General features: G+C 41.7%; 1 protein-coding gene across 1 annotated transcript; it reads left to right on the top strand.

Moving 5' to 3' along the window:
* Positions 1 to 28,643: 28,643 nt before the first annotated feature.
* T265_04911 (hypothetical protein) lies at positions 28,644 to 46,141 on the top strand (the record flags this gene model as incomplete). The annotated part of the gene is made up of 3 exons (XM_009169771.1): positions 28,644 to 32,159; positions 39,479 to 39,581; positions 45,087 to 46,141. The coding sequence occupies 3 exons, from the start codon at positions 28,644 to 28,646 to the stop codon at positions 45,587 to 45,589; spliced, it is 4,122 nt and encodes a 1,373-aa protein (XP_009168035.1).
* Positions 46,142 to 72,089: the final 25,948 nt, after the last annotated feature.

The following is a 72,089-nucleotide window of genomic DNA, read 5'->3' as shown; positions in this document are numbered from 1 at the left end:
CAGTAGCAGGCTGGAATAAAACCCATCTGGTATGTTCTTTGATGACAGATAGTAGGAGAAAATCTTCAAGTACAATCATCAACTGTCGTTTCTGAGTAACTTATCCAAATTACTTTCCATACTGGAAAAACAACGCACCGAACTAAAACGGTTCGTCTTATCGGCAGCCGCGCGTATATTCCCTTTTTATCTGAATTTGCAGCTATATGCCAATTCATGTGACCAACCTAGATTAGTCTGTTTCGTCGATGCATATACTCCGTTTTTATACAGGTTTAGAGAGCCCCTTCATTGCTAATTAGGCTAAGTACGGTTTTCCTTTCCCGTGTGGAATATAAAAGTCCAATATTTAGATGTAATCGTCTTGAATGAATAAAGGCGATTACCTTGATGCAATATTTGTTTGAACAGCTGGGACGGGTAGTTTTAACCCGCTTGAAACTTGTACCAGCTTTGTAAGCAGCTTTCGTATACGATCCTAATATTTTAAGTCCAACAGGCTCAGAACTTTAATACGAAATTGTTAGACTAGGCCATCGATTGGTTTAACATTCCTTTTTACTTATCACCGCTTTTGCGTCCATTCAGATCCAGTAGCTTTACTTCAGCTCATCCAAAACGTTCGGTGTCATTCATTGTTTGCCGTGTCCTCAGACCAGCTCATCTGGGACTGTCTAAAATCCTTCTGCCACATATAGACTTCTTTGTTAAAAGGATATGGCTTCGTAAGGCACTTTGCAGTTCACCAAATATAGTTGACTCCGTTGTCCGCTGATTCGAGAAAACAAGATTTTGGTCAGCTAATTTCACCCAGGTCCGATTCATTGAAATCTGCCCACTGTAAACTTCTGCATGTGCTGACTAGCACCGATGTTGCCCATTCGGTCTACTTTAGCATTAGTGCAGAGCAAACCGTGTCCAGAAGATCCATGTAAAGCCGAAACCGGTGGATTCTCATGACGGTTCTCTTATGCCAGTTCAGGCATGTCAAGCGTCAGATAGGGCGAAGCTTCATTAAATAATGTTTTTCAAGTCCCTTTTAAAAAACTAGCGACAATTAGTGTAGACAATGTATTGACAGCACTTGAGTTTGGTATAGCAACAGTCCTTCGAACATAAGGGAAAATCGGTGGGCTCAAATGATGGCAAATTGTGATCAGAACAAATCCGATGCCATCTCTGTAAGTGATTGTACAACCTCGGTTATACTCTAAACGCTTTTTATAGCGAATTTTAACACAAAGTTTACCATATAATTACGGACTGAATAGACCAGCCGACCAGACGAAAATATGGTCTAGCTTGAGACTAAGCCAAGGATATCCCAAGAGTCACAACAAGTTGTTCCTTGACTAAACGGAAGCCCTGATCGATTCATCACAGCCGGCATGGTAATCCTCAAAACTTGTTAATTTTGCCGCCCAGGGGAGATAGTAAATGCTGACGAGAGATATACTTAATATCGTGTGACGAAGAAATATCTGACCATTGTGTTTTCTTCCGGTAATTTGATCAGGTACCTTAAAGTTACAACTTCGGACTGTGAGCCATACCTACTGTATCGGTTTGTCTGTACAACTTTCTAAGCAGTTAACTATAAATCAGTATGCAGAGTGTAATTTGGCCCAAACGGTTTGGTCTATGTTGCTCGAAGATACTGTTAAACCATGCGTCTAGCAGAAATGTATAGTTCCACTGCCCTGCATGTTCTCTTTAGTGTCACTACTATGTGTTGTGCCGCTATTGCCATTGTGCTATCCCTTTTTGGAGGAAACTTGATGTTAATTGGCTTCTTATATACCGTGTTAATCTTGCTAGGTCTAACTCAGTCTTTGCGCATGTCCTAAAGGAACACGAAAGACACCTGTCCCCATGAAGTCTAAATTATTCTGCGGTAATCTAGTATGGAGATCCCCCATGCTCTTGTAAACCGTATTTACCACGTTTCGTATCTACTTCGACCGGGTGAAGTTGGGTAAGTGCAAAAGTTCAAAAAAAATAAACTATGCAGCACCCAGAGGAATGTTCCTCGCAACTTCCTGAGGATTTCGATAAGGTGGATTCAAAAAATCAAAACTGACGTTCTGTATCCACAGCAGCGTCTCCCTTGAGAAACTCTATAGAGCGAGAAACCGAAGTTTTTTCTGACTAAAAGATGACGTACACAAAATCAGTAGTTTGGTATCCTGGGATGTTAGTGAAAATGATTGCACGCTCACAAGAACATGTAGTTATTCTAAGGATTTAGGCTTTCTAGCTCGTTCACCATTGTATGTCCGCTTCTGCATCGGAAGTCCCCAAAGCTCAGATGTGGAACGACTACTAGGCTTCGAGCGCGTGTGTTCTAACTAGGTCGTGTTTGAGAAGCGAATCGGGGCGACGCAGTATTCGGCTTTTCTACTTCACTATTCTTCTTATTAGCGCAGTGCAGGGACTGATGTCTGGTTTCAGAATAAAAACATCTGTCCATGTGAGCTTTCTCGAGGTCTGTAGGTGCTGCTTCATTAAAATAAATTTATCAACAATCGTGGGCACAACTGGTTATCTTTTCTGAACTCTGAAACACAGTTGCAAGGATGCAAGCCAACCACTTCTGAACGAACTACCAGTGTTAGTAATTCCAACGCTTGGTCTTCGAGAATCTCAAGCCGAGTTTCAGCAGTGTGTCTTTTGGCTAATGAGAAGGATCGACACGAAACAGGCCCTAGAAGTGTGCTTCGAGTTTCAGTGAACTCAGAATTACAATAGGGGGTGATGGTCATAATTATTGGGGTCTCCCGGAAATGGCTTATGTTGCTATCCACTAAAAGCTCTCCGGAAGCATTTGGAACAATTCCTTTAGTTTGATCGACAATGATTTCACGGAAGTTTGTGGAAATCGTCTGGCAGAAAGTAAGTTTCACTCGTAATATTCACCGGTCGTTGGTGTGCTCAAGCAGCTGTGTCAGATGACCCTGAGCAGCCTCACTTTTTTTATGTTGTGTTCCGGAGAGTGCTTAAGCTTTCCAATACAAAGAAATCTGAAAAACGCCCCAGGACGCCGGTCAGAAGTTTGACCGATATTGTGACACAAAAGCCTGAAGTGTGCTTAGAGAGCACTCTTTTGAAGAATTTGGAAACAATTTACTTTCAGAAATTCGAATAGTGTCCTATGAGCAGGGAAACTTGCAGATGCAAACATTTTGTGTCGATAGATCAGTATCAAGGACAATAAGAGGAAAGAAACGTCTATTACAGATATGTTTATCAAAGAACAGCATAGGATTTCCGAATCGAGTCCAATTTTGTTTAGGAATTTTGATATATATAACCACTGATGAGAGAATTGTGACTGATTGATAATTAAATCACCGGGAACACTGAATAACATCAATGAGTTATGCAGTAGCACCACCAGAAGAGCCTCCCAAATGAATTAGCACAACCCATAGGGAACAGTCTCACTGATCTTCTTTCTACTAAGTGTCAGAGCAACATTGAGTACATGAAGGCCACAAAATGAAATATCATCCGTAATTGCCTTTAGGCCGACTGCATTGTGCTCAGCATTTTCTTTTTGTCCAGTTTTCTCGGTGCAACCATCTTAAAGGCAGTGAGGTGAATTACTGCACAATCAATCCACCTATACCCACCGAAAACACTTTTAACAGACTGATGTCCAACATCTGTGAAGGCAAGCATCAGTGCAGCAAGTCTCTGGGACTCCAGAAAGATTACTGCGAATCAAAAACATGAAGAAAACTATTACCTACACTTCGGTCACTAGCCACAGGGTACACCGAAGCATTGGGAAGGCTAATAAGATTGTTGAGAGACGGATCGTATCTAACAATAAGTATAGGCACTAGCAAGAAAAATGGTTGTGAAGGTAGATCCTTTCATTTAAACAGGTCAAGAACCTTTGACTGCACCAAGTCAGCAAAATCTTCAAGATGAGACAAGTAAAACTACACAACACTTGGGACGATTTCTCCAAATCCGTTCGGTAGAATTAAGCACAGCACCGTCTCAAACGAGCGGTGCAACTGGTCAACTACGTCCAAGACATCATCGTAAGCAAGATATGTCAAACACCTTCAAAAATTCTCCGTAGAGAGCTTTTGTGTCTTAAAACGGCAAATTTTGACTGTTTTCACACAGTAAAGCAAATGGATATTTTCTGAACTTAGAGCTGTCTGACATCGGTTTTTCCGAAATAACAATACGTTTGATGTTTCCGGTGGCAAGCTCTGGCCAATATTTTGCATATGGGACTGCTCTGCAGAAACCAAATTCCTAAACCCACAGTGAAGTTAACCAAAACTTGGCGAGTCTGTGATCAAACGAAAATGCACAAAATATCCTACAAGAAAATCCGGTTCTCTTGAAAAGTGCTGTTTCTTGAAATAAAACTTGAGATAAGCCACCAATGGTATGTGTGGATCTGCCCCACTCTTAAATTGGACTAAAATCAGGATAGATCTGCATCCAAGAATAAGTCAGGTAAGCAGGTGGTAGCTACGTTACTAGAGCCAACGCCCTTGATGCAACTTTTACCTGAAGAATTGACATAAACAAAACAGTGAAGATACACATACCTCGGGATGTTCTTTCATGTTCGCCAATTAGTCTGCTGCACCATTCTCAATTTTTAACTTATTCAAACCGTTTAAAAAGGGGCTGGCTCCAAAAAAGGCTGGAACTTCTATACTGGTCATATATTTGTTTTTTAATAAAAATTGACTCTCCCTTAACAGGATTTTTAAACGCACTAAAGAGCCTACAGCAAGGCGAATGAATTAACAGAAGAGAGAAGTGGGCACGAAAATTCGCCATAAAATGTGACAATTCTGATGGATGGACCGTGTATGCATGGTTTAAATAGTCTCTGGCCAACCCCCTTCACATAGTAAATAGATACCGATTTCAGAAACCGCATATGATTGTACCACGTCTCAGCTTCAGATCTTTGTTGTTCAAAGTTCCCCACGAAAAAGACGCGTGCTTATATTCAGTGAGCCTGGCTTCTTCAGCTATATTCCAGAGAATTAGCGCATTTTTCCACTTTGAACTGATTCGTTTTCTGCAGAACGACGTTGCGAGGTTACAATGAATTGTGGATTTGTCACGAATGTTGGAAACCAAATTTGCGCTAGTCAATGAAGGCTGACACACAGATAGTATAATCATTCCAGTTCTACTCTGGTTTGCTATCTGATCAAAGCCTGAATTTAATGAGCACGTTGGATGAACTGTTATATTATGGCGCCAGTGATGATGTTTGTTAATGCCCGCATATTTGCAAAGCTATTTGTTTTTTGTGTGGAAGCAACCCACATTTTGTGATTTGGGACATTTTAGGGAAGATACAGATTCCGAACTAATGTTTTCCGCCCAAAATTGCTTGTGCTACTCTAATGCGTGATTTAAAGAGATCCAGCAAAATATCTATTTTAATCGTCTAATTTTTCTTCGTTTACAACATCTTGGAATAGATGATGCGATTGTGGATTGAAAATTCAGCTACACTGGCTTCGAAGACAATTTCTGCACCGATGCTCTGATACCCCGTAAACAAAATTTTATCTTGTTGTAGAAATTTGTCTCAGAAAACTCCTTTGAAACTGCTGCAAATCGAAACATCATGGGCCGCACATCGTGAATGATAAATAATCTCCGGTTCAGTTGCCCACCAAACATACATCACTTCATGCGTATTTCGCATGCCTGCTCTTACATAAACCGTATTATTTGTCTCTGATTAACGCATGGTCGATTCCGTTTGTGTCGACGTCGCATTATCTGCTGGCACCAATGTGACAAATCTTCGCCAGAATGGCAAAAGACTTTCCTTACTGTAGAACGTGCCAAAAACAAGTAATTGCACTTTTTGATCAACGCCGGTAGAACTATAGAATGCGTGCACTGTTAAGGCGGCTTAATGTCATCAGAAAAATAACTGATGGAATTTAGGGACGAAACTAGTTCATGTAACAAACAGGTTCCTACTGCAAAACTGTATTTCAGGATCAAACCAAGGCGGCTTACCTCCTCCGTAGAACAGGAAGTCTAATCTGTACCAAACACTGGACTTCACTAACAATTCGGCAGGGTTACGAGTGAAACCTGAAGTGGTGAAATGTAAAGGAAAACGGTTGCCGGAATATTTACAAAGATGTGCACCGTAGTTGATAATTTGCGTCGATTTCTTTTGGTGCAAAGCGGAGTAAATCGCTCTTCATAGTTCGGTTGTGTTGCAGCATTAAACGACTGGCGAAGAACTAGCCTGCGTGCAAACGTTTGTCAGCCTATATATCACGGGCGTGATCCGTTTTCCCAAAGTTGTATACGATGTGTATTCGAGAGGCAGAACCCACCAATGGTATTTCATGCACTGAAGTAAGGATTCATTTGTTGCGAATTTCCCGAAATTTGTGGCATCCATAGACAGCAAGTGGGTTATAACGTAGAGTAATTCACACTGAGAGGAAAATTCCGTCTGAGATGTCGTCACTCGAGCAAACAGCCAGAAATATATCACGTGGTTTGAATTCTGTGATTAGAGGATAACTGGTGCTACGTCCTGTCTAAATGACAAGTATTCGCACTGCTGGTCAGTTTTTCGCGATCAAACGGTTATTTGCCCTCCTGTTGACGAGGATGTTGCGAGTTCAAACCCTTAGTGACCCGTCAGATATAGTCTGCTGACAAATTCGAGTGAAAATTAAAGGGCTACACAGGCTTCCAGGCATTTTGGAATCGTGCAGCTTCGCTACAGCACAAAATCCACAATGAATGTTACCCCCACTCATTATGAGCCTCACTGACGCAGATTTGTATGATGCCCTCCTAATGTAGATAAATTATGCATACGGTACTGTTTATCCACAACGCAATTACAGTTGTCTGTCGCCATACACTGTCGTAAAAACGCCGCTGTCCAAATACAATCGTTGACCAAATATAAGGCTTAAGTTTTCCTCGCCACTGAACAGAACAGCTAAAGAGTTTTCATGTAGACTCAGTTTCACGATGAGAACTTCACGGTTCTCAGTTTCTTCAAACTCACTGATGGTGCCCGGTGTCGCACACCACAGCGCAGTAAAATCTAGACTAACAGGAAAATGAATGACCAAAGCAAATGCTCTGTTCGTGAGAGAATCAATTACCATAGTATGGTTGACTGTGCAGCTGATGAATGTCAATCCTTTGCTCGCCAGACATATACGGTCTTCCACAAGTCTGTCATCAATCAGTTTACTGCCAGCACCTGTCGGTGTGTGATAAGTTGGGTTTGACTTTGAATTGATTCAGAAAACTTGCCGAAATTCTGTTAGCAACTGAAAAAACAGCAGACTACTGATTTTGAAAGGAAGCCTAAAAATAAATGCATTTGTATGGTCTTTCTGTTGATGCATGTAACCATAAGGCGTCTGGTAAGGGTCACTTAAAGGAGAGAATAGAAACATCGCTTCGGCCGCGAATTTGATACCGAAAATAGTTGAATCCGTTGTTTGGACTTCGTAATAGTCAGCTTAAATATTTTAAAAGCGCGATTTTTGCACACTGGCTGCTGACTGGCCCGAAATACCCCCATTTTTGCCTAAAGACAGAAAATTGCTATTGGTACGAAGATGAGAATAATGATAATAACGATAAATTATGCACCTAATTAAATGCATTGGTAAGGACTCGTTAATGTAACACGTATTTCGTAGTTACTGTGTTTATAAATAGCCAGCGTTCAGGTCAAAAATCCAAATAATAATTTTACGTTTGTATTCACCTAAGAAATTATATCAGCGGCTGGCGGATAAAACGGCTGAACTAACTAGGCTGTGCCTACAGTTGAATGTTACCATGGCTGTGTTGAACACAATTATTTTCATAATTATTTTCATAAAACACTTCCTGGGCTTACGCTAAGAAAATAATTCTTCGAAAGCGCAAGTTATTTTTTCTCGTTATCGTGATTGGCATTACTCGCATTGCATTCATTTGCGTACCAATTTGGTTTTTACGTGAGTCTCACCTGAATCCTAACAGAGTCACTAGTTTATGGTGTTCTTATTCGGCTGGAGTTTAGGTGGGTCTCTGATGAAAACCAGATTGGCGTGCATTTTAGAGCTTAGTCAAAATATATCCAATTAGTGTTGACGTAGCATTTACGGAAACTTTGTGACCTCAACTAACTGGTGAATCCCAAGGAGAGTAAAACCGGTCGTGTGATGTTGAAGTGTCTCCAGAAACTTCGTGATTGGTCTCTATCAATGGGAATACTTCGATGGCTGAACGAACGTAAGTCATGATATTTTTCGACACTTCGCACCAAAAACTGGGCCACAAGCAGAATAGCTCATGCGCCTAAGACAGAGATGCATGGTTCAAAGAACTAAAGCATTTCCGACTGACCGCTTCTTGAAACATGATCCTTTTTTCAGCAATGGAAGTGGATCACTACTTTCTGAACAAAGTAGAGGCACAATTTAATTGTTTGAGATGGCCGGGTAGAGACTATCAGTGGGTCAAACAATTAGCAGTGTTTCTACATTAGACGACGCGGGAGCAATAGAGATCATCCGTTGCAAAAATGGCTCGAAGACTTCAATGTAACTCAGACCATTCATATGTGATGTGGAAAGTGGTTTGCTACGTCAAAAATGTTTCAGTGCTTTTAATCTGCGTTTTAGAATTCATCCATTTCTTTTACTGAAGATACCCTTTTGTCTCCATAAGGAAACCAGTCATGCTTCTCCCGGACGAACCGCCAGACCAAAAAAGCGAACGATGCGCAATTGGTGGACAATCTCCTAGGACGGCTGTGTCCTAAAAGCACTGGACAGACTGGCCCAAGTGAAAAGTATTACCCACTGAACATGTCTGGAGCCGTCCATTTACCAAAGTCTAATGATTGGCGCTAAGTTCCAAAAGTATGTACGGTGTCTGGTAGTCTGTAGAAGAATATAGAAACAACATGTTTACCCTGAAAATGTTTTTAGGCGACTTGGTTGGCTTGGTTTACTGGCATTTGCATAGTAGCACTTTTTCAACAGATTTTATCCCGTTATGCAAAAGAATCTGAAAGATCCAGTTGGAAATGCGCTTGAAATATTGGATAAATGTTTCGTAATACGATTGTTTAACAGATTATTTTGCAACGAAAATGGCTTAAAAGTAGTGCTATCCTTTTCCGCAATACCCAACCAGTACCGAGAGTAAAAATACATGTCATCTTCTTTATTTCTTCTGAATTAGTCTCATGTAACACCACTAATTTTTTCAAGGAAATATAGAGGCGATGCATTTAGTAATTAGTCGTTTTGTAATTAGTCGAAACAAAGCGATTGTACTAGGATAAGGCAGTGGTTTTGATGCAGCCGCTTTTAACTCGTGAGTTTCCAAAGCTATTCACATCACAAATCTCCGAGCCCAAGTACGGTGACTACTGACGTAGGACACACAAATGTCTAATCGCCCCACCAATAATCCAATCGATGAAACATCCCAATGGGGCATGATTGCCCTATCGACTTGACTTTGAAGAAAATAATCTGGAACAAACGTTTTTGCCAGTGACATCTTCAGGTCTTAAGGAACTCGGCATATTTTCATCGAGCTAAGAGTACAATTTGTAAACAAGCCTTACATTTCACAGTTTTGGAACACAAGTAGACCTGTTAAATTTTCTGAACTCATTTAATCTTGATTAAATGTGGCACATGACTACTGTCCACTTCGGTCAAATAGCGACGTGGACAGCTGTTCCTGTCCACCAAGGCAAAGTAATTTAACCACGTTGTATGAAACCGGGTATTGAAACTACGAGCATTTATTGTCTCATTGATGCCTACAAAACGATTTATTGCAGTCCAAGAGCACTGTCACATCATGGATCCCGAACTGTGCATACTTGTTATCTGACTTTTTGAATTTGAATTCAGCTTCGATCAGAGGGATGAAAACGCACTACGGAAATCATCTACGTGCGGTAGCTGGACTTGCTGAGTATGCTACATATCAGTTATGAGCTGTTCAGCAAAAGAACCCGCTAGTTTTGCGCGGCGTAAAAGACGGGGGTTGGAAAACATCTCTATGAGCAAAAAAAATGACGATGAAATAAGCCACGTTTTTGGTAAATCTGGTGGGACTGATTACTCGACGCCGACTTCACTGTTTGTGCCAAATACATCAACTTAAAGCTGCCAACTTAGCGGTATTATCCTCTCCAATCCAAAACGTCTCCTTTCGAATCATGTTATGCGAGAAAAAATTCGAACACACTTTGCGTCAAGTGGACAATCCCAATCTACTATTACCCTTTAAACGTTATCTACCACTGATTTAGCAATTGACATACTATGCATTATCGATGTGCCTTGTAACCAATAATTCAAACGCTTAGCACACTGTGACCCCTTCCGGCGATAGCGTTGTCATATATTAATTGTATTGGCATGCTCTGCTTTGACACCATTGAGTGGATGTCAAAGATAAAAGTTGGCCAACCCAACATGTTGACCGATAGCAGCGTACTCAAAAGTTGTTAGCGCGACGGATGTGAAACACTGTCTCTTCCCTTCAGAACATTGCATGACACTCACTACAGATGGTAGTGTGTGGCAGTATCTCGTATTTTTGTGTCTGAATGCACACATACCAGATTCTTGATAATCAGTTACTTTTGCTAATTGTCTTTTAGTTACGTAATTACGCTTTATACTACTGTGTCAAACGTGTTGTCTATTCGATCCACACCTTACATCGAAAACTGACCCAATCCACTAAGGGATGAATATATACGAAATCAATGAGAGACAACATATTCCTGGTTACTTCAAATCCAGAAGATGAGTAGAACTGCATGAGGGTAAAAGAAGAGTTTGTTTTAGCGCATGAATAGCACTATTGATTCAAAGATTTATTGATCAGATTTTCACATCGCTCATCATTGGGGTTTTTAATTCTCAGAAAAATTTTGACAATATTGTCATTGCTATTGACACTTTTGCGTGAAGAGGCCCGTTATAGCCTACATGACTGATTCCGTATGAGTTGCATCACAACAATCACACTGAAAGGAGGAAAAATCCATAAATCATGCTAAAGCTAACAGCATATATTAACATTACCTTCAACATCGTTTTTATCAATCTTTTAATTTTTTACAACATATAGTGGATTCAGATTCACTTAAGTATGTGTTCGGAATATGCTAACAACACTGTGATGAAAGCGGTCAAACTCTACATTGCAGATAGGCAGCTGTCAAACATGTTATACCTTTCTGCATATGGTGTTTCGCGGATTCCAGTAATTTAGGTCATTATCGTCTACATTCTGTCACGACGCTCGGAGAATAAGTTCACTGTCTTCCGTTGGTAGCAATAGATACGCATTAGTTTTGATGCTTTCTAGAGGACTGCAGTAAAAAATGACGTTCAAATGAACAAATGTTAGTTTAGACATGAGATATTTGCCGATTTCTTATACAGGGTCATTTTGTGGAGCAACCATTTTCACCGTACATTGTCGAAAACCTTTGTGTTCCTGCGAGCTTTTTTTAATTTTATTCACGTGCTTAACAGCGGCCCAAAAATATAATGGCATCAAATGGCTGATCTGATCTATTGACTCAAGACAGCGATGCCTACTTTTCCTGATTCCAGTGTCTTATCCAGCATGTAGTTCCTCGCAATAATTCTTGATTAGAGTCCAAATGAAAGATGTTTTTACACGAATCTCGAACAAAAAGTTGCGTATGCCATTTTATTCTTCCCGAACGCTTCTCGTATGTTTGTCTTCGCATTCCCAGAGGAATGCTTCTTGTCCTACGACTTCCTGGCAATCATCCTTGATGCTGAAGTGAAATGTAACAATAAATGGTTCTCTTACTCGATCTATCCAATGTACTGAACGCACTTTAGACGGAAGACTAAACGAAAAAATCAAATTGGTTCTATATTTCAGATAAAGTATGCATATATATTGTCGGCTCTTCCGCGCGATAACGCAAAAGTTTAGCGACCATAATTATTCCCTCTTCGGTTGCCATAACAAATATGTATACAATATTTCAAGGTAATTAATCACCTTGCTGCATTTTTATCAATTTTGTCGTATGACCTTATTAAGTGTTATCACTACTATTCGCCAACAGTCTGGGTATGAATCACATTTCCCGACGACAACCGGATTCCATGTAAACTAAAACGAAACGTGCACAGATATTATCCCGAAAGTCCAAACTATCCAAACTATCAAGTTTGTAAATCTTGGCACAATGCCTTTTGTCCATAAACGTATAACGTACCAATCAGTTGTGGTTCTTCACGGTTTATGGAGCCATATGTACATGTGACTGACGGGAAGATGGTTAAAAGTCTGGCTCGACAGTACTTCTCTTCAATTACTTTAATGTATCCCTTCATAAGGGTTCGGTAAACAATCGGCTTTTGACACAAAAGCTTTATCATGGCAAGTAGGTAGGACATCAACTCTTTCGGGTTTTGTGACAGACAGAGAACCAGTCACGAAGACGCCTTCATATTAGTGCACCAGATCAGTGTTGAGTATCAATTCTTGCCTCTTGTCGGTTAGTGTGGTTGCTTAAATCTTTCGGTTGACGGATTAGGGGAGTTTTAGATCAAGTCAGAAGTCTTTACGCGGGTTCCCGTACACACCCAGATATTTCTAACGTTATGGAGATGGTACTTACGTCATGAAGAAACGAGCCAATTTCAGTGAGCTTTGAAACTCTATAAATGGAATGATTCCATACATCAAATTTACGTCCTTAGGCTGCATTACACGGTGTGGGGAATCAAGACTACAGTGTAAGAGGAGCTGAGTAACACAGGTAATTCTTAATTACTCGAGCATCTCAACAACATTGGAAAGTGTAAGGGCCCTGTGCACAGAATAATTTGATTGGACTGTGGCCCAAATAAAAGTAAAGAACGAAATTCGAAGCAGTAGGTATCCAGCTAGCTTGATTTGTTTGCGATTCATTCGCGAAGGGCATAGGTACCGGTAGCAAAATCCACCAGCATCATCATTGTCAGCTGTAACGACCGCGTACTTGTTGTACACCGGTTGTAGCTGCCACAATTTTGTAAAGCAGGTATCTGCACAATGGAGGCGGGAGCTGATAAATTGGTACGTAAGGCACTGTTATGGACTGTTAGTTGAGGGTTGGGAAGGGGGCTATGCGTTGGAGGCAATAGCTTGGATGCACAAGTGCCATTGAGGACACAACTGGGCTATCTCTACAATGTCTCTAACTACTGATGTGGCCCGTCCCAGGATCCTCATTCTGGAAGACGGCAATGACCAGCTCAGCTGAGTTTTGCTGGTAGTGGCTTTCGTATTTCTCTGCCAAATAATTGTTTGACTCCATCTGACTCGTTTCCACCCTTCACGTGGTTGTGCGAAAAGAACCCTTCGAGGAAGTCGGTCGACTGGCATATGCAGCACTTAGATAAACCAGTGCAAATTACGTAATGTGATCAGTTCATCCATCGAGAGGGAGTTATTTCTCCCGAATACCATTCGACGTACTTCAGTATTGTTTATCCGGTGTTCCCACCAGACCCGGACAATGTTCCGAATACATCGATAGTCAAACAGTGGAAGTCTTTTGACTTCCTTGACGGCAGCGACCAAGTTTCTCATCCATTTATTAACATGGAGCGCACAGCAACACTGTAAAATTGACCATTGGTGGAAAAGCTGATGTCACGCCTACGCCAAAGGTGACGCAGCTTCACAGAAGATTATCTGGCCTTTCTAGTTTGGATGGAAATATCATCTTTCGCGAGACCACCGGGACTGATATAGCTGCCCAGGTAAACAGATTTGTCTACCACCTCAATCAATTTATCCACAAGCCCACCCACTCTTGCAGTAGCACTTTAAACTTTGCAGGTGTGAAGCGCATACCAAACCGCGAGGCAGAATTATTTATATTATTTAGTATTGTTTGCAATGCCACGGGGTCAGATCCTAGAAGAGCTATGTCGTCTGCGTACTCCACATTTATGAGCAGACGCTTTGGGAGCACTTCGATCCCACAGCATTAGTAGTAGTAGTAGTATGATGAACATTCCCTCGCCATAATCTCAGCCCTACATGCCATCGGTTATGATATCGACTTTTTGGTTCACCAACCGGTGATCATCTCCTATCGTGGGATCTGCTTTCCTCAATCCGCTAAGGCTGTTATTGGACTGGGACTTCCTAAGGTCGCAGTCAGTGACTTGTGTTTGCTTGCCATTGTAGGCTCTCTGCGTACTTATGACACTTTTATGCGTGGCACGTGGCGTTGAAGGTACATTTTTGCCATTTAATCTCACACCAGACCCAGTATGACGGACACTTTGTGCCTGATGTGCAAGTCTTGACTGTGCTAGCGCACACTGCGCCTCGAAGAGCATTCGCCATTGTTTGTCCTTTCTTTGGTTGTTGGTCTTTTGTTGCGTGTTCCCATACCAAAATCTTTACATACTTTGGGATTCACCTCATCAGACTGGCACTGTCCTTGGCATGATTTCGAATGAGATGTTTCTCTCTTTTCTCCCATATTCTCCTGTTACTCCTTCGCATTCATAGCTTGCATCCATTTTTTATGTTTGTGATCATACTCTTCAAAAACAAATGATAGTAGGAGGAGGAGTAGCGACAAAGCCCAACACGGGGCGAATTGGGACCGCTCTTATTCAATACAAACCAGGGACACCGGAGGTCATGTGGAGGATTCTAAACACAGCCAAAATTAGGATAGCCTTCCAGAAGTAAAACACTTTGCGCTGTGCAGTGGTGCGATTAAATGACCTTTTCCTGGCGAACAGAACCAGGGGCTGTGCCTACAAAATTAAGTGTAATGACTGCATTAGGTTCCATATATATAGCGGTCGACCATGGAACTACACGAGATTCGGAAGACAAAGGAGGAAAATCAACCAGGCCGCCGAGAAACTCAGATGCATATCGAGCGTTACTGTAACATTCGGCAATTGTGGAACATGCGTTGGACACGGGACGCAAAACAGATTTAAAAAATTTTGAGGTTTTGAGGCGAGGCGTACGGTCAAAGTCACAGTGACTGGTGGCCGAGGCGGTAGAACTCGCCAAGCATCCGCGTTAACAGAACGAAAGACGTGGAACTTGTGGAGAACGTCCTTTGGTCAGCCGAGCTGACACGTGTTGGTGTGCCGTTATCAGAGGAAGAAATCATCGTTTGAATTCCACTTAACCTCACTCACCTTTCCTCCCCCAACTAAACTGTCGGAACACTCACAAGCCCACAAAGACCAAAAAATTGCCGGTGGCACCCGCGGTGAGCCACCAATTGAAGGACCCTGAAGCGGAAGATTAAGGAGCCAAAGCTGATCGGAAATAATTTGAAACTCCCTCAACCCATCAGTGCAAGAGTTAGGCAACCACACCAATCGACAAGAGGCGTTGATTGACACTCAACACTGATCTAGTGCACTAATATGAAGACATCTTGGTGACTGACTCTTTGTCTGCCCTAAAACCTGCAAAACTTGATGTCCTGCTCACTTGGAATGATAAAGCTTTTGTGTCAAAAGCGAACCGCTGCCCTTTGACGGCCCACGACCGGTTTCGTCCTTCTTGAGGCTCATCATGTAGGCCAGAACACTAACAAGCTGAAGAGAAAATAAAGGTTGATGTAGTAAACTATGAATACTTTATAAAATAGACGTATGTTTACCAGTGGCTAGGAAACACATTATTTAGTGGTGACTACCTATATACCTGAACTGATTTAACTTTCAGCTAAATGGGTTTATAAAAGAAATCGTCCAGGAGGGATAGTCAAATGGACTTTGACCATATTTTTGCTCTGAAGTCAAACGGTTCAAGTAGAACATAAGGTTGACGGAAACTCGGGAAGTGAGCCTACCTGGTGAGCCCCAAGTAGGGCGAAACCGGTCGTGGGTTGTCGAAGAGTTTTCAGCAACCTTGTGAGTAGTTTCCTTTATAAAAATACACTGCGATATCTAGAATATCGTGCCAACTGAATCATGAGGCGGCACGTGTGCAGTACATTCACTTGTAGAATATCATAAACGAGTGATTCAGTTGAGTCTCTCGTGAAAACCAAATTGATTTGCAAATGAGTGTATTTCTCGAACTGACGCCCAATTAAAATCTACCGATTGTTTGCTAAACCCTTCTGAAACGATGGATTCTCAGTCGATTCCAAATGTTTTCCAACTGATAGAAAACAACTACTCTAATCTATGTTTTATGATCCCGGACTGGGTGATTGTTTGCTAGAATCTTGCGTGGTTTGACATTACTTCCAGGTTATAACCAACATCAGATTATTCATTGCCGAAAAGAGCTACAGTGGCTGACTTTGTTAAGTTTATTTCAAATTCGGGACCGATAGCTTGACAAAGCTGGACGTGGTATGCGCAACTAGTGTGGATATAAAAAGTGCAAGGAGAAACAGCAACAAACAAGTGCGTGATCTGAATCCATTCGGATGTTTCAGAGCGCGCGACGGTCTGTAACTGACCAATACCAGCTACAGGTAAGGGTGAGATGCTCTGTATTGGTGGTTTACTTGCTTTTGGAAGGTAGCATGTGACCAAGCGGTTATGGTCGTTTCGGAAGGTAGTACCGCATTGAACGGGTCTTAGTGAGCTGAAAATTACAGCAGACTTTTGCCGATATTTGCGCAACTCAATTCCAATGAACGTCGGCCTACTTCCCATTCGTATCTCCGGCAACCATAAGAGTATCTGAGTATCCTGATCCGCTACAGTAAATTACTCAAAGCGTCATCAAAGTTACCTTTGGAACCAGAACTACAGACTATGTGGATTCGATGAGCAGGTAGGGATACGAGATATTACAAGATATTTTCACAGACATTATCATACAAACCGCACAGATACGACTGTCACAGGGCTACGGCTCAAAGATAAACCTTTCGCCTGAGTGAATCAGAAGAACGGCAACCTCAGCAGAACCAGCCACCGCGGCTTCTGGATGACCAGATGAAACCACACAACGACCATAAATGCTTGCTTTTACTCGTGATTGTCCTAATCATGATTCTCTTTAGACTGAGATACTTCCAGATCATTCGTGCTCAGGTAGATTGTGTTCCTCTACCATTGTTTTAGGCTCAAAAGCCTAGTCGCAATGCGGCAGTAGTTGGCGAAAGACCCCAATCTTGGTCTCTCGCAGATTAAATTGGAAAGATCTGGAACTACTAAAGTGTGCCGAAATCGTGAGATGGGAGTTTGTGACCCGCTCGCTCTGGGTCGGTTTGAAGACTGAGTAGATGCTGCAATTCTTTGGAGGTGCGCCCGCCCCCCCCCACCGCCTCAAAAAATCCGTGACATAATTGAACGCATCTAGGTTACTTAACATTAGTTTATATCAATGCTGTGGTTATCCGCGCGGGAATTATTTTGGGAATTACCATAGAGCTTATTATTTTAGACAATGGCGCATTTTTGGGCCGTCATCAGGAACTGTGCAACCACCTTTTGACCGAAGTAATCGTTGTGTCTTGAGGAGTAGTTTTATATCCTACAGCTTCGTTCCTCCAACCTACCCAACTTTCTCATTTGTGGGGAGCACCCCACTTGTTTGTCAGTGGATTGCTGTAAACATCGTATATGACGTCTCGCACAGTATCTCAAAACCTTTCTGGCCTGCAGTTATGATATAGTAGCGGGTATCCTTGATACTGTGCACTGTTTGAAAAGTGAATGAAAGTCAGTCGATTATCGTCTTCCGACGCGGAATGCACGATGTGCAGCTGACATGACACTATCTTAATATTTCGCCTCCGCGAACTGATCCATTCGATTAATTGGATATTTTCAATCTTTGTTACCGAGACTGAACCGTGCTACTACCAGTCTCCCTTAGTCCAATATGTAGTGAAATATGCTATCTTTATACGCTCCGCTATAAATTCACAGTTTATTCGACCTTAAAAACATCATTCGACTCGCTGAAATCGTCTAATGCGTCACCTAATTGTTGTGAAAACTGGTAATAGGTTGGCACTTCATGTAGCACAGATTTTAGTTGCTACTGTCATACTGTCGAAGCTTATCCAGACTGACAGCGACTTCCTATAAATGTCAAATATTTTGACATTTAAAGCCACTTATTGGCAGGGCACAAGACTAGTGCGGAACACACTTGTATTGAGTGGAGTGCTAGTCAAGACAAACAATTTATTTGGCATCTTATCTAGTTTTCCACATAGAATGGTCAGACTGATGAAATATATTATGCATCCATGCCCTAAAAATTCACACACAGGTGGAGGTTGATTCAACCTTCCCCTACTTGGTCCAAGTGAAATTTTTATCCATTTCATGCCGGTTAACATGGATTTTCAAAGTAGTTTTTCACGCAGACGAGTAGGTGGCTCATGACTTTGTTCTACGCGATCTTTATAGCACAATTGACGATATCTTACCTTCTTGTTCAGTGTAGCTAAGCTTTCTCATTCGGCAGTCGAAAATCGAATTCTTACAATCCAGTACAACACGTAGCCACTAGTAAATTACTTTTGAAGGCCATTTTTTGCCTCTGCGAAAATTAAGCTAGCTCTTCTAACTGAGTAAGTATGGATTGAGGGTTCAGTGCAGGCAGATCTCTTGAATATTGTGTTTCCAAACTGTGTAGCTCCCGGGTCTTCTTCAAAGCTCACTGAAATTCAGTCATCACATTGCTGCTGAACTTAATATATTCAGCTGTTTAGAACTGGTTTCTTTTGGCTATCACATAGGACGAGCTGTGGCATTACCTCTTGTCATCGTTGTCAAGTCAGGTAACGCTATAAATTGGTCGCCAATACCCCATACCCAACATTTCAATAGTGTGTAAATGCTACACTGTGTGGCCAACAAAATTGGTATCTGGCCTACGAGTTCATCTCAATAACAACGAAAAGTACGCACTGATTCCCTGTTTCTGCACTCAGGATCTACCAATACAACAATCACCATTGGTACTGCAAATCGCTCGGTTTTGCTTACCATCGACGTCATCATCAAAAACAACACCAGTCGTAAAAATCGCATAATTGTCGTACATTTGTTACAGTTTCTACAGTTTCATTCACCGATGATTTGGAGACGTGGGTGAGATAGCTATGTACTGGAGGTGGTAGCTGATATAATTGATGCGCCAATACAGGAGTGCCGTTGACCTTTTATTGGAAAAATCGGGTAGGAAATGTGCACTGAAGGCAACACCTTGGACTCATGAGAACCATTAAGCGTACAACAGAGCTGTTTCTGACAATCCCCAAAGATTTGCGCGTCCAGTCTCAGGGTTTCCGTGCAAAGAGTCGGCAATGACCAGAGAAGCTGAGTTTCCCAGTAGTGGCTCATATCGCTGCCAAGTCATCGCCTGATCTCTCCTGACGCGTCTCCACCCTTCGGGTGGTTGTAGGAAAAGAGTCCTCCGGGGGAAGTCGGTCAGCTGGCATCTGCAGCACGCAACCACTGAAGACTGGTCATTTCAGCTATCGCTGCGTAGATTTTATCTATTTCGAAATTCATTTGACGTACATAGGAACTACTGATCCAGCGTTCCCACTAGACTCGAGCACTGCTCCGAAGACACTGATTATCAAACACTGGAAATATTTACGTCCTCGATGCGCAGCAGCAAGGTTTCTGACCCGTGCAATAATATGGAGCACTCCACTGTTTTGTAAACTCGACTCTTTGTGGGTAAGCTGATGTCGCGCCCACTCCACATGTGATACAGGTTTATAGAAGCTGCTCTGGCGTTTCCAGCTCGGATGGATGACTAGGCCACCGGCACTGATATCTCAGCCGGCTCGTCCACAAGTATGGATTAGGATTCGATCTCACTCAGTCTTGAAGAAGCACTTGAAGTTTTATAGTATTGAAGAGCACACCATTAGCCAGACCTGGTTAAATTATTTATCATCTAACTTATACACTCACCGGGATACCAGTTTGGTCTTAACGAAAGGCTCATATGCAACCCAGATGAGTCTCTCGGTTATGGTGTTGTCAAGCAGTTGAATCTGCTGCACGAAGCCGCTTCATGCTTCGACTGGCATGATACTCGGAAAATTGCGACACATTTATGGGCCAATCCACTAGTCATAAGATTACTGAAAACTCCCCGATAGCCCACTACCGTTTTCGCCCTTTTTGGGCTCATCGGGTAGGCGCAATCCCCCAGTTTCTGTCAACCATGTGTTATGCTTGAACTCAATTTGTGTCGCTCTCGACAAATACACTCGTCTGCACATTAGTTTGGTTTTTAAGGGAGACTCGCCTGGAACCCAGCAGGCATTACCTTTTTGGCAATTTTACAGAGTACGGATGTCGAAACTTCCTATGTTGAATGGATCTCGTGGATTTAGTGAGGTGTTATTCTCCTCATTGTTAATAGGCAGCCGGGATCATAATTCACATCGGCCAGATGACCAACAATCAACTGACCGGGCAACGTGTGTTTTTGTGGTGGGAATGGGTTGGTGAAAGATACCGGTGGATGAAGAATTGCGCGGGCAAGTAATACTTCCTGGTTACCCAAGCCGATAAGAAAGTTTGGTTCAAGTATGCACTTTGAGCCTTCTAATCGATAGTCTTATTCACAAAGCAGTGAGTGGATGTAGGGGTTTTATTCCGTAAACCTGCCCAAAACCTCAAGTCTGGACCTCGATCCGGTGGGCAGTAGAGTTTTCTTTGTGGAACATTCCGTTAGCCTACTAGGCTGCAGGGAGCTGGCCCAAACCGCAGGGCTTAGGGAGTAAGGTATTACTGTTTGATTCATGATCCGGCTGCTCACAGTTGGTGACTTTTTCACAGCACAAAACTCTTTGATTTTAATAGTACTTCAACCATACTGAATAATGCACCGGCGGTCAAGGCCGATTGGGTCGTGCGGTTTTTATGGCCGACCTCTTGTTCCCCATTCTCCCTCGGTGGAATGCAGCGCTACTGCTCCTATGAAGATGGACACGCTTGTCACCTGAGAGAAATACTTTACTACCTTCACACTCCCATCGCAGAGAACAACACGATTTTACCCCCGAACCGCCCGGTAGCACGATTACTTTTAGTACAAGTTCCCGGTGCTCTTGATATGACTGCTCATCTTTGATCTTTTTGGTATGATTGCACCTTGTGGAACGGATTTCCAGGTAGTGTAACCAACGGGATCTTTATACCACCCAAGCAAGCCTTTCACGTAGAATTGGCAGATTTAGACCAGGTTAGGTCAGTTTTGCCTCACATCGCCTTGGTTCACGGTCTTCAAATTCCATAATTTTAAGAGGTAAAGTGTGCGTCAAGAAGGTGTATGAAAACGAATAGTGAATGCATAACTCGGAGGTATCTTAGTGTGTACGTAGACATGGCAAAAGAATAACAGTCTTCCCGTGAGCCACTAACCTAAATTGCACAGCTAGACGACAGCTTAAATCAACACAGGAAGCTTCAACCTACTTCAATAGACACTGAGATTTAAGTGGTTGTGTATACCGTTTATAAACAATGTGCATTATTCAAAAGCCTTGTGAAATGAATATTTGAAGCCACGGTTTTCAGGCAAAAGCAACAAACCTGACTCCTGATAGAGAAAGCCCCTTCAAGGTTTGCAATGCCAATAAAATCGGCATCTGTCGACAGTCAATACTAAATCCTGACTCAAAACGTTAGCGAAATTTGTTCAATAGCAGATACTTAAAATACGGCACACTTTCACAAATTGTCAGTCAACTGAACTTCGAGTTTCCCTCATCCATATAACATATCCCTCCCACGAGTTAGATAACAATACGATAGTCGCGATCTAATAACAGTTCAAAATAATCACAATGGGTTTGTTTGGGAACAATGTGATTTACGTTTTCATCCCGCATACCAGTGAGTAACACTCAAGGGATTGCCAGTTAGTCCGGGTGCATCGAGGCGATTTCGAGCTGCTGTACTGCACAATGCGAATGTATAGTTTATAGCCCACTGACATGTGGTGCTGGCATTTGTTGGCATTCAACTGTTGCTAACCAACATTTTTTATCCGGAAAATTTTTCTCAAACGATTGTAATGCTATCATCATTGGTCTGATTGAGAGGCCATTTGTTCGGCTTCCGATCGTCATCCTAATGAAACATCATTCCCATCTCCCCATTTGAGTCAAAAACTTCATCGCCCGGTATGACATTTTCCTGTTTGTGTCATCAAGTATGATGTTCGGCACATCTCATCCGCGGATGTGATTTTTGGGATGAATCGGAAATCAAATCACTCATCTACCCGAATATTTGGCAACACACCACTTTGACAGGTATCGCTGGTTTGCCCTTGATTAGCTTTAGGTGACAGACTAATGATCAAATGCACAGCACTTGTGGTAGCTGCGTATTTGTGTGGTTTGATGTTCACACTGTAAGGCCCTATCTAGCCCTTCGTAGTTCCAGAGTACATTTTTCAGTGCTAATCAGACGCTTTGTTTTCAGCTGGAATGCAGCAAAAAGCGAAAATTTGCCCAGCTATAAACACGCCAATTTTCTAACAGATCCCTCTGAATAAATGTTACTGAAGTCGATACCTGAAGCACACCCTAATCTCCAGAGCCCTGCTGGTCAAGAAAACCTTTCTCTGCGCTGCTCCATTGCTTTTCTCGGCAGCCTAGTCCTTCTCCAGAAGACGGATTCATTTAACTACTCGGTTTTTATCACGTTTCCGTCGCCGCACATTTCACCTCGACCGCGGTTCAGATTGCGCCCTCTTTCGCAGATCATCTATCATTGTGCAGCAAATGACAGGAGGATATTATAAATATAAACAAAAGCATGTTTGTGAAAAGTTACACTCTATCACCCAGTTTTCCGGCACGCAACAAACAGGCAACTGCTTATTAGGTTTTGTAGTGTAGTGGGTTTATCAATTAAACCGCTGAGTGAGGAAGAACGTTGTCTGTTAGAGAAGAGCTTGATTTTTGTGGCAAATAAAACTGTTACAATGGCTATGTAAATAATTTTTGGTGTTGAGTCTGAGTTTCAATAGCTCCCACCGATGGGAGCGTTGAAGACACGGGTGTAGCTGGCCCCAATCACCAAGTTCTAGCAGCCTTGAGTTCCAAAATTTTAACCAACTGAGAGGAGAGTATTAAACACACTGAAAACAGGTTGGCACTGTAATGATGAGGTGGGCGGGTAGGGGCAAGGTCATTGTCAAAAGAGTGACTATTCACATGAGGTCACACAACAGATCAGTAGGGGCAACATCACATCTATAGAGCACAAAAATAAAGGTGAAATTGGTGAGTAGTTGCTATCCGTTTAGAGCAAAGCAAGTGGTGTTGTTTGTACCCTAAACTAGGATCCGACCCCGTCTTTACGACCATCAAGAAATCGGGACAGCGAACGTCCCAATAAAACCGATGGCATACGGGATTACTTCATTATCCTATGAGCTGGCCATACTCTTGGCATGTATTCTTATTACTCTCACCCGAAAATCGGGTACTCATGTTACAAATTCGTTCGACTTTGCCAGAACTGTCGCTGGTTACCTCGTGGTAGTAGATGTTTTTCTTTTGTTTCGAAGTCAGTTTTATATTGATGCATCTGTGGGACACTCTTTAGATTTAACCAAGTATTTTCTATTAGCAGATACCATACTTTTAGACCTGACACAGCATAACGTGGATGAAATAGTGGAAGGCACAAGAGCAGGTCTGAATGTCACTCAATTTTTTTCGGCTCTGTCTATTATGCTGCTCCAATATGCATGGCCGACTACGGGAAATACCTTGCTGTTCTTACACTACTCTTGCAGCGAAACATATGATTTTGCCTCCGTAGCTGCTTGCTTTACAATTGCTGGCAACACTGAGACTCACTGTGTGGTTGGTCCCTGTCAGTCATCTTGGAATATTGAAACATCGAAGTATGAAGTTCCATCCAATGAGACTTGTAGGCTCATTGTAGCACCTTCGCCCTACAGCCATGACAGTGGCAGCTCCTGTTTATATGCATATATATATATAATATATATATATATGTACACCGTCAAAACAAATATGAACTATTAGCGAATTTTATTGCTTATGCAATGTAAATGCCTGTAGTCCCCTAAAACGAGCTGTTGAAATAACTGAAGATTTGGGTATAAAGAGCACAAGTCCTCATCATTGGTCAATATAGTCCGAAAATTGAGAATTGTCACCTGATTGGTAGAGTATTTCAGTATATTCTGAAGTTAGTTCAACACCCAAAGTATTGCATATTAGTTCTGCACTAAATCTAAGTGATTTCTCCACTTCGGTTCACGCAAAACCACTGCTACAAAAATCTTGTGTATAGTGTGCATAGGCAGAAAAGTAATGAGCATCCTAACATAAGAAGACTAGAATGTATATCATGTTTCAATTTTCGTGTTGTGAACATAGCTTTTGGTTCATTGAGTAGAATGGCGTCATAACCACTTGAAAGACACGATCGAAAATAATCTATTCGTATACATATCTTTATGTCCATATCCTCATAAAAATTGAAAGAGGGTAGCGTGGGGCCAGTCTCTTGAATGACTGCCGGTAAGCACATGCAAATTAGGATATTGCGAGTGCTGCATGCCGACTAAACCTCAGTGTTTCGTTATAAAATAAGGGCTGTGCGAAAGTTCCGCACTCAAATGAACGCAAAGATGATGGTGACGAATTTGAGACGGAATAAGCAAGACACAAGTGATTTTAAAATATGTGAGATAGAATGTTTATGGCATCGTACATGTTGTATATCGGGACAGTGGTGACAAGTGGTTCTTTATGATTTCGGAGCAAATGGCTAACAGAGTAGCCCGGTTTCAGTAGGATAAACATGGAAAGCAAACAGTAGAATGCACAGCTATGGCCGCTTGGAATGGGAGTTATTCCCTTGACTCTTTATCCGCTTAGATAACAGAAACCACCTGACTACTGCAGATCACAAGAAGCACATCCTGTGAATAACGGAAAAGGTAAGTTTTGCTTACGGACTGTTTTGGATTTGCTGTCTGTGGCTACTTTCACTGGTTTATTAAGGGTATGATGAAATTTTCCTCTAGGGCGGTAGTTAATGAACCGTTTTTTGGCTACCTTCGCTACGTTTCAACTGAAGCAGTCACCTATACGTCAGTATGGTGATTTTGCGTACAAGTAGTTCTGTAGGAAAAAGTGGTGCCGTAATTATTCTAGTCGTACAAAGTGACATCACTTCAGGACTCATGCTTCTACTACCTGCCATCCAAATACTGCTCTCTTTCGAGGAGCATGACAACAGGCACAAGATTGTGGTAATGTCAGGGCAACGGAGGATACAAAGTGGACAAAATTTTGGAGGGTGTATGTTATTTAAGAAAGGTGGAGCAGATGTTTACACCAAAATACGTGCACGAGAACGAAGAACCAATCGAATTAGGGAGGTGCTACGCTGAATGTTCTCAAAAGAGCAAGAAGAGCTAGGACGGTCAAGAATCATATATCAAACATACTTTGCTCATCATACGCGTTCTTATGTGAAGTACATTGGTAATGAAGGACAGCCAACCCAAAGTCCTCCGCATAGCAGATTACTGTGGGGGCTCAAAATGGCGAGCAGGTACTAGCCACTGATTGTGACTTTAGAATGCTTCAGTTTACCATCAACCTTGGCGGAGAGAGGAAGATGGATATCCCGATATGAACTGATTAGCGATCAGTTGATCAAAAACTTTGACAGTTGCACTTTGCTGGACGAAAAGCCAAGCGTGAAAATCAAATTTGTTTGCAAAGGAATTTGCTTGTCGATTTGCCATTTCTGTGGTGGGTAGCCGCAAACTACCCTCCAGATTTAATGATCTATTTAGTACTGAAAATGTTTGACACCCGAAATTCTACTGTCGGAAATAATAAATTGAGTCAAATCAGGTCTTGTTTAGCAAATCTTTGCCTATATCGCGTGATAGCTAGAAGAATTTTTAGACACATCCATTCTCGTCCGCTTATTTTTTCGTAAATAGGGTTTAACAATCAGTTCCGGAAGCGGAACGCGTTAAGAGTATGGTTCGAGGGCGCACTTCTACCTCCATAAGGGATTGATGGCATATACTCTGTTATGAAATGTTTGGCCCCAAAAAGAGTGTTTCCTTCCGGAGGGTCTTCACGTTTGAAAGACTTTTGCCATGGAATTTAACCAGTACCAAAACCTTAAACATTTGTCTAAAAGGGCATCCAAATGGAAATATTTTTTAAGCTTTTCACTGACCTGGTTCATACAAGATAAATAGTTTCATCTGAGTAGTTCTTTCTTTCTTTGCGATTCAAACAGCTTTTTAAAGGGGCAGTTGATTGACAAAGGAATAAATCTTGTTATCCAAATGCACTCAATAAAATTTACACCAAAGCCTCCAGTTTGGTGAATGATTTGATGGTGTAAGCATCAGATCACGTCTAAGGTGTCTGGTTAAGATGCTTTGGACGCTTATCCGGTAGGATATCAACAACCCTGTCTGTATCAACCTGTCCATTGTTGAACTTCATGTTATAAAATAACGTTTGTTAAAGGTGAAAACTAATTAGCCGACCCATGTCGAACCCAAAACCCATTACCCGCATTATGTTCCTGGATGAGCAGCCAAACGACAAATATTCTACGTGGTAATGGGCTGATATTTTCAAAATTACTACCAAACGGACTTCCAAAATGCTCCTCAGACTCCTGTGTGGTAAAAAGTTGTCCTGTAGTTTAAAACAGTTAGTCAGGCTGTAATTTTTGGTTTTCGCACTCTGAAAAATCGCACCCTTTGTCGCAGTAGGCCCTCAAGTCTAATTTCAATCAGTAACCGAGCCGGATGAAACTAGCCTGACTGACTTCAAAATGTGAATAAAACTTTACGAAAGCAGACTGTGTGAAAATTCTGGTCAGTAAATCGTTTGCTTTGTGAGCGGATGTTGTTAGATGAAAAGCTGTACTGCGTTGCCGATTCACCCTAGGAGTAGCCTAATCTCTGTAGTCTTAAGTATAACCCAAAGGATGTGTTTAGTTAAATTGGGGTTGCTTCCAGCTTCTTGGCGCTCTCAAAGTACAGAAAATATGCGTCCATTGATCCCATAGCAGTGACAGCACTAATTTTTACCAGATTAAACGTTATACTGAAATTTTAATTCTTTTACTCAGCCACCCCCCCCCCACCATTTAAGCTAGCGATTCCGTTTCTTCCAGGTCCTCAAGTTAGCAACAATGAAGACTTCTCAAAACTACAGAAGGCAGCAAAACCTGTTACTTAAATTCGGGTTCCATACATCTTGACGCTACTGAAAATATCACCTCGGAGTCGAAGTCTACATAATTTCATCCCAGTGCCTCATAGTGTAACTATAAGAGCCTACGAACATTAAGTTTAGTCATAAGACTGAAGAAAATGACTATATGTCTAAGTTGCGAGTACAGTTAAATTTGGGATGGTCTGTTCTCGAGGAAATGAATCGCAATCGCTGTATAAGGTGCTGTTTTGTCATTTCACGTCTGCGGGAAGATTGTGGAAGACCAATATGATATACTCCACGAAAATGACATCTCAAGACTCAGAGGTCTTTTTAAGACAGTAAAAATGTCCCAGAGTTTCCTGCTCACGGAAATTCTCTCTAGCTTCGGAGTGGTTTACGCAACTGAACGTTCGTGCATCACAATAAAAGCTCTTATGTTCACTAACTTTTGTTTCATGTACAGTCATGAGTACTAGAGCTGCTAGTCTGTTCAATTAGCTGTTGTAGCGCTCTAGCAAAACGCGAGGCCATCCGTTATTGATCCCGTCAACTGTTGGAACGTTTATCACCCTACTGGTCTTAACAAACGCTCCTGAGTTATCAGTTTATTCAGCGACCTGAACAGCATGGTTGTGCGTGACAGATGACATGAGCCAGCCTCATATCAGTAAATAATCCCGTACAACGACTTTTTCGTGTCAATCTAGCAGGCAGTGATGGTTACCAAGGCATACCACATGAACAATTTCTACGTCTCAAATGCCAATCCCAAATCAGCAAACAAGCTTCTGATCAGATAAGCAGAACTGCAAGGGCAGCTTGTGCCGACGTGTAAACAAGCTCCGCTGTGATGGGAAATTTTCTTCGCGCACACTGGTGGCCGCTTATCGCGCAATCTGTCTGTCACACGCTCACACACGTATCCCAGCTTCAGCCTGTCTGAGCAACAGTGGGGTTGTACGTCGTCAGACTGCTAGACAGCTGGAGGGGTTAACCGCTGGTGTGTCAACCGGCCTGAGACTCTTGGTGTTCGGCTAACCACCTACCGTGACAGTCTCAGTTTAATAGAATTGCCAAGGGAACTATCGTCCGGAGCGGCCGAAATCCTATGTGAGTGTGTTTTCTTCCACTGTCCTTCCTGCTGTGTCATTCGCTGATCAGACAACTTCGTATGTATACACGAGGCCTACAACCAACATAATTTGATTGGGGGCTGGACCCAAAACACGGATGACTTTTAGTTCGAGAAAAAAAAACAATAGGTAGAGCACAATCGTTATGCTATCAGTGTGTTCTTGGTGCTGATCACTTGTGGTAGGCACCAGTCATGACTTTTCCAGGCCTGACATAACCATCGCATTTGCCGATCAGACCGGCGCTTCTTATGTGTCCAATGCAATTTTCACGCCTAGTAATCTCTTATGGATTTATTGTGTTTGTTCATGCTATTCAGCATGGCACCAACATACCATCCACTCCAAAGGAACTCAGTTATACAATTAATGAGGAAGCCGAAGTTGGCTCCTTTATAGGAAACTTGAAATTAGATGCGGAGCGAAAATTCCTCATTCCATACAGCCAGTTAACTCACTTCGAATTGTACGATGACTCAAAGCAGAATTATTTTCGGATTGAACCTGACAGTGGAAAGCTATTTGTTGCGGCTCGCATTGACCGGGAAACCATTTGTCCACAGCCTGAACTATTGTCTGGACGACTTGCTGTACAAGATCATCGAATGTGGGCCCCAACGCTCGGATCTGAGGAATACGGTCAGTCCGATAGTAAAAAATGTGAACTACACTTATCTCTGTTTGTGGCTCAAGAATACTGGATTAACGTGATAATTGCCATTCACGATATCAATGACAATCGACCATATTTCCCTATTGGGTCGGGAGAATCCACAAAACCAAATGTATACGTTGTAAGTGTCTCTGAATCTGTCCAACCTGGACATGAGGTCCCTCTGATTGGAGCCCGAGATTCCGATTCTGGGATTAATGCTGTACAGAGTTACACACTCCGAGGTGACGAACTCAATCCCGCCTTATTCGCTGTGTCCTATTCACCTCCATTTACACTCAATTTGATTGTCCTTGACGAACTTGACGCTGAACGCAAAGCGAATTACACAGGGGAAATTGTAGCCTGCGACGGTGGTCAACCCAGTCCAAAATGTGGTGTCCAACCTTTGCTTATCCACGTTACAGACGTAAATGACAACAAGCCGGTATTCGAAAAACAAGTCTACGAAGTTACGGTCAACGAAACTGTGCTCAATGGGTCAACTGTGCTTACTGTGCATGCTAGTGATGCTGACTCTGGTTCACATGGCAGCGTACGTTATCAGATTGGGCAACCGGTTAGTCAAGTTGTTTTGGATCATTTCGGGTTGGACGCATCCTCAGGAAGATTGTACACAAAGAAACCCATCGATGCCAAAGACACAGCTCTTTTTGTTATCCCAGTTCTAGCAAAGGATGGGGGAAATGTACCTTTAATCGGACAAAGTGTTGTGCGCATCAGTGTAACCGACGTAAACGATCACGCCCCCTGGATTGAGGTCAGACCAGTGCAGCTTCCTGGAAAGCAGGTCACCAGCGGTGTCAAATTTTCCGAAGGGGCGATGTGGGTTTATGAGAACCAACCAGTTGGGACCAACCTTGGTTTGATTATTGTCGGAGACGAAGATATTGGTGATAATAGTTTGGTTGAATGCAAACTTCAAGAAAGAGAGTACAGATTTTACCTTGAACATGCGAATTCAGCAAAAGGGAGAGAAATGTACAGTCTGAGTACCAACCAATCGTTTGATCGAGAATCCCTTCCAGACGGATCCACATCCGTTCAGATCACTTGTTCCGACAAAGGAGATCCGACACAAAAAACTGAGAAAAGTATAGCTATTCAAATACTTGATGTAAACGAGTTCAGTCCTGAATTCCCAGCAGACAGACGTAACTATAATATCCAGATCGAAGAAGGACAAAATCCTGGATCTTTCGTGTTCCAGGCGGAGGCAACCGATCTGGACGCCACTCCAATGATTTATTATTATCTGTCTCGTGAGGCACAAAGTTTATTCCATATCGATCCACATTCTGGTCGTGTCACCACGCGTAAACTACTTGACCGGGAATCTACACCGAAAATTCGTTTCACCGTGCACGCCACTGATAAGAACCTTCTGGAAAGCGATGTCAACTCCACACTCGCGAATATCACAATAACACTTACCGATATCAATGACAATGAGCCAACGCTGGTGGAAAATGAAGTGTTAAGAATTGTAGAAAATCGTCCAGGCTTTTCAGATCTTGTCGGACAGTTAATCGCAATCGACAAGGATGCTGGCCTGAACGGCACCGTGCGATACAAATTGCTTTCTGTGCTAACCGAAAATAACAATCTCGTGAACGATACGTTCATGGTAAATCAGGAATCTGGGAAGTTATTCACTTTGCGTAGTCTGGATAGAGAACAGTGTTCCCAGTATAGGTTACACGTACTTGCTTACGACTTGGGCACACCGGAATCAAAAAATACAACTCAGACAATTGTAGTTGACGTTTTGGATGAGAATGACAACAAACCTGAGTGGAGACCTATGCTACCCTTGTTACCGGATGGACAATATAGTGCGCAGTCTGCCTATTCAAAATACGCATCTCGTCTTCTGGGTTTGGATAAGGTTTTCGAACTAGGCCAGCTCAACACTACAGCACCTCTGCATCGGGGACAGCGCGTTTGCAAGCTAGCAGCTACGGATGCTGATTCGGCCCGGAATGCGAACCTTACTTTCCACTTGGTAACGACTTATTTTACACCCGAAATAGAAGGTGACGATACGCAACGCCTTATGTATCATTCGGGTAAAGCAACAACAATGCCAAACTATTTTATGGTCTCCTCCACATCCGGTGAACTAATGATCGGTGCGGGGTTGAGAGGCGCTGGATTATCAGAACCCGGGTTAGCAGAGATCTACCTGCGCGTTAGTGATAACGGAAACCCCCCACTGGAGAAGACTGCTCGGCTTTTTGTTCGTATCTCAGACACAAGTTCCAGTCTATTCGGAATGGGCACGTCTGGTAAAGGACTACTTACCTACCTTATCTCAAACGGGAATATCGGTATAGCCTTGACCATTGTCCTGATATTTGTTATGTGCCTTACATCAATATGCCTGATAGTGGCTTTCAGCGCACTACGACAACGTTCACAAGCACCGACTTGTTGTCCATGTTGCTACAAAACAGACGATAAATTCAATACAACACCACCACCACCGGACCGGTTCAACTACGCGTGCCTTACATCAATATGCCTGATAGTGGCTTTCAGCGCACTACGACAACGTTCACAAGCACCGACTTGTTGTCCATGTTGCTACAAAACAGACGATAAATTCAATACAACACCACCACCACCGGACCGGTGTCAACTACGCATGCATCCACAACTGATCACCGAGGACGGACTTAATTTAGACGGGCAAGTTAGCGTGCTGGGGAAATTCTATCATACTCCGAAATCGAGTTCTGTATTTTCCGACAGCGGAAGTCTGTACAAGTGGACACCAGAGGGAACTACCTACACGATTGGAAATTTTGGCCCTCCACCAATCTACAATTTTTCCGTTCTTAATGCCACAATGGATCGAATGCACGCGAGCCACACTGGCAGTGACAAAAGTGGGACGGCGCTGCTCTCACATGAACCAAGTTGCCCCACCAATCCTTTGTTTGATGAACACACACCAAGTACTGAAATAGCGAGTGTACAACGTGCGATCCACTCTACTGCACAATGGGATGGTAATTTTGATCATACGGAAAAGCAAAGTAATTCATCTGGAGGGATGCTTGGTCCGAAGTCGGAGCATTTTCAGAATAAGGTGAGATTACTTTTTGAAATTTGGCGCTGCATTTCGCGGCTTGTTTATTCGTCTCACGAAGGTCAATAGGATTTTTAGCCCATCAGCCCAGTATCTTAGTAAACACTCTGGATGTTAAATGGATCTAGGTGTATCACTGAATGCTCCCAGTGCATTACAGACACCCTTTCTAACAATTACTTAGACATTTGCACTTGTAAAATGTAACTCCTGAATTGATTGGTTTTCGTCTTAGTATTGTCTCCATTGTGACGCCATTTGCTTTTGGCATGAATATTCGTCTTCTGTCTGAACAAAGCAGATTGACTAGGGGGCCATTAAACAGTCAGTTTCACAGACATGATTGACTGAATTATGTGAAGCCGTTGTGAATTTACAAATTTCTGGTCCTGGGATATTGCGTACTTAAACTCTCATAAAAAACGATTCAGTTAGATTTCTTTGTTCAGGGGTTTTCTCTTGCTTCAGTTTGCCTTTCAGATGAACGCCCACAGAACATTCCAGTGAGTTGAAAACTAATCAGGCTACTGTTCACTGAATATGAGATATAACAGAATGTAAATCCACTAACGTGACAAACAGTCGAGTCAGTCTACAAGTCAATGGGACCGATTAATCTAGCTAGTTTTTGCCAAAAATCTGTCAATGGTAACGAACGACAGCCGACAATTGGGAGGTGTGATTGAAACTGTCCCACTTGACCCATGCAAGACATTCTAAGCGCGTGATGACTCAGACTTGACAATTAGCGGCACAGCCGGGAATCATGTGACCACACAAGTCTACCATTCCAAGTGGAAGTATGTGGTTACTTAGTGTGCTGCCTAATTTGCTCCCAGGTTTGTTTGCTCTATGAAGGTTTCTCATATGACTGTCCACCCGCCAACGGCAGTGGATACTGCAGTCTAATCGATCCAAGTCATTTTTATATCGAATGAGTCATACTTATCAATGTGAGACTGTGGACTTAGGTTTTATAACGGAAGAATGTCCACTAGGCAAATCATTTAGACGGCTTTGTTTCACTTTCTACTAGATATGAAATAGGTAATGTATTAAGACACCATAACAGCTCCTCCAATAAGAAGGATTAACAGGGGTGTTCGACAGGACAAAGTCAAAACACAGCTTTCGTGTCACCATTGAGTCCACCAACCGTATAAGTATAATTTAGTTTTCAGGAGATACGACTAAACAATCGGCATTCCAACAAAGAAAGCCTTCCACCCAACTTATGATTCTGCTGACATTACTGTCAGTCTGATTCGCAGCCAGGTTCAAGCCAGACCTGACTCACGAGATTCGAATAAACCACGCTACACAGAAAACGGGCTTTGTGAGATATGGTACTCCCTAATGGATTAAGACTGAATAATGGCCTGAACAGATCATCACATCACATTTACCACTCACTCAGACAGACAAACAGTAGCTCCAAATAGATCAGGTAACAATTTGCATCACTCTTTAAAAAGGACATGTAGATTGTACTAGACGTGTTAATAAGATGAACAGTCCCTTGTTCCGCAAGCACTACAGTAGCTCCTCCAGAAATTCAGTTAAAAAATCTCTTGGCGAACAAAAATGTGTCGTCCTGTAATTAGCTAAATAGCTCTCACATCAGGTTGGAACGAGCGTGAGTTTAACGCTAAGGAGACGCAGGGAGTTACGTTCTGTGTGGGATACTTGAATAGACTTATTATGTTCTCTTACTGTCTATTTTATATTGATACCTGATGATTGCCAGGACTTTGTGGTACGAAAAAAACTACCGCTTTAGTGAATGGATCTGTGGAAACCGGCCAATCCAGAGGACTGAACGCTGTGAGAACAGTTATGACAAAGCGCTCCACCGAAAGGCAAAAACAAAATTGCTCTTGGAAATTGTCGGGAATATTAGTAGTTCAGGTTGTAAGTGGCCGTTGGTTCGTTCGCTGAGCTGGGCAAATTTGTTTCAAACACGCCTCGACTCACAGCGACCTCATGATGTCACCACGATTGGTGATGAAAGGTGTGCAACAAAATTGTCCAGTTCAGCTAACAAACCGACGGTCAAGTGTGAGATGAAGACAGACTTATCGTGCTATTCCTACCAGAATCACGTGAACTCTTCGGCTCAGATCCATGATGGATCCACATATAAATGACAATTTTGGCGGAAGCATCTGCGGTTGATTAGCTCCGATATATTATAATGAATAAAATCCGGTAGATCTTACGCACCTAAAGAACAATTAAACTGTACAGAAAACATAGTTGCTGGATTTTCTATACCTCTGCACAGGCACCCGAAAAACCTGTTGTCTGTCCTCGAAGTGCAATACACTATTTATGCCAAATGTCGTCTTGTGGAACTCGCAAAAGGGGTTAAGTTTGATGTGTCATCAAACCGGTCAGTGCATCATATTATACTCCGAGAGGGTAGATGCGGAATGACGAACTTTAAGATGAATGCACAAGATTTACTTTCGGATCATTGTCTAAAATAACATATGAACAATTGATCGTTTTTCATTCATTTGATGGTAGCTGAGGAACGTTTGGTGCTGCCTTACATAGGACCACGACTCAATTACGAGTTGTTGAATCCGGCTGTCTAGTAACCAACGTATCCAAAAACGTATCCAGTAAAATCGTTTGTTTCGATTTTGCCCGTAAAGGCAAGGTTTGGGCGAAGGGAGTTGGAGAAAGCGAAAAGCTCATCTGATGAGGGCCAGACAGACCGGAACAAGGCTCTTGTTACCGACCGCACTCCAGCTTCCTGTATCACCGGATGTGTAATTCATCCTCGTAAAGTGATTGATATCCACTCTTCCTTTTGAAGTGATTGCGACAAGTCACCGACATCGGCCGCCAAAGTCTCTTATACAAAACAAGACAGCAGTGTTTCAAGAATTCTCAAGCTGTAAATTTGCATTTGCCCTGGTTTTCGTGACCGATGCTGTAGAATGTCCAGTGATGTGCAACCGAAATGCCCACGGCTCATTTTGAACTTCGAACCCCCAAAATCATGTTCTATGTCAGTCTGTACTCCATATGTCGTGGAAGTTATCTTTTCATCTCGGTATTTATATTAATGAAAGGCAACCACTATTTTAACATCACCACCGCTGAACTGAAGCTGCTGCGCGCTGGATACGGAGTATTTTGCAAAGTAACCTCAGAAACCACATGACTTTCACACTGTGATTCGCAATGTGGGGTTAGCAAAATAGTTCTGGGTTTGAGAACATCATGAACGAGGGACTCAGCTGGGTTCCAGGTGAGCCTCCCGTAAAAACCAAATTGATTTGAAAATGAGTGTATTTGTCGAAATGTTGGGTTGGTCATTGCAGTGGGTCTGGCAATCGCTCCAAACTCGATTACCGTTCAATCTAAATTAATTGAATTGAAAAACCTGGCTTTCAGACTGTTCTGCGGAACATGCTGAGGTCAAAGGTCATGCTGAAGTAGTGGAACATCAGAAAAGACTAGAGTGCGGTCAAAAGCTTGTGCTTGACCCAATTATTTCAGACGAGTCATTGTGTGAATCAAGTTTTGAAGAATGTTCTCTGGTCATTGAGCGATTAGCTTGACCTTCTGATTTGTGCCTTGCTGTCGGTCGAACGCCCACCCCAACCTTTCAGATGACTTGGAATACATTCTTGGGATGCATTTCCACCCAGTCAGTTACACCTCATGGCTCATGAAGCTTGAACGAATAATTCTGGGAGGCACTGAGATGGACCATCGCGTTGGTTGGAAACGAAGGGATTATGGAGCAGAGTTGTCAGCCAAATTAACCAAAAAACTGCCTTTGCATCTGAAAAGATGTGAATCACACTGCCTAAAGATTTGACGACGCAGCAGAACGAGTTTTGCACTGAGGAAACACCAAGACAGAAATAATGAGAGACTAACTTCACAATTATTTTTGTGAGGGAAACTTAACAATCGTAGCAAATATTCCACAACTATCTGGGTTGTGGTCGAATCAAACCTCTCTGATTAGCTCCATGGACACCATAGATTTGTCAAAGTGTATCATCCGCCATAAACAAAGTTGTAGGATGAAGGTGCTACCTACAGCAGGACTGGATCTGTCCCGCTGACTGTTCTGATGCCAATGAGTTTGTGCGTCAGAATGTGAAGTTTTTTGTCAAGAAGCTCTTGGCTCGTGTCTTTCACTGAGGACCATTAGTAAGAAATCAGGCGAACTCTCAACAAAATCAAGCAAAAAAACTGCGGTGCGTCATCTGCCTCTATCCACTACTTGCTGGAATTAAGGCCATAGGCAGTCAAGATCAGAGAAAGAACTATCTAAAATTCTGCTTGTCGTCTATGTAATAAAAAAAACAATAAAACAATGCCCGACAGACCAAACTCTTTATTTGGTACCGGCCCGTGTTTTATTACCGTGTGCCACTCAAGGAGTCAATGTCAAGACATGCAGACAGTGGATAAATTGGCTACTGATTATGATAAATGATCAGAACAATTAAATGAAGCTTCAGATAAGCTGACTGATCTGATCTATAGGGCAGTTCATATTTTCGGGGAAAAGCAGTGAGCCTTTAGGGATTTCCCCGAAGGAGACCAGAACTTTTCCTAGTAACCGGCCTAATCAAACAGTTAAGTTTTTCACGTAGTATAAGTCCCCATTTTCGTATGCATACCTCAATGGAAGAATCGATGCTTCCGGATATATGTGTTTGCAAGTGCACGGCGATTTATCGAGTGAATCTGTTTGTCTTTCGATGTGCTTCGAACAGTGCCATATCACATATGTTCTGCACACCTGAAAATCTTTAGACGCGCTACACAAAGGTTTACCTGGAAACGATATAAATAACACGAACAATGACAATGACAGCGAAAAGAGCAGCAAAGAGTGGTTTAGCGTTATATCACTTCCCAACAATCATAACCGTATGTTGGACTGAAACAAACCAAGTAGTAGCTTTCATCGTCTGATTATAGCTCAGAAGATATCAGATGAAAAAAGGCAAATCAAACTTTCCATTAAGGAAGAGCTTACATAAGTGTTCAGACTACTAGCCGGAAGATCGTCGGTTCGGAACTCCTTGTACTTTCATGAAGTGCTCATTGAGCATTATTCCAAATAAGGGTGGAGCAGCTGTACAGCACTTTTAGGGTTCTTAGCGTAGGCTTACTTCAAGTACAGGATAAAACCTTATTTGGGAAATTTGAATAAAATGAATTGGATGATGTTCTGAGTTTTGAGCAAAGTGAGCTAGCGCTTTCTTGTCATCTTAATTGTCTTAACCAGGCTCATGTAAGACATGGTATCATATACTCTGATCTATATGTAATATTCCACCGTTCCTTTATTCATAGAAGAGGTGCTTCGGGAAGCTTCCTATGTATCTTGTTCCTCAATGTTTGCTAAATTGTCTTCGTTCAAGATGTGTGCCTGATCATCCAGGAATCGCTGCTTTTTTTGAAGAACCACCAATTACAGTAGAAATCTGGACATAAAAAACGCATCATACTGTTCAGCGACTAAAAAAACTTACGTGAAACCAGAGCGGTCTTCATAATGCAGTCTTCCATGCCACTCGGTTGGAAAATCGTCATTTCAAATTGATTGAAAATCAGCTCAAGCAATTCCCATTGAGTTATGACCCAATGTGGAGGACCAGAAGCAGTGGAAAGAGCATTTGAGGAAAACCCATCTGATTATAGGCTTGATGCAGCTTCTACCACATTATCGGCTAATCTATTCAGGTAACAGAATCTTGCTGTGTAAATTGTGGTTGCGCCTGATGAGTCTGTCTCGTTATTGCACTTGATTAAATAAATAACAACTCGAAATTTGTCGTTTGGGCTTAGCGAAAATTAACACAGTTATCCAGAATGAAAGGAAGTAACTAAAAATGAGACAAAAAATAAACATAAGTAGCAGTTTTAACTATCCTTCAAATACATCAGTTATCTGATCCGTGTCGCTGGTTTCATACCATGTGGGAGTTTAGTGTTTGATAGATTCTGTTGAACTCTCAGGTTTTTGTTTTCCCCTCACCCCACAAAGTTGATTTACAGTGTAATGAATCGATTAGGTTCATTCTTTGAAGAAAGGCAGTAGCGTGTTTGTACACCAATGAGCTACACTTCATCACTCGGTGGTATTGCATAGTAATGGCTGAAAATCCAAGTTGATGTGAAAGTTTTGTACTGAATCAGTGGATCACTGGAATTCATCTGGGAGCTAGATTCCAAAACAGGATAAACCGGAGGTGTGTTCAAAGGTGGCCTTTGCTTTTGATATAATAAAATATGCTACTCAGAACAAAAAAACTGTACCTGAAACGTAGTGAAATAGCAGGAGCTTCAAGCTATGCGCGTGCTATTAGATACTACAAAATGAGGCAAATGGTTTTTGGTTTGTCCTTGTCAGATGGGTTCTCTGACTAATGGCAACCCCAATGAAGGGGATGCCAAAGTGAACCAAGCAAAACTATTCAGTAAAACCTGGGAGGTGTACAATTAACTGACCATTAAAGAAAGAGTGGCTTGTGCAGGAAGATGCAATAAGTATCTAAGTACAGTTACGCCCACATTACTTATAATAGCTTAGGGAAATCGAACATGACAACCGCAGTTGGTTGTTCACGGCTGGAGGCAGTTGGAATGCATGAAGATCATGGTTACTGTAATCTTCCCACTAGCAAAGTTTGTAGCGGTTTCGAATCACACGCATTTTTGCCCAGTTATTATTTTGTATTTGTTTTCACGTGTATGTGAAGTATTATTCGGATAAAAATGAGTTCCATGTATGCGTTTGCCTACGTCATGCCTTCCTTATTGTGTGATAATACTGTAAACTGCATGTGGTCTGGCGAAAATTTGGTCTCATCCAGACTCGGCAGCTAGGGCACGTTGGCTAGGACACGTTTTGGCTCCTTGGTCTAATAATGAGAAATTAGCTTCCGTAAAAAAGTAGCATAATCATATCCGCCAAAACACTCCGAATTTTCTTTCAGACTTTTGTTATTGTTTGCCAACTGTGTCACATTGTTCTTAATGAAAGTGTGGCCAGTTGTTGGTGAGCCTACTGGGGACAGCTATGTAATTGTTCCAAACATCTGGCACAAATCTTCTACTGCATTGATTTTGGCCTACATGACTACCCTCTTTTGAAAAGGACTTGGAACAAAAACTTTGGCGCAACTGCTGGGACACACTTCATCACTCTAGGAAAATTTCAATGAATATTAGAGTGAAAAGTTTGTTGATAAGTCTTTCTAGTACGTAAACCTTGCTAAAAATTATGTTTGTGCATCAGTTGCTTACTTGTAATTGGTCGACTGTTTTTATAGGTAGTCCATGTGCATGCTGTAACAAGAGAGGTCGATGGAGGCAGTGCAGACTCAGGCCAAGGCGCTAGTGAAGATGAACCGGTTACAGCCGAAGGATGGAAAGGTAAGTTGGTGATGGTCGGCTGCTTGTGTGCTTATTCACGTGCAGCAGTGGTGTTGTCATATCTTATCCTCACTAGTTGAGCTCTTGTTTTGCCGTGATTTACTTGTTTTGATGATGTGTTCGACTTCGGCGCAGACATTACCAAATGCGTCGAGATCTCAGAAACGACTGCTATTTTCTTCCTAAAAGTACGTGCTTCGAAAAAGAAACGGTTGGTAGAATTTGCCAGTTCCTTCTTTGGAGAGGTTATCTTCTGCGAAGACTACGCTACAAGGAAAACTGCTGAATCTTATTTCAGCCGAAAAATCCTGCCCAGATGTGAACGCCAGGTTGCGTACCCGATCTGTTAGATTCGATCACTCCCAGTTGTGCCGTTCTCTGGGAGTGAGGTTCTTGATTTTATGCATCGAACTTCTCACCAAGTCCAGCTTAAATAAGATTCTGATTGGTCGTACATAGCTGAACTTCAAATCACCCAAAGATCAATGCGGAATATTATGGATATGAAGCTCTCTCGGGAGTAAATATGCGATACTGATGGCTGGTAAAGTAAGTTGTCTTACAGAACGAAATCCTACCTGAGAAAAGCGTTAAATCTAGTTTGCTTGATAAGGTTACTGTATGTTCTAGGTATTGCATTTAGTGACATTCAGTTGTGTACATTTTTCATGAGCAAATTTAGTCTTTCGATTATGAGATATATCCTGTCAGCGAAGTACCTTCAGCCGGCCTCGCGGAAAAACATAGAAAATATGAGTTGTAGGTAAGAACTGCAAAGAGCACAATAGGATGTGGCAAAGTGAATGAGTGAACTGGAAAAATTCTCTCTCAAGGCGAACTTTTGAGCGACATCATTCTCAGGAGTGATTGAAGGTACTGAGTGTACTGGAGGTACTGGACTAAGTGTATTCCGATAGCATTCTTGCTCTAAGAAAAAATTATCCCACAAAATTAACACTTTCACGGAACGGCCTACCTATGTTCAGTGCCTCGGTCAGGTTATTTTGTAGCAAGCAGCTTTATCAGTCTTTCATTTTTTGTGAGCATGCGCTGCCTGCTTGTGGTATGGTAGTCGTAGCAGTAACTTTAATCTCAAAAGAAAACCCTCATTAATAGCTGCACCAGTTTTATGATCGTTTGTCCTGCGATCCAGTAGTGACTATTGTGCATTGTTTCGTACGACTGGAAACACTCACAGAGACACTACTTTACTGAATGCGGCGGCGTTTTCCATTAGTGTCTTCTCATTCGTTCCACATAATATAACTGTTAGCCTAAATGGCTCAAACGCTGGAGCTAAATTATAACTAATTTACATGGAGGAAACTACTCACAGGGTTACTAAAAACTCTTCGACAGCTCACGACCGGTTTCGCCCTTCTTGGGGCTCATCAGATAGGCGCAGTCCACGAGTTTCCGTCAACATTATTGTTCTACTTGAACCCAAATTGGACTGTTTTCGAGAAATACACTCAGTTGCAAATTAATTTGGTTTGCAAATGAGTGTATTTCTAGAACTACTTGGATGGGCATTTTTCAGATGAAAAAAAACCTCTGTCCGGCTTGTGTCAGTTCCCACCACAAGAATCTTTTTCGTCATTGATCATCAGCTGAACGAAACTAGAACATCTGAGCTTGTATAGGAGTATGTGCTTACACGCCAGAATTGATGTGCGGACCTTAATATCCGAGTTTGCCAACTTGACTTTTGTGATCTGAGACACTCCTGCTTGTGTTGAATAGTTGCTGAAACCCAGGGGGATAAAAAGATTAGTACAATAATTTGTGATAAATATAGTAACCCAAACCCATTGAATCTGCAAACGGAATATTCCTGTCCGAGCCAGAAGCAGTACTGTGGTGTCGGAGTTAAGAAAATAAGTAGGTGCATAGTTCACACAGCCGGTAACGGTAGGTTTGTTAAATTCGTATTCTATGAAGAGATTTTCGGACAACTGTCTTAAATATAGTGTAAGCCGAAAAACAACTGGAATCATTTTAGCTGTCACTTACAAACGGAAATGCAAAATCCGAACAAAACAACTACGCCCGTTAACCGAAATTGGAGAAGCCTCGTCTTGGGATGTCTAGGAAATCCTCACTTTCTTCAAGAGCTACACAAACTACAGAATTTTCAGAACAAACGCTGCCAAAAAAGTCAACCTTTGACCAGAAGTACGGGAGCTGTGATATACCGATGTATCTCTGCTCGGCTAGTTCAAGAAACAATAGGATCACTTATCATATCCGTTCACCTCATCTTGCTAAGTGGATTGGGGAAAAATATACTTTGGTACTCTAGGCATCTAAATTAAATTAGTCAAGTTTATTGAATAAAAGAGTTTCTACGTTTTGGAACATTTCAGCTCTTCTGGTAAGTATCAAGTATCGAAATTTTTCTGTGCACTTATAGGACGCCTGAAGATGCCTCGCAAGGACGGTAGCCCCCGTAGGGTAGTTACTTCAAAAAAGCAAGGAACCATTCAATGCAGTTGCAGGGAATGAACTCACTGTGGCAACTTTTACATTTCGTGTATATTGGGCTGTAACCCTAAGGAAGAGGAAAACTTACCGGTTTGTACTGACTGTAAAAAAATTCTTTCAGGAGATTTAAACTTACATTCTCCTCAAATATTAAACATTCATTTAGCATATTGCCCTGTTCCTCAAGAATAATAATGCTCACAGTAAATGACTTTAGTTAACACGGACTTTCGATCAGTTCATTGTATATCATACTCAACTACCGAAGAAAAATAATATTTTGAGATCCTTATGAAAGTACTTTTGAAAAACTTGTCCGTCGCAGACAGTTCTGCAGCACACGTAAACGATTTGTTTCTGTCACTTATTTATTATCTGTCTAAACTATTGGGCACATTCCTTTCATAAGTTGTCCTAAATCACTTGTCACATTTTCGGTTTTGTTCTCTCCGGATGATGTTAACCTTGCAATATCTAATGATGCGTTGTGTCAATGTGGAGGAGGAAAGGGGTAACAAGTACATACGTGAGTATGTCAGTTTCCTTGAAGACTCTCGCCTGCAAAGGAAATTTATTCCAGTCGTTCCTGCATTATAGTGTGGATGAACTTGTGTCATAAATTTTGTTGAAACCTATAGCTTGTGTAAGCGGAAATAGAGAATACCATTATATGTTTTGTTTCAATTGGTTTCTTTTATACAGCTACCTTGAAAGCAGCGCAGTCGAATTCCAGCTACATAAGTCACCTTAGAGTATTAACGGGATGTCGATTCTGACATTTCTTAGTATAAGGTTGCTTAGAAAGTTGAAGAAATCGTTTGACAAGTCTAGCTTACTTTCCAAATGATAATTCAACTCAAATGCAGACTGAAAATTGCGACAAGCAAAAAAATAATCCATAGTTTGGTCTTTTCCCACATATTTTCTAGTGGAACAGGGTTCAAAACGAGCTTTTGGGCTTGAGTGTCACACGGCCCACCCCGCAGCCGCCAACCAGCGAAGACGGAATTGGCAGTTCTGTTAAGTATCGATTTTTTGGCACAAAAGACATGGTGTCAGACGCCATGTAAGATAGACCAGCCTACCACCGGGGTTATTTCGTTTAGACTACTGCAGGTGTTTTGGTGACTACGGGAGTGTTTATCTCCTGCAAAGCAATCCATTTCATTGCACTCGCCGTCGCAACACAAGTCTGTAATTAGATGTGCGTTATAAAATGTGCGGGCGAGTGCAATGCTTTGTTGATTGCCCTGTTTTATGTGATGTAAAATTTAGGTACATACTTAATTTATATTCATTCCACACGGAGCTACTCAACGCTTACTTATGGGAGGAGGTGGTAAGCGCGATGAAAAACACTACATACTGGCAGTTCCGAAAAAGTGATTTTGCAAGTTTAATGCGTTGTTCTAGTACATATCGGCATGCGACTGAGATAAGAATGTTGAAAGGAAACTTTTCTGAGCCAAGTCTACAGCTTAGGAGATTTTGCAAATCTCACATCAGCCTTTTCTCAATGATGAATCGGTTTTCTACAGTGGGCACAAGTCCTAAACAAATGCTCACTTTTAATTCTTCTGGGTTTTAGTAGCCAAGTTGTGTTAATCAGGAGAAAAAGGCTTATTTATGCTAGCCGCAATACATTAGCGGATTAAAACGACAATCCAGAACAAATTGGAGCTAACAGAAAAACGACAGTACTGGACTGCACCACAGGATTTCAGTTTGTCGTCAGTAGATGAGTGATGTGAATCCCTTACATTTTGCTTGGGATGGAGTTTTAAAGATTCCTCACCGTGGTGTAACAAGAACAACGGTGCGAAGACAGAAAAAGCTCTCGAGAAGGGAAGACCGGTAATCGATTGGAATGGAAACTGACGCAAATTATTTAGAAAAATTTCAGGCCTCATTACTGGCGGCTAGCAATGTACAGGTGTTGCGGTGAAACAAAAACGCATCACACGAGTCAAGACCTATGATGCCAACGATGTGTTTGCTTTATTTCGTACCCTGTTACTCCGCCACTTTTTGAGTGAGCTTAAGGAATCTATAGTTGGTTTCCAAATTTTATTTGGTGCATGCGAATAAGGCTGGCTTCTACTAAAAAAATCACAATGTGCAATTAATTGCCCGATAATTATTACGACTTATATATTCTTGAAAGCTTTTATGATGGGAACGGCTGCTGGCTGTATGTGAATAACATGAACGCAAAGTGCGTAGATCAACCGGATCAACGAAAATAAAAAATTTGATGATCCAGTAAGAATTTTAGTCTCAAAAACTATAAGGTAAAACGTATTTCTTCGAAGGTTATTGAGTGGATCATCATCATTTGGATTTCAAGTGACTTCGCTGGGTGGAAGAACGTATCCACATTCCGAGCGGATATGACGGTATTTATACGTGCACCTCGCGTGATGCTTTCAAATTAGCCGTCGAGCCTCGTCCTATCGTTTCTTGAATGAGGTATGGACTGCATTTCAAGAACGTACGCAGTTTTAACAGCTTTGGACGATGTTTCTTCGCGCGGGCATTGTGTGAAACTGATAAACACACGACGACCGAGTAGTCCACCCATGTGCTGCAAAACACATCTTCATTCTTTATTGAAACCGGCACATAAATAAAGATAGATTGATGTGGATTTTTTTTAACTTTCTAGCCTATTTAGAGCACGACGACCGAGTAGTCCACCCATGTGCTGCAAAACACATCTTCATTCTTTATTGAAACCGGCACATAAATAAAGATAGATTGATGTGGATTTTTTTTAACTTTCTAGCCCTATTTAGAGCTACAAGTTTGCTCGCCCTGTTTAAGGTAGCGAAGACCGTTCACCCACAACATCAACATAGGTGGTCGTTTGTGAAATCGCTTGAATTTTTTGGATTGACTTCCTGTTTCCTGTGTGTAATCCGGATCCCTGAGCTAAAACATATGACAATAGTAGTAAACAATGATGCAGTACTGGGGTAGCTCTTCAAACTATTCAACTCAGCTTTGTTTTGCTTTTCACAGGCACCATACAGTTCTCTCAGCAACAGCCCTCAATACATTTAAACGGCTTCAGTCCAAATGCTGAGACACACACTGAAAAATCCTCTACTGTAGGCTCAAGAAATCCCAGTCGCCCTGTGCTCTGTACAACACAGCCCAACATTACGACATTTTTGCACGCATCAAAAACGAGTGAAGCGGACAAATCCATTGAATCTGAAAACTCGTCGTCACCCACCTGCATTTTGCCACCGCCTCCGCCTCCCCCGTTGAGCACATGTCAACCCCGTTGGCAGAAACCCCTATTTGGGAACGACTTTGGACACCAAAATCATCGCTTTGAAGAGTTTCCGCTGAAAGCACCTAGTCGTATTGCACGACAGTCTGCAACGCTACCGTCAGCTTATAAAATGTCACCGCCTACAACGCGACGTGTAGTCAATTACTCGCCGACGCAAGAACGACCGGTGAAGACAAAACCTTACTCCATATTCAGGACGAACCAGAAGGAGGTCAAAGGTTAAACAGCCTGTTTACCAAAATTCTTCCACTCCATTTGACGATGCCCGGTTTTGAGTGACAATATCCACTTTGTTTTATTCCTATCACAAACAAACACCCTGAAAAACTTTCTATTTACATCAGTGATGCATTCCATGACGTACTAGTCCCTGAGCGATACACAGTCGGACACCGTGGCAACATTCCATGTAACGTTTTCATATTCGTGATCTCCATTTTTCAACTTATTGCTAAATTCTCCCTGCCAGCTGCAAACAGCGATTTTGCACTTAGAGTTTTCGTACAGATTTGAAGGAGCATATGAGCTCCTTCAGGAGGAAGATTTATTATAACGTGTTGAGCCTCCAGGATTTGTGGATACTGGTAACTTCTCAGCTAATTCCTGAAGACAGACCAACACTCCTTCCGACTTGCGGGTAATTTCGTTTCCTGACCGTCGTCAGTTTCTTACTATTTGCACTATTCCTCTTCAGCGTTGGTATTTACCTTACCACTTAACTTTATTTGAGGGAAAACTTGTTTTTAATAAATTTTCTTTTCAAAATAGACAGCACATTAAACATACGAGCGACTTTCGTCTGAGACGTGATGGCAAACAGCCCCCGGAAAATCTGTAGAGTTTTCGGCTGAAAAGCCACGGATGCATCCATAATAAACTAACTGAACTGAACAAATCAGTACGTAGAATCAGTGAACAGTGCATTCCTAGGCAAGAGAAAGCGGACTCTATCGTATTCCTTAATTGTTTCCTGACTATAAGGTGAAAATGGAATAAAGGCTGCTAACACGAACTTTAAGTTCTCTGTTTTAAATAGTCCGGGGTTGTGTACCAAACATCTTCAGAAGCCTGCACGTGTTTTTTCCTATGACATTTTAAGATATTTTTCTGTTAAGACAGCAAAGTGCACTAAATTCCTGATCACAGAACCGGACATTTATCCGTAACGTTTAACCAGCAAGCAATAATTTAAAGGGGACCACCTAAACAACTGCGTATGATACCCAAAAGCCTGTGCTGTGGTCCAGCTACATCTCACCGACTGCCACTACCTAACCAGAAGAATGGCCCTACATAAACGCGAACCCAGGCAGTCCAAGTTGTCTGCATCTTACGTGGTCCGCGGGCCTTACCTAAGCCGAAAAAGCATTGATTCTTTTGTTGCTGAAGAAAGTCCTCTAAGTGATTGAAAACCGCGGGTCTTTGAGAAAATCTATACAAACAACATTGGTTCTTCCACCACGAATCAACCTAGCCATATGTCACTTAGCGTACCAAATACGATTAGTATATTCCCGAATATTTTCGAACCTTCTTGTGCAATCAAAACGGCAAGAATAGGCGGTAAGTGAAGGTGTACCGATCAAAACGGGCAAGTTCCTGCTAAATGCATAAACACAGATTCGGCTGGTAGTTGCGGGGTTCACAGTGTGTGTTTCCCCGTCGCGGACGAGGTCCACATCAACACACCATCACCATAATAACCATGCTGAGACAGGAGTGAGACTGTTCAAGCAAAACATAAGTACAGTGTATGGAACTTTTGACTTGTATGAACCGAATCTGTCAAATACTTGATCCTACTTGATCATGAATACTCAGTCCTGGGAAATGAGTCGTTGTAAAGCAGTTTCAAGGGTTAAAAATGGTCAGAACGATTGTGCCTAGGCCTGGTTCAATGTCGGTACTTCCTATAAAGCGAAGATACACACAGCTTAGTGAGCGTGTTGTTTATTCTAATGTGTGAACATCAGAGTTAATGCCAACCATAATCAAACCATGAGAAAATGCTGTTTCAGCCGTTTTTTAGCTAATTGGACAACAAAATGCAAACATTATTTTACGCATTATATATATTGTTACACATTGCATAAAACATTAAATATCACATATTTTATAACATACATAATGTGGTATTGCAAACTAATTCATTTCGGCAACAAGTCAGGGGCAATAATCAGTAATCCAAGAAGAAAAAAATTGCCGTCCATACCGTTCCTCTGGAAATCCAGCAAGATATTCATCTGTCAACAATAAAATTTCACATTGTTGCAATTAGCAATAAGTTTTTTTTTAGTTTGAGCCATCATAGGTGTTGGGTTAACCTGAAAGCAACCCTTTGAATATGATTAGAGTGTTTAAAAGGAACTCGCGATTTACCACGGACTGGTTATTGGGGGAGAACTGAAACCACGTCCAGGAGGTGTGATTTTCTCTTAAAAGCTCATATGGTAGATATTTCGGGCAATATTGAATAAACGTTTTGGAAACTAAGCCGAAATGCAGCTAGCCGATGATGTCAGTAAATTACTTTCATACAATGGATAATGGCATACAGACACGCAATCATTATTTGTTCCCGGGATTTTGGGGACACGTAGGATACTCATCAATCAATTTTTGGACGTAAAGGAAATTATTCTGACTCATATTTCCTAAGTACGTTTGCTTGCTCTAGTTGATTTCAAGCATTGTATGACTTTTACCAGAAGGATGAACTAAAAGCTAAAACCGACAGAGTTTTTTAGCAACAAAGTGACAAATTACTTATGTATATCGGAAAATCACTCGTCTAGTGTAAAGTAAACGTAATGGTACAGTATACTAATCACGAATCATTCCAAACATATCTCGATTCTCTTATTTATTTTTACCTGGCTGCAAATATACCGGCCCGTAGGCCGCTAATATCCGTCTTCACTTCAGCATTTTGGACGTTATCACTTGGTCTGTTAGCTTCAAAAGTACTTCCACCTTTCTAGCAAAATTAACGTACACTGGAGGACAACATTTCTACGGCCATACTACAGAGGAATGATCCTGGCAAGGTTTAGTATGCAAATAAAATTCTGGACAAAGTCGAACTCGAGAGTATCAGAGTAAAGTGCGCACTTTATTAGTTTGCGTCTACCTTTCGTGCTTATTTGCTTCGTAGGGCACTCGTTAAATAAACATGTAACGAAGATATTAGTGCCGACCATTGTATGTGATGTTTGGTTGGTTAGAGACATTCTGTTGAGCTCAAGTGATCAAGTCCGTGCGGTGTGAGGTATTTTGCGTGTCACTTACAGGTTAACTGAAAATTACTGTGGCTAAATGGCGATTATCGTTCAGTGACTACTTGTTCAGAATCTGATTTCATCAAAAGTAGACGTACATAGCTATTCTCTGCTGACCAGTTCCGAAGGATAGATGGCGTGGTCTCTATGGTGTGCGACATATCTTGGATAACCGCGGGGTTTCCCGACTTTCTAGCATAAAACTACTGGCATAATTACTTGGCAAAGATTAGGCATTCAGCAGTATTCGTGTCCTTACCCTAACTGTAGTGTTGATTAAATTCTCCACTCTATGCACCTTCAAATGATTTCTTGTCAAAGTCAGACCGATAACTTCAAACCAAGACTCAGATAAATTGGAAGATGAGGACAACCCAGCATGAAGCATTATAATCTTGGGTCGTGACTGGGACCTTGTGAATCCATGGGTCAGTCTTGTAGAAGTTCCCAGCAAATTGCATTGGAATGTGGACAAAATCCAAGTGAATCTATACTATCAGTAAACTTTTCTCCGTAGCTGGCCCACCGTGCTTTGGAATTTGTGCAGTGAAATCCATGAACACGCAATAGATGAGCTTCGACGCACCTTTGGTCATGTTCAGTAAAGCCTGAAAAATATATCGGACAATCTTAGATTTTTACCTCTCCATATCTAGCTGTAAACAGAGTTGAACGGAAGACAAGTTTTAGGAGAAAACTGTAAAACTGGAGCCAGTAGTCGACCTTATACAGTCCTGTGTCGTTTGGTTTTTAGACGTGACCCAGCTCTCTTAGTTCGGTTGACTGTAAGGTTCGGGTGTTCACGATGTCTTTGCAAGTGTTACCTTATTCTGGCTGCGGCACAGCAATTTCGTGGAAGTAGTTTTGATCAATTTTGGATTACCTCTTCTAAGCCAATTCTGCGCCATTCCAAGAAGTGCTTAGCGGATAATAGCTCTGGTGTGCAACAGGTAATACAGCCTGAAAGTTGACGCGGCCTTTTCAGGTAGGATATTCAGTCTCATGAAACATTCATTGTCCAAACTCCGCATCCAAATCAGATACATAATTGACCTATTTTATCATTCATTCCATTCGCTTGGATCTTTGAGGATATTTATATTGCACTTTTGCTAATGTCTGAATGCCTAAATAGTTAAAAGACTATCTGCTCAGGTTAATTTTGCCCCCTTTTCGGAGGGAGTGACAGAATTTTTTTTATAAATTTAACTAAGAGACCACTAAGTCACCATAAAGTTTGTCCAACTCATCGGTCGCTTAACTCGAGAATGATATGTGCGATATCAAACATACATTTGGATGGATTCCGCACCAAATCCTCTAGGTATATGTGATGGTTGTGGAAAATGCAGACAAAAATTGTCTAAAAGCCACTCTCTACTTATTGAGTTAGTATGTTCTCAATGTAAGTGGCCAGCAATATAAGTGAGCCACAGTAATATAAAAGTTGGTGCTCAGTTGCAACCAGCCAGCCATCACGAGGAAAGTAATATTCAGTTGTTCAAGCATATCTGAGGAATTCTTTGGAACTGTAGTTGCTGAGCTTACCGGAAGTGAAAAGTCTACGCGTACGGCACGAACCGTATGGTGTAGTGCCACTCTGATTGGTGTTCCAATATCGCGGAAATAATTTGACGCCAAATTAATGAAATTTCCTGGGTTTGGTATATCCAATTTAAAACTCCTCAAAAAACTACAGGTAACCGGCACAGAAAAGCGAAAATTCGCTGGCTTTAGAACCAAGTCCAAATTTTTCAGGAAAATTGAACTGAAGGGTTAAAGTAACGAGTTTGATCAACCAATTCTGCCTTGCTGCCGATCACAAATCCAGTCATTAGGTCATACGTAAATAAACTTCCTCAGTCTCACAGATAAAACCTCCAGGGTAGTGACAACGGAGACTCAATTTGTTCTGACAATACCGCCCAAATGCACGCTGAAGCTAGGCGCACCCTTGCAACTTCTCATTTGGTGGAATCTATGCAGCCACTGACGTTTATTCTGTGGTCATTCGTGACGGACGTTTCCAAATTCAGTGAGTTGAGATTAATTGCATCTTTTAGGATAATTCAAATCAGAATAATTACCACGACTATTATCGAAATTTGGCGTCGATTGTATTGAGAATTACGTGAGGATTTTGATCCTTTAAGACAATCTGTTACAAACGGTCTCAGTGGAAATGAAGATACAGTCTATATGCATGCCATTCAGGCACTTGAAAAAGATAACCTGATCGTGGAGCCGGTAGATTTCGTCAGCAAGCTTCTAAAGCGATTGCGACAAGCATTATTTCAGAGGAGGCAATGCTAGATACACACTATTGCTGTTATGGTACAATTTCCACACCTAATTATAGTATGAAAGTTTGCGGTAAGATATGGGGGCGTGGCCATTTAACTTCCAGACGACTGTTAATGAGATGGATATGAGACCTCACAAGTCAAGGATAAAACCTACTTAATTGAATTGGGCTGTCACTTTTCAATCATAAGGTGCATAACAAGACAAGTTTGGCTTTAGCAGAACTCAGAGGTGTGGCAAATAAATGGAAAATGAGAGCATATTTTTACTTCTAATTTCCAGACCACCGCAGACACCATCTCAAACCGACGAGCTCACACCCGTGCTGTCTCACTCACAAGCTCAAACTGTTTTCATTGAATTAATTTGCCTTCCACTTGCTTATTTGATTAAGGTTCACACGACCAGCAATTCTTGCTGTTCTCCTCCTACCTTTAGAGGCTGACTCACTTTTCTGACTGATTAAACCTTGGACAGACGCGTTTTCGATGGCTTGTCCATTCACTTTCTCACAAAGTGACAAGCCTACGTGAACAAGTAAACTAGAACCACCAGACCCCTTTTACTGTGTGCGTGATAGTGTGTTGTGTGGAATGGGGAAATGGGTATTTACGCATCATATGAGCATTTGATCGAGTGGGACGTCTGCTTGTTAAAAGCGAATGTTATTTTGCAAATTGGCCAAACGCTTATTCTGGTTTTATATGTGGTATATTTTTTAAGTTCAAGTAGCACATATTTGAGCTCAGAGGGCTCACATTTTTATTCTTAACTTATCCAAATTTTTCTGAAAAGCACAAAAGGTGGTGTACATTTTATTTGTAGCTGCAGAAGAAAATTTGCGTGCTTTTTTTGGGATCAAATTGTTGTAGCACCATACTGAAGGCGGAACGTGCACATCCTAGAGATGGCAGATTACTGGCAACTGTGTTTCTGATTTCAATGGGTGAAACTGCCGTGGTAACAACGCTGTTTGTATACAGGGACATTCAAAGCACACGTTGAATAGATGTGCACTGCTTGGATAAACCTTATTGAGGATAACTGACACTTCAGTATACATCAACATGAATGTTCTTCGGTGAGCTGTTAAATGGAAGGACTGAAGGTCGTTCTCCCATTTGCAATACCGTATCTCTTTGTTTGTTAATTGCTTACTTTATTCATTGGAACAAAATATCTCTTGTTCAAGCAAGAGTTAGTTCGAGGCCACTTTAGGAGGCTAGATCGAACGACAACATAGCTGGACTGCAGTTATGGGATTCATGTGCCCAACTTGGGACTAAATTACTTGCGTTGATGAAGTATTGTGGGCCCTTTGACGTTGATGGTTAAGAAACGCTTTTTTCGCTCTTAGAAACTCTCCAATAGTTGGCCCGTTGTAACTGAAATATCTGCCCAGGCTTTCGAAACTTGATTAGGTGTGTTCCACGTATATCTTAAACCTTGTGAAACATCTATTTTCGCGCAGCCTTTACCTCACGTAGTGTAGAAAACATACTCAAAATTCTATAGAAGAAAAAGGCACAATGCGTCTAGAAGAGTGAGTGGCATTAAGGGATGGATGACTCTGACAGTAATTAAGGCTGCTGGCACTATTTGAAAAGTAGTCACACTTGATCACACGCCCGCTGAAGTGACAATGTTCAAACGGTGGATGAATACTCCCGGATTCATTATACTGATACAGTCGCCGAATATTCTAAACAAAAGGTCACACGAATACATTATTGACAGAATGGGCTTTCAACTTCAATAGACACCTTGAGAGGCCTAAATGTAATTGCCACCACTGTGATCAACATGAAAAAGCGTGACATGCACATGAAACTCCACTTGGCAGAACCCTAAAAAGTTGTTTCCGACTAAAGTTTAAAATCACTTATTCACGACCTTACTTAATGCGCGGTATTCTGTTAGCATACGTCTTGCACAGTTCGGGCCTCAGAGTTTCCAGCGGAGCGTCTCACGATGTAGATAAAGAACTTCAAGGTACGAATTTCTTCCAACTCGCAGTCCTCTGTTTTTTCTAAAAAAAATTCCGAATTTTGCCCCGACTGGTTGTTGGAACAAGCGAAATGAACAGAACTGTCTGCGCCCCCACATATGATATTAAAGGGAAATTGTTAGGAAGAAACTATCCAAAGACAAGTGAAGTCTACCAGTGTGAGGGCGGGTTTTTATTTGCGTTCTAGGGAACGGGGTGAGCTTGAACTGTACTATTATCAAATACTACCTTGTGTCTGGCCACCAAAATCTACCCAAGCTGCCATGTACACGTGTATTCAATAAAAAACCAAAGCACCCTCTCGTACTTTTAAAATACCAGACTGAGTGTAAGAAAACTCGATTAGCTAACTGCTTCACTACATAGAGAAAGTAATTTTGAAACGGGTGAAAGCTCTCTACTTGGTCGTTGTTCGAAAATGCATGACACTGTGTACTCACAGAAATTATATTCTTAAGATTTCGAAAGCAATAATGCGCCTTACCGTAGGCACCAACCAACACTATCATAACGAAATAAAGTATTTGAGGTGCAATTCTTAACACAACAACTACGTGTGTGTCTCGTGGGAGAAATTGCCAACCTATATGAGATATTCAACTTGGTGAGCTACCACTACACTGCAGTCTTTGAGTTCTTTGTTTTTATTCATAAGTTTTTGCTGTCACAAGTATACTCCACCCACGCGTCCTGCAACTCAGTTCCATTTAACAAAAGACTGACATTGTTTTCAGAGTTAATTGCTGTCAACCACTAGGTTTTTGTTCGCCTGCTGCATAGCTAGGAAACTGCTGAAGATTCAACTAGCAGAACACGCATCCACCTGGTATTCAAATTCATCTGAGGTGGACTAGGCGCCGTTTCGTTTGACTGATTGTTCATTGTTTTCCGCGCACCGTTCAGTAAGACTCAGACTCCAGCAGTAGAGTCCGAAGAAGGATTGCTTGTTAGGTTTCTCGGAGGTTTTTGATAGACTTTGCACAAAAGGGAGTGATATGTATTTCCATGAACTCACTGGATACTTCCCTGTTCCTTTCCTTCAATCTCGGTGTCACTTCTGTGAAGTCCAGTTCTCCTCTTTATAGCACTTACTTATCAATCCTTTTAGTAAAACAAGCAGTTAATGCGGCTAGTTATGAAACTTGGTCTCTATATGGGTGGACTTTCTGGCTTTGGTATCAGCGGCACTATAAACAGCTATTTTGCTGTCGAATTAAGGATAAGTGATTTACACCCCGGCGAAAGCCAATGTATTTAGCATCTGATGCTTCATATGAAAACATAGAAACAACAAAAACACTTTGAGAACAACCGAGGAAATGCTATGGCCAAAACGAATATGAAGCAACCAAGTATGGTTACTGTTTTACCTTGGTAATCCAGATTTTCACTTTCTTGTCGAAGTATTCCGACGGTACAGCTGACAAAGCTGTACTGATTAGCATATTATGTGGTTGCCAAAGCATTAAACTGGTGAAAGTTGGTTACTCTGATTACTTATTACGATTATCTAGCATTCTATAGCATGCACGTTCATAAAGTGACACCATTTCTTTTGCGCATGCAGGGATGTCAGTCACAGTACGAGTACAGTTATATTAACAATTTTTAAATTCTGGTAGTTTCTTTTAGATGATTGATAGTAACTTTCCACATCTTCTGGATCACCTTATTCACTAGAAATTAAAAACTTCAATCACTTTACAGTGAAATGCTAGAACAAATTTTCGTTTAGCTTTCCAGTAAGCAAAGACACTTCCCCGTGCTTCAATTTAGCTTTGGGGTGGTTTCTAGATTAGATTTGATAAAGGCCTAATATTTTATCCATGATGTTTCAGACTTATTCCACATCTTTTACCAGTCAAACTGTTTCTTATCACTCAAATAATGATTATTAGCCATTTCCAGAGCATTGATTATGTCGGACATTAAAAATTAGAGGCCACTATGGATGCGATAAACATTTTGAACGCATAAATGTCGATCAACTAGCTGGAAGACAGGTACAATCTGGTTCATGGCGAAATTCAGAATGGAACTCCAGGTTGACCAAAAGATATCGTAATGCGCCTTCATCCCAGTTACGTCTTTACATTTAACTGATTTTCATGGGCCTGATTTTTGCTCAGTTATATTACTATATACTTTGCTTGACCCTCACTCTATTTGGTCACGATTTGATATTCCTTCTTGACGCATGGTCGGCCGATGCTTTGGACACTTGCCTTATATGACGTAGGGTTCTAGCGGATTATCGACTTGCAGTATTACTCAATGAATAGAAAACGAACTAGGTTGTTTCGAACACTTGTTACTTTATATTTATCTGAACTCAGATACGGGGGACAACTCTTGTTCAAAAATTGTGGTTTGGAAATTTGCAACCTTCTACGACAGCATAGCGCATAAGGATATCACATCAAGACGAAGCAATATTCTTATATACCGGAATAATGACATCACAAAACAACACACTGGGTTTAATTTACTCGTAAACGTAAGTGCGAATGAATAAAGATAATCGTGTGTTAAAATATTTGCCAGTCGTGGGTTGCATCACGGTTCACCAAACTGGCAAAGAGTTAAAAGCAGAGCTGTATTATATTGTCAGCACTTTCAAGAGTTTACATTTGAAAAACGGTGACAAAAGTCAACGATAACATTTATGAACAGTAGTTTTTGTGAAAGGTGCTTAATAAACACTCCAGTGGCTCTCGAAGGCCCACGTAAAATTTAACTTTTTCGATGTGGCAATCTATCAGGAATCCTACAAGAAGATAAGTAAGAATAATAAAGTGGCAGTAAAAAATTTGATATGACTTTCAATGACAATGGGGTCAAACGTCCATAGTCCAAAAGCCCGCTATTGAGTGAGTTGTGAGTGTCGGAAGGGCCTCAGTTACAACTGAAGTGTTAAGTGCGGACAAGGAAACATGCTGACCAGTCGGAGATGTTGTGTGAAACTCGGTTACCTGATTTTGAATGCAACGGTATGCATGTGCATATTCTTAAGCAAATTTAAAGATAAATCACCTCCGATTAGTACGAATAATTTGCGCTAGCAGGCGGAAGATGGTTGTTGGTAGGCAGAGTGGGCGTTGTCTATTTTTTGGACGTTGATCAGGCATAAGTTCAAATACAGTCTGGATAAACCCGCGCGCAATTAAATTGACAGAAAAGTTTTGCATTCAAGAGCTTATGTCATGGACATCTTCTTGGAACACCATTGAAAGAGTAATTTGCGCTAGCAGGCGGAAGATGGTTGTTGGTAGGCAGAGTGGGCGTTGTCTATTTTTTGGACGTTGATCAGGCATAAGTTCAAATACAGTCTGGATAAACCCGCGCGCAATTAAATTGACAGAAAAGTTTTGCATTCAAGAGCTTATGTCATGGACATCTTCTTGGAACACCATTGAAAGAGGTAGAAGACAATTCTGCGATGTCCCTAGCTCAAGTCATCACGATGTAGAGACTATGAAAAGATAGAAAGCAAAGGAAGTTTGCTTGGCGCATACCAGATTTACTTATACCCCGACTGACGCTTTGGTACCATTTAGTAAATACTGTACGCAGTCAGTGAGGTAGTCACATAATGGCAACGGGTTAGATCCATGCACGTCAATACCTTGAAGCTTATGGTGGAGCAAGTTGGGAACCACGAACCAGTGTGAACACAACTGACTCGGAAGCCTATGGCTGTCAGAAATTAATGCAATAGTAAGAGAGTGTTTGCACTGTGGGTCTTTTTTTTAGACAATCCGGTGCGCGATGACAAAAATAAACCTCTTATCTGTTTAGACAACCAGAATTGCGTGGAATAGGGAAGTTAGCAGATAATATTTTGGTATGGGTGTAATTATGGTGGGTGATGTATGACATTGACAATGTTGGTGAGGAGAGAGCCTAAAGAAACAGAAATTTCCCCCTCAAACAAAAGTGACATGCTGTCAGGTTCACTGGTGTTATTTGTATAGATACCTTTCAGTCTGTTTCACACATTGCATACAGATAACGTGAAAACCAGTGTGTTCACAAGCTCTGGTGACAAAAGCCGCATCTGAGGCTTTTAATATAAAAATCTCAGCCCGGATAGTCAAAATATGTAGTGCTTCGTGAATGGACTTCCTTCATAGCCGCAGAGTTTGTGAGCGCCAGTCATGTGAAACGACCAGAGTTAATATATATGGTTTACTACGGTGCAGTTCAGATCGAACCATAAGTCTGGGTTACTTGAGAGTGCGTCGCCATATGTGGGTGGCTCATCGTGACCAAAAGCATAAAGTATGTGGTCAGCGTTAACTTCACGTAGCTTATTTACCTTAGATAATAGTCCGAACAATGAATTTATGGTGTGTAGCACGAATAGGAGGTTATATTTTGAGAATGCTTTTGGGGAAATTCCCGTCATGAATTGTTCTGGCGTCAAGTACGGACTGGTCAGTCCTCTACATCAACACACTAGAGACAATCCTGACCTCACAGTGGGAACTTCATACCGATGGATGAGCAAGGCTTATCAGTTCGACTGAAGTTAAGGAGGCCAGGGATAAATCAGAAATCCCGAGAAGGACCAATATTTTGGGTTACATTTTGTGAATTTTCTAAGATCTAAACGTAGACAATCTGGAAAAAATACAAATATTTGCCAAAGAGCAAGTGGTATAGCGACTGAGAAAGAGCGATATCTGTACAGTAATAAGATGTTTTATGATTTGGGAACCGTGTATAAACCGGGCTTTTCAGTTCGATCGTCAGCAAATTTTCACATAGAAGGAAAACTGTTTCTCGTCTTCATTTCCCCCCAGACTTAAGCAGGTAGTGCGAACGAAAACATTTACAGGGTCGTGCAATTTGCAGCTGTCCACTGTGACCCTCATATGAGTACTGTTGAAACGTTTCAGTCAAAGAGTGACGTAGATTACCGATTTATGTCAACATTGATCGCGTACTCACTGGCAAAATATAGTTAAACGAACCTTTCTTAGCCTCTCATCTTTAGGCATTTCAGCCCAAAACGATCTCTGAGAAGGAGGGTTTCAAGCTTTCTCAACTAACATCGTCTTAGGTGACAGTGCCAAAACGTGGTAGATTTATTATAACTGCACAATATTTGCTAATGAGCGGAGGGAGGCAATAAGGGTAAATTCTCTCAAAACTTCATGATGCCCACGGCAGAAAAATTAAAATCTTCGGTGACAAGGCGATGGTATTTTCACCGGAATACTCACTACAGCACTGCCTGACCAACAGTTGGCCAGAAATTGCCGGTTCGCTGCTCCGCAAACGGGTAATCTAAGAGAGTCGGTTATAAAACCCACATTGTTGAAGCTTAGAATTCACGCTTTGAGCGAGACTTTCCGGCATGGGAATCACATACACGTCCCACAAAGCAAAAATTCTCCTATTTGTTCCCACTTAATAACGATGGTGGTTGTGTGGGAGGTTAGATTAACTTCGGTTGAATCCATTCGTACCAATTCACCCTGAACCATCTTAACCTGGACTGCAGCTACACGCCTTCCATCAATCCTGTGGCATTTATGTTTGTTCTGTGTTTGTCAAACTGTACCGGAAGTATGCGATGAACAGTGTGATTTTCGGAGTTTTGTAACAGCACCTTCGCTTCACCAGCCTTTGAAGAATGCATTTGCAAACAGGAGCTATTTAAAACTACTTCTGTTAACCTGGTTTGGACTATCTCGGAAGGCCTGTATAAAAAAACGTATTGTGCTCGAATTTGAGTGGGTCACCGGTTTCGATGAAGATACGGCTAAAAGTGTGGATACGCCTTAAGCTGAAATGCTCCCATGTTGAACGGTCTCTCATCCACGCCTGATGCTTGGTAAGAAGAAGAGCGCACTTTCACGAAGACAACCTCTGTTCATTTTAATGTATTTCCTCGGCATTTGGCTTTGTATACAATGTAAGATTTATAGAATGACAAGAATTTGGAAATTCCCTAGGGGTTTTAATTTTTCACTCTTATTTGCAAGCCAGAGACTGCATTTTTGAAATGCGAAGTTCCTTGAAATAAGGAAACTTCACGGCGATGAAAGCGGAGCAGCATCCTATACTATGGAGGAGCTAAAAACTCTAGCCAGAATGCACTTTGTCGATTATTTCAGAGGAACATTTGCACTTTTTTTGACTCAGAATTTAAAAAACAGGCCATACATATACATATGTTCATATAGTCGATGCCTCTGTGAAATCCAAACTCTCTTCCAGTAGATGTACCGATTCATGCATCTTATATTAGTGTGTCAAAAGTACCATTCTCTGAAAATCCGGATGCTGCCGCCTTATCTACAATGGGAAAGTAGCTCTCAGATGTGTTACCCCGTAACGGGCTTTCGTACGCCTCAGTAAACCATCGAACCGTGCCTTAAAATTTTTACGCAATGATTTTATCCGGTTTTTATGAGCTGCACAAACCATTGGATAGATTTGTACAACTATTCCTCGGTCGCGATTGAAGTTGGCTTTGCGCATGTGTGACTCGTCGTCGGTGTATTGTTTATTGTAACAAGATGCGTGTTAACTATAAGATTTTCTCGCGAACTTAAGTGTTGTTATCTCATGCAGAGTGAGTTTTGGGAAGACCACTTACGTTTCACACCATACTAATTGTTGCTGTGTGCTGAAGATGTGATTTCCTCGGCTAGTATATCTAATTGAGCTGTGATCAGTACTCAGTTTCAACATCCTCATTGTAATTGACAAGTAGATAATTACTTGCAAGGACAACGAAGTTTAGTGAGTCGCCCATCGCTCGGAACCACTAGATTCAGACGCTAGTTAATTTGAGATCACTATGTGATTACACTCATCGTACTACAGAATAGGAATCGTAGGGTGAGACAAAACAGGAAGTGAAAGCACCCGTGCTGTATGGTGCCCAAGTGATTATGATGTGTAGGAGTATCATAACATCCTCTCCGTGTCATCTGACTAACAGTGTAGCGGGAAAACGTAAATTCAGCTGGAACAACCAGTAGGGAACTAGTAAGTCATCGAGTGAAATTCATAGTTGTATCACGATCCCATCTGAGAGTTTAGGAACACCGGATAACAAAAGAAATTTCTGTAGGCCTGGTGACGATACTTCCTTTACAACATAAAATGTTGTGGATGCATACAAATGTTAAAATTTCGTACATACGGTGCAAAAACCCCAGATGGAAGTTTTCTTAACTTAAAATTCAAAGCGAAGGTTGAAGGTTGATTCGGAAGCCGAAGCACATAAACGCGGTTTACCGATAAATAAATCATGAGCAATTTTGAGTATTTTTTAGACACATGGTGATGAAAGACGTGGTTCACAAGGAGAATGATTTTTCCGCATCAATCCATCATTTTTTTGTTTTACTTGAGATAAAAGACACTCAAAAGTTGCTCATATAATCTAGCTTTTCTAAATGTAGGCACAGGCATAGAAAACTCCTCAGATCATCATCATGCCGATAGGCATAGTAGGAGGTCGTTGGAAATTTACACCCAGTACGGACAGTTGATTGACACTCAAAGGTTTGTTGGAGAGGATTTTATGGTACAACTTGCTTTCACGTGTTCTGATTTCGTGTGAAGTCCGGCAAACGAGCATGAATTTCTATATAAATTCACCAACGGTTTTCTCAGCCACACGACTTGCATCAGTGCTGATAAAGCAGAACGTTAGCACACACTATACTCACTCTATATGCAATTAATGCAGACAAATTTTCCAGCATCGAACCCATTCATTCGAGAGTTTCAACCCTTGTCACTAGCTTCCTTTATGAGATATACCGCGAAATTTCGCATATTTTACCGTCTGAAACATGAGATGGCCATTGTGCAGCATATTCAGTTGAAGAATATCATAACCCAGTCAGGTCTCCCATGAAGACCAGCTTGATGTGTCATAATTTATCGAAATCTGTCGAATGTGGGTTTAAATAGAGCATAAGGCTAATGGAAACGTTGGTACCGCGCCTACTTATTGAAAATCTCGAGGAGGGTGAAACAGGTCGTCGGCTGTTGATTTGATTTCAGCACCTGGTCAATTCGCCTTTGAGCCCACACCATCATCGCAGCTGTCGGGCAGGCCTATCGGTCAGCTGTGTTGGTGTATGATGTGGTGATTTGCTTGCTAAGTAGTCTCCATAGTTATTATTCTGATATAAAATGGATAATTTTTCACTGATGCATTGGGAAAACTTGGCCACCTATCAGTTTAAACCATGCAAGAGACAGCACCAGAACAATATGGGAATAACAATCAGAAGCACTATTTCCGCGCCTTGGTTGGCACAAAATTTACGGGAACTACATACAAGTTGTCAATGCAGAAAGAATGAACCCTCTGATTCACTCCATTAGAACAGGCTCGGACTCCCTTGCAAATCCTCCTTCTAGGAAAATTTAGAAAAAGGTCCCCAGATTTATTGACGAAAAACCATCCTTGAGGTTGCCGAAAACTCTTCAACAGTCCAAGACAGGCACTCCACTTTTTAAGACTCACTATTTGGGCGCGGTATTTGATTTTCTGAACCAGATTTTCTACTTGAACTTGAAGCATACATAATTCGCGACATGCACTAGTTTGTGCACTAATTTAGTTTTAACCGAAGACCCAACCAAATCCCTGCTGAGTATCCCGGTAGCTTTATTTCTGAACAAAGATTTAACAGATGGATGATTTAAGTAATCGGTTTAGTTTAAATGCGGACGGGAGACAAACCGGCAAGATCTGTCTTAGATAATGAATAAAATGTTCAGTTTCTAACCTTAAACAACATTGCGCCACAAACTACACTTTATATAAGCCTACGTAGTTGGAGTGGTTTAACGAACAGACTGGACCTAACACTGGTATGACGGTTTGTTCACCTCCGCTGCCCATTGAGATACACTGGGAGTTGTGCGCATGACACTGGCAGTCCATAGTGATCAATAGTTAGAGGACTGATCAATACAGTCTCCTCGTCCTCCAGGTTGGACTGAGTGTATTCTCTCAAGCACTACCGAAATTATGGCTCGGGTGACCTCCAACCCGCATTGTTCAAAGATGGGGTGAGGTCCTCAGTCAGCGGTTGCGTTATCTGTTTGCCTGCATTTGTGAAAGGGATATTGACCGAGACAACTGGGGAGTGTCGGCGAATTTGCTCATTTTCAAAAATGGGCTCGTAGCGAGTGTGATAACCACGGGGGTCGTCGCGAGACTGTTGGCCTTCCTTGAGCTTCGTCGCCTTATGGTGGCTTGTGAAACACCGATTCGAGACCAGCAGCGGGCTTCCGGCCGAATATGGGTTGGTTGAATAAATTGTCACACTTCGTCAGGTGTCAGAACAAGGTCATACGTACAGACGACCGGCACTTTTAATATTCATGAATTTTCAAGGCGAATTCAACTCAGCTGACAGCTTTGTCCTCCTTGACACGCTTGCCAATCAAGAAGTGCCCCAGAAGTTTGTGAAGATAAGTTCTTTGTATTCTCGAACGTGTGGGCGTATACGGAGAGCTCTCCAAAAGCTTTCATACACAAAGCAGTGTCCGTCATGGTGTCTACTTCCTCCATTCCTACTTAATTTACTGATTGATATGATAAAGAGGCGAACGCCGGAATGACTTCACACCCCGGTATTTAAATAATTAGAGGAAACCCTCAGCGATCTGAAACAAGCAGATGGCATCGTTATCACCTTCGAAAAGCAGAAAACGTGTGTTTTGTATGGACTGAACAAAGTCATCCTGACATTCGGTAGGTACAGTGCACTCACAAATACTGTCATGCTCCTGAACATGCAGTCACTGAGGACGCCACTTACAATCCAGGGAGAAAAACTGGAAGTTGTAGAGCATTTTAGGTATCTTGGAATTTGTTTTACTTCTGAGGTTATTGTTAAAGCTGAGGTCAATGCACGAAGCTACGAGGCTTGGGCCTCCTAAGGACACCTATGGCGCCAAAGCGGTGTATCCCTGAATGCTACGGGAAGTATGAATCAGGCTACAATGTGGGCTGTTTTGTTCAATGGCTGTGAGAGATTATGAAACGTTTGGGTGTTGTCGATTCTACTGGCGTTCGGCATGGGGACCACTTGATCTCCACTGCGCCTGGTCAGATACGCTGCAAGATGTGGCTGCCTATCGATGTCCGTACCGTTCTTGGTCAGTTTCTAACCAGATTGCCTGAATGAGTGTATGGAGGTGTACACAACTCGGAATGATTTTTGTAGTGTAGCACTAGATCCACTTAAATATTTTCTTTGCAATAAAGCATTCAAATAAATCATGTTTATACAGCAGCGAAGTGTCGGTGTTGAACACTAATGTCATGCTTTCGATGATGATGATAATGACGACCTTATGTAAATACAGAAAGCTGTCTTGAGTTTAGACCGTAGAACTTCACTTTACTGGATTTCAAAATTACACTGGTCTGCTACTGCTCAAAAATGCAAATCTGTCGGTGATTTGGTTTGACATCTCTGAAGCTCAAAATCTGCTGGTTACGCTCATGGGTATGGTTTCAAGGAAGTGTTTCATCGCTTGATGTGTTTTGCACTCTCTCAAAGCAACAGTTTTTTGAATAGTGGTAATGTTATAAGATTTGATAAAGTGCGACTGAGATTTCGTCCTCTAAGTAGAGCCAGTCTACACTTACTGGGAGTCATCTGCAGTGCGCACCTCACGAAACTCCAGGGAGTCACGAAGCAGTGACCTCCCGGCACGCAGCATGACTACTCAGCCGTTCTGCCAAGAGTTACTGATTAGCGCAGTGATTAACTGACGCCTAGATCCAATTTCGATATCTCCACTTTATACTTTCAGCCCATGGGCGTTACATTCATCTCATGCTCTCGTCCGGAGATTTCTCGTCGCACCTTTCCTGGTGTCTAGATTTCCCGAATTCTTCAGGTTTCGTGAGAAGTTCTTGAGTCTTGAAGTTCTGCTCATGACTCACTCACGGTTACTAATAGGCCTGTGGACCACAAAATGGTCATATACAAGCAAGTCAAAATAAGTTTCAAAACATCATAAACTAGAGATTAGCTGGGTTTGTTACTAATAGGCCTGTGGACCACAAAATGGTCATATACAAGCAAGTCAAAATAAGTTTCAAAACATCATAAACTAGAGATTCAGCTGGGTTTCAGGCAAGTCTCCTGCGAAACCAAACAGGCTTTCGAATGTGTATTTCGTTAAGCTGGCACCTACTTTATCAAAATGCATCCTGATTTGTTATAAGTCGTATGTTACGCTAGTGTCAGTTTATTTAAATAGGAGAAGCTTCATAAGCGTAGGTTACTTTTCTGCACTATTTTCTATTGATGCCAAATGGCTGATAGCTTGGACAGGAAGTAGACGAATTCCTACCAAATGTCGTCGTTTTCAGATAGCCTCCGTTAGCAACTTGGGAGCAGAAACTTGTATTTTCATGAAGGCCTGAACATTGGCTTTTATAGCACCTTTTCACGCATTTAAAAAGCAGACATGTAGTGCGAGTCAGTGTAAGTATCGAAGTTGGATTAACTTGAAGATACCTACGTTAATTCCACCTGAGTATGTGTAGCGAGCCAGGCGATTGTTACCAAGTTGCAGTGACGTTACCACCATAAGCTGTTCAGCAAACCATAACAGCTAGCAACTCAAACGTAAGAAGAGAACGTGCCGAAGGTTGGGTACACCTCACCTCAGACGAGTACCTAATTTACAGTTAGGAAGAACTTTCTAGAGTTAACTTATCCGGAGAAGCAAGTTAATCAACTGTGAGCTAAAATCGTTTAACGGCAAATCATATCACTCTCTCCGTTCCTGTTGGGGTAGTACCATGTCGGCACATCTCATCTGTCATCCATCTGGCTGCTATGATACCACCCAGGAAGACGCGGTAATACATCAAGATTAGTGGCAAGAAACAAGGACATCCGCGGACAGTTAGGAAACAGGTGTGTAACGTACACATGACTATCATTATCAGGGCACCGGGTAATTATGTTTGGATTGCCACACACTACGCGTAACGGTCAGGCACGCCCTTAGAGTACTGTATGGTTTGGTGATTGAGCCATGTACATGAATGATTGACATTCGAAGCTCTCAAAATGACTCACTGAACGGCGGAACCAAATTAGTATCCATTTCGTGCTTAAGTGATTAAGTGAGGGTTTATTGCTACAATATCTACATACCGAATATGGCTCTATGTATGCTTCATACTCTCAAACCTTGGTCAGCAAGACGGACGGACATAGTGATCCAGGCGGGTGATGTGAATGCCCAGGTTGAGTGACTAAGCTCTGAATATGCACACTTAGGTAATGGATTTGGAGTCTATACTCAGCATACGGATAGTGAGGGGAGACCGCTTCAGTCGTGTGTTGATGACTCACCGGTCCTAACCAGCACAAACTTCCATCACAAACGGTCACGTCGAATTACTGGGAGGCCATCAACCGCAGGGTAGTCATAGACTCAGCTTGACAATGTGGTTATCCGTTACCGATGGAGAGTTTCAAGTAAAGGTTGTCGTTCCATTTGGGTACGCAAGTTGACTCTGATCATGCCATTGTGTGGACCCGGTTATCACTCCGCTTTCCGCCACCATTACGCGATCTAAAGCACAGCAACCCCACACATCAAAACCGACGACTTTAAGTAGGTCAACTGTATCGAACTGATCTGGAAACGCACAGTCGTGCGGATGACGAAGGTCTATAAAGCACTGAATAGTCAAGAGTTTGAAGAATGTGCGAGTACACTGATCGGTTACAAAACCCATGGAGATGAAGAAGAATTTTGAAACAGGCAAGGACGATGCCGTATTTTAACTGATTTGATAGGTTGACCATAAGAGCACAACTGTCAACAAAACGGTATACAAGAAGAAACAGAAAATTGTCGTCTTGAGTGATGAGCTAAGCACCTCCATGTACGGTTCAGCTGGTGTAATTTAACACAAACATTGAAAGAACAGAGCTAGACTAAGTAGAATTTCAAAACCAACCCCCAGTCAGCAACAGAAACCCAGCGTAAGATGTCACTCCCTTAACGAGACATGATGCCTGACAAGATCTGTAAAAGCCATCGTCGTCTCATCTGAGGTGCTCTTTGGCGTTACTTTGCTTAGGTTGGTCGATCTTCAGGAGGGACAGATTCGTGAGAATCAAGCTGGGTTCCACCCTGGTCGAGGATTCATCGACCACATCTTCACCTTAAGAGAAATTCTTGAACAGCAGCATTCTTTCAAAAGACAGTTGGTCGTATTTCTTCGCTCATTCGCTCACAGGCATGCAGTATGCGGACGATGCTGCCGTCCTCCATTCAGGTTTTTCGAAAACTCAAGCCACTTTGCATAAAATAAATAGCTCAAATCGAGGAGGACATGACGGCCTTTGCCAACATTTGGCACCTAGGGCACCTACATGACGTCAGTTTATCTGTCAAAGACAGAGTTTATACCACGGCAGTGTGATCCATACTGCCTCATTGATAAGAAACGTGGACTGTACGCGCAGGGAACATACGATAGATGTCAGCGTTCGACTATCGGTACCACCTAGGCAATCATCAGATCTTGTAAAACATCGGATTAACAATTCTGAGGTACGCGAGATGGTTCTAGGAAGAAAGGACTCTCCCATGATGGATGTACTAATTAGAACAAGAGGTTGACAGTGTGTGACCTGGCAACGAATTATAAAACACTGACCAGTCACATGAGCCGAGTCGACATTCGCACCTAAGACAGCAAGTGAAATCTCATCAGTGTGAATGAAAAGTGTATCAGTTTTGCGAGGTGCGGTTATTGAGGTTAAGTCAGTTATTCCATTTTACTAGGGAAAAGAAATGTGCCAGATTGTTGGATGGTCCATATGGCCCACCATATGTTTCGGTAAAAAATATTTTAAAAATATAAATAGGCTTTTTTCAAACAGACAAAAGGGTGACTAGATTAGATTTTGCTTGTCATACCAAGCAACCTATAACTCCAATGTCCCTGTTGTGACGATCTCAGTGATTGGACTGAGGATTTTATCTGAATTCTTCAGTAAGATATATTTGGTGGTGCTAGTTTGCAGCATCAACTGGTAGCATTCACGTATCCGTATCCCCTCTTCATCAGTGGATTCACCTACAGTACTAGACTGATAACCGAACATCAAGTGGACTACAGCTTTCACCGGGTGTGAGACTAGAACTTTTCTGATTGCAAGCTGATCTGAAAAATAGCACGTGGGAACTGTAATTATCTTGTCCGGCTGTTGTTGAAATTCCGGATTCGAAAACATTCAAACAACTGCAAACACCCCTCATCTCCTCGTCCACTCTAAGATTAAAACCAACTCACCGTGGGGGAGGGATACGCCCCTATTATTTCATCCAGACCGATTTTATTGCAAAATGAATGACTCAGATTATTGATGCGGTTTTCTTACAAAGCGTTTAGTGCAGAAGTCGACAATCCCGTGATTTTCCACGACTTCTCTGTTTTTTTGTCCCACTAACTTCTCATGGATGCGTCCCTCACAAAAAGTGTGTATAAAAGCATGACTAACTCCTGCGGGCGTAGTGGTATATTAAAAGTCGAGTGAGCGAATAGATATTTTCGTCCGATCATTTATCTGTCCCTGTGAAGTGTAAAAAAGACCATACGAGGTGGCAACTGCTTGAACGCGTATTTCAGCACACTTGTGCTGCTTGGATTTATACTGATACTTTCAGACCACGGTGTCTTTGAGGAATATAACCGACCGAACAACGCTGTCCGAATCATCTACCACTAACCCATCATTCGCATATCTTAGCAAAGGCGGAAAATGTTACCACTAGACTAAAAAACCCAAGTCGTTGCAGCTAAAAGGATTTCGTGAAGTCTGTCCAGCTCAACTGCCCTGCATTCAAGTTCGGATGCCCCTTATGCTTATATACTATGTCCATTCGCACTACAACCAATAATAGTGTGGCAGAAACCGACTAGAATCTCGAACTGTCATATTTTAACAAATCGGATACGTTAACAAGCGTCATAACATAGAACGGCAATACTCACCGAAGTTGGTCACCCGGTTAGTTTGGGAACAATATAGCTGCCCTGTAAATCTGTTCTGGTGAGGGAAATGTTTACTACGAAATGTATAAAATGTAAAGGTACGGAGTAACTTTACAGAATTTTTTTCCCTTGTTTTTTGTTCGTGCCCCGTACCGTTTTGCAAATGATTGTGGATTTATTTACTGTTCAAATGAGCCCTTTTCGGTTGGTACCGACTGATACTTCAAGTTTAAATAAGACAAACTCAAGAAAGTTCAAGTAGAGGTCGATTCAAATTCAGATCGCCGATCTACTTACGTCCAACAAACTCCTCATTTTCCATTCAGAAACGTTGTTTTTTTGGGAAATCCTGAAAAACGATAGTTGGAACATAGAGGCTCTATTGCAAAAATTTAGTACAAGCATTGATGCGGAAAAAACTCAGTCACTTGCTTTCAAGTTGTTATATTTCTTTCAAAAGGATTTCTTTGTTCACTGCCGGCTGTCATCCAATCTCACAAATTGGCGCACGTGAAATTCATGAAGGTTAATTTAGATAGTGTGGCCCCTCGTTGCATCCTTGTGTGTTGATTTGTTCGACTTTCGCGTCCCCAGAGGTCAGGTTTAGAATCTATTCACGTAACTGCTCTTCCAAAAACACTCTGCACTTGCTTTGGGCTTTCGAAAGGATACGAAAAAATGAACACAATGCTTGTTCTGATTAACAACCTCTATCCAGGTTATATTCAGCGCCTAACGCTGTGGCTTCTCCCTCACCGTTGCCTCAGAACTAGGGTAAGACAACGGAATGCTCAGTATTCTTAATTGAGTAAACGCTTCCTAAGCTTCGATTAAGGTTCCACAAGCAAACTTGTTTCTAATTAATTTCCTGTATAACTAACACACGCCCTCTGCAGCTTGCGGTGAGCTATCATTCACCGCTTTATCCTCCGTTAGCTGCAACTATTTCGAATTGGAATGGTTATAGGAATCTCTTCAACTACCAGAATGTATTCACTAAACCCAGTGGCTGGTCTTCGTTGAGACTTTCAGAGCTGAATGTAATTGGGAGATTATATTCCCCTCGATTTTCTCCATCATTCTCATTCCCCGAGTTTTTATTCTTAGGGTGATGTTTTGAATGTCATAGACAACGGTCTATCTGTCCGCAACTCTTAGTTTGTCAGATTCTTATTGTTTAAATCTCCCTTAGTACAAGCAACTTTCAGCGGAGTGGGACGGCATTTTTTTGCTTTAAGGTCATCTACTCCGAAGCAATTCCAACGCTAAGTTTGTGGTTATATTCTTCAACATAGGACTTATTTGTTTTGTGTTTCCCTGGCCCTAAGGACGATTCTGATTATTTGGGTAGTTCTAAAAGCTCTCCATACCAAAATCACTTTGCGTGTCAATGCCATTGCATACATTTTTTGAAACAATGATCATCCCAAGATTCTCATAGACGGTAACCACCGTCCTGTATGCTCATCTGTTGTAGTGTTTTGTCATCTTTCAGTAATTCCCGGCTACTTTGCATGACTGCACTGTCCTATTCTTTATATTATATGGATTATAAGGTAGAGAAATCGTATTTAAAAGTTCACTAAAATCAGGTGAACCCATATCCGCAATTTCCACCCATCCTGCTTTGTACCTAAACTGTAAATTGCACTTACATCCGGATAAACGTTCAGTTGTAGCTTCAAACTGTGTTAAATACTTCGCTCCTAAGTCTCATATGAGTCTTCCATTGGTTCCATCTCAATTTCCGATGTAATTAACCTTTTTTCACATGCTTGTTAACCAGGGCAGTGTGATTGACCACGAGAAGAGCTTTAGCGTAGTGAAAAATTTACGCATCCACGGAGTCTGATTTAAAACACAACGAACCGGTGTTTTCAGATCACATTATAAAAGCTTGGATCAGTACCGTTTGAAAGAAAACCTTACAAAGGTGGGTGAAGCCAAACATAAGTTTTACGGAAACTCGGGAACTATTAGATCTCAAGGAAAACAAAAAGGTTGTGGGTTGTCAGGGAGTTCCCGATGAACCTTATGATTAGGGTGTTACATTAAGGCAATGAGATGTCTGCAGCTTTTGATACAGTGTTACCCGCAATAAGGTTATTATAGATCTCATGGTGGTATACGACATACGCTGTTGTTGGACTCAGTAGCTGAAGGGTAGTGTGGACGATCCCGCTTTATGAAACGTCTGTGGCCGTCAATTTCAGTCACTTATATTCTGCAGCCTCCAATTCATTGGTTAAATGGAGTATTATCTTGCCTGATACAACCACGCAGGTAAATATTTGGGCGTTTAAAAAAAAAAAAAACAATAAACGTAACCAGTGGTATTCGTCATATTTTCTCCTGCATTCTACGTGATTTTTTACTTTCATCTCGTGTATTCACCTGCACCAGCTGCTCATGGTTCCAATTAACAAATGCATCATTTGTTTACGATGAATTATCTTTACGCAAATGGGCTCCTAAGGATCATTTTCTGAGCAATTTCTTCCGTTAGATGTGCTGTTATGTCATCTTGACACCATATGCAATTCGACGGCGCTTAGTGCACGGGGTAGGGTTACAGACACACAGGGACTAAATGTAAACAATACTACAAACCTGCACCTGGTTTGCCGCAGTGTGAGTTGTGGGTTCATCGGACCAGGGGCTTAGTTACCAGACAATAGTAAAGGATTACGAACATTCTGGAAGCCCCTTCCAGCATTTGTTTTGTTTATGAATGACCCATTTCCGTGTTACCGGTTGCCGAAGTCCTTTGTTTATCCATATGTTACGATATCGTTCTGCACCTTGTTCTACACATGGCATATAAAGCTTCAGGCGTAGTGTACAAAGGTATGGTGAAGTGCGAGATGACAGACAAGTCACCAATAGAGACAAGCTTCTGGTAGAGTGTTTATCGAAGGTGGGTGTGTGATTGAAGAGAAAACATGGTAGAAATATTCTTCAGGTGAGTAACAAGTTTGCTCACTGATTAATGCACTGGTGAGCCAAAACGTATTTTCAATCAGAATAAAAGAGCTTTTGCTTCGATGTACGCTGGTAATTTGTACCATTACTATGCATTTCGAATTTATGAATGCCATTTTCTTCAGATACCTCATAAAAGAATCATGACAATATGCTAAAGTTGATGCAGTCTACGATTCATAAACCGATTCTTGACTAATTAATCAAATACGATCGGAATTTGAGTAACCCAGCACGAACCAGAAAATAAGTAAAAAACTGTCTTTTTACCTTAAAACTTGATCTGCAGGCTTTTTTATGTTGAGAAATTTCAAATAAATCTTCATGTTTAACCGTCTGTTTTGTGTTCTAAGGATCTTCAAAATTGTGATTGACTAAATCAAGTAAATGGGCTCCGAAGAATGAAGCAATTTATGCGGCTATTTAGAAACCAGTCACAGATTATGGAAAACTTAGTAAGCGTTTACTATCTTACCACCTCTGAAAACCGGTACAGATTGTTTTGAATACGCTGGGCTTGTGCAACACATCTACCAACCCTGGACATTTATTTGACATATTAGGTGGTAGAAATCGTCTGTGTTTTGCCAAAGTTGATCAGTTAGATTTAGTAGTTCTGGATGCGCATGTTAACACACCCATCATCTCCAAGGTTGAACTCACTGAACTAGGTCAAAGGTTAATATGTATGTTACAAAGTCATTCAAAGAACCCAGAATATGAATAGGATTTTGAGGTAAAAGGCTGAAGAAGAAGCAATAAATCTTACCCGATGATGACGGCTCAGATTCGGACAATCACTGACACGTAATGTTTTCAGACGGCATAACAAAATCTTACCATCCATCTGAATGGTATCCACAAACTTTTAGCACCAAAAGTGATATTTAGAAGTGGCGCTCAGAGGAAACCACATAGGTAGAAATCGTCTATCCGTAACAAAGTTATTGTTCTGGATCCACAAATTATTTGTTACCTACCCAGCCACTATCATTACAGAAAGAGTAAGGGGTGGGTATGTGATGTTGTCGCAGCTGCAAGTCTCTGAAAAAGCCAAGTTCAACGAGGTTAAAACGCCTCCCAGCCTATTTTGGTGATCAGGGGCTTAAACTGTTGG

Source organism: Opisthorchis viverrini, assembly GCF_000715545.1.
Source record: "Opisthorchis viverrini unplaced genomic scaffold opera_v5_86, whole genome shotgun sequence".
Taxonomy (NCBI): domain Eukaryota; kingdom Metazoa; phylum Platyhelminthes; class Trematoda; order Opisthorchiida; family Opisthorchiidae; genus Opisthorchis; species Opisthorchis viverrini.
The sequence above is the reverse complement of the archived record's forward strand: the minus strand, read 5'-3'. Positions and strand labels throughout refer to the sequence as shown.